This window comes from Urtica dioica, chromosome 10, assembly GCF_054948205.1.
Source record: "Urtica dioica subsp. dioica isolate 48M chromosome 10, U.dioica_male_clone48M_v1_H2, whole genome shotgun sequence".
Lineage (NCBI taxonomy): Eukaryota > Viridiplantae > Streptophyta > Magnoliopsida > Rosales > Urticaceae > Urtica > Urtica dioica.
In genome coordinates this window covers 3,561,860-3,627,812 of record NC_142765.1, presented here as the reverse complement: position 1 = coordinate 3,627,812, position 65,953 = coordinate 3,561,860, and the positions used below count along the sequence as shown (strand labels likewise).

The 65,953-nt window shown below is 37.2% G+C and overlaps 6 protein-coding genes, 1 long non-coding RNA gene and 2 pseudogenes across 9 annotated transcripts in view; 5 read left to right on the top strand and 4 right to left on the bottom strand.

Annotated features, from left to right (window-relative positions):
- The first annotated feature begins 1,591 nt into the window (after window positions 1–1,591).
- On the top strand, window positions 1,592–2,391 carry LOC149383107 (uncharacterized). The gene has a single exon (XM_089629549.1). The coding sequence runs from the start codon at window positions 1,656–1,658 to the stop codon at window positions 2,187–2,189; it is 534 nt and encodes a 177-aa protein (XP_089485675.1). The 5' UTR covers window positions 1,592–1,655; the 3' UTR covers window positions 2,190–2,391.
- Window positions 2,392–7,709: 5,318 nt separating this feature from the next.
- LOC149383106 (ABC transporter F family member 4 pseudogene) lies at window positions 7,710–10,372 on the top strand (annotated as a pseudogene). The gene is made up of 2 exons (XR_016301550.1): window positions 7,710–7,815; window positions 8,046–10,372. The product of XR_016301550.1 is annotated as an ABC transporter F family member 4 pseudogene (transcript).
- A 3,094-nt stretch (window positions 10,373–13,466) lies between these two features.
- On the top strand, window positions 13,467–15,073 carry LOC149383105 (ABC transporter F family member 4-like). Its single transcript, XM_089629333.1, has 2 exons — window positions 13,467–13,616; window positions 14,102–15,073. Exon 2 carries the CDS (start codon window positions 14,102–14,104, stop codon window positions 14,780–14,782), a length of 681 nt encoding a protein of 226 aa, XP_089485459.1. The 5' UTR covers window positions 13,467–13,616; the 3' UTR covers window positions 14,783–15,073.
- Window positions 15,074–15,530: 457 nt separating this feature from the next.
- LOC149383104 (ABC transporter F family member 4 pseudogene) lies at window positions 15,531–17,005 on the bottom strand (annotated as a pseudogene). The gene is made up of 3 exons (XR_016301805.1): window positions 16,983–17,005; window positions 16,743–16,799; window positions 15,531–16,387 (listed from the first exon to the last, which is right to left on the bottom strand). The product of XR_016301805.1 is annotated as an ABC transporter F family member 4 pseudogene (transcript).
- Window positions 17,006–29,585: 12,580 nt separating this feature from the next.
- LOC149383103 (uncharacterized) lies at window positions 29,586–30,494 on the top strand. Its single transcript, XM_089627681.1, has 2 exons — window positions 29,586–30,006; window positions 30,304–30,494. The coding sequence occupies exons 1-2, from the start codon at window positions 29,586–29,588 to the stop codon at window positions 30,492–30,494; spliced, it is 612 nt and encodes a 203-aa protein (XP_089483807.1).
- A 1,873-nt stretch (window positions 30,495–32,367) lies between these two features.
- On the bottom strand, window positions 32,368–35,213 carry WIN1 (HOPW1-1-interacting 1). Its single transcript, XM_089629424.1, has 3 exons — window positions 34,730–35,213; window positions 33,487–33,924; window positions 32,368–32,991 (listed from the first exon to the last, which is right to left on the bottom strand). The coding sequence occupies exons 1-3, from the start codon at window positions 35,117–35,119 to the stop codon at window positions 32,452–32,454; spliced, it is 1,368 nt and encodes a 455-aa protein (XP_089485550.1). The 5' UTR covers window positions 35,120–35,213; the 3' UTR covers window positions 32,368–32,451.
- Window positions 35,214–36,886: 1,673 nt separating this feature from the next.
- LOC149383100 (uncharacterized) lies at window positions 36,887–56,898 on the bottom strand. Its single transcript, XR_016301885.1, has 3 exons — window positions 56,709–56,898; window positions 55,945–56,036; window positions 36,887–36,951 (listed from the first exon to the last, which is right to left on the bottom strand). It is a non-coding gene; the product is annotated as an uncharacterized LOC149383100 (long non-coding RNA).
- On the bottom strand, window positions 38,495–38,986 carry LOC149383101 (uncharacterized). The gene has a single exon (XM_089628807.1). The coding sequence runs from the start codon at window positions 38,984–38,986 to the stop codon at window positions 38,495–38,497; it is 492 nt and encodes a 163-aa protein (XP_089484933.1).
- Window positions 56,899–62,655: 5,757 nt separating the features above from the next.
- LOC149383099 (acetylornithine aminotransferase, mitochondrial-like) overlaps window positions 62,656–65,953 on the top strand; it is a 4,837-nt gene continuing 1,539 nt past the window's right edge. Inside the window, exon 1 of the mRNA XM_089627680.1 lies at window positions 62,656–62,746. Within this exon, the coding sequence (XP_089483806.1) occupies window positions 62,656–62,746 (91 nt within the window). The remainder of the gene's footprint in view (window positions 62,747–65,953) is intronic.

Below are 65,953 nucleotides of genomic sequence, written 5' to 3'. Positions count from 1 at the left end.
CATCACCATCCTTACCTTCCTCATCACCCTCTTCATCGCATGGCGCCTGAAAATCATTCACCTCGACGCTAATACCTAAGCATGCTACCTGAGAATTTGGGGTTGGTGAAACTGCCGTGCTTGGAGTTGTACCGAGAGCTGCATCAACAATGTTTCTTTTCACGGGGGTTACGCACAAGGAAATCCTCAGCTTGGAGTGACCAGAATTCTCTAACATAAATGACGTCACACTAGCGTCCGATGCCAAAATGAGAGGAGGCATTGGTCTTCCAGCCCAAACATACGCAGCTTCAAGTTTCAAATCGTATAACGACTCATCGACACAAAAAGCTTAGTACATAGCGATTAATAGCTCCGCCCGAGATATGTCTTTCGCGAGTGCACGCAGTTCGAATCGCGATTCATTAGTATATTCCCATTTTGTACCTTTGTTCACCCAAGTACCATCAAATAAACAACATATATTAACATTTGAACCTGTTAAGAAGTTAAAAAGTATACATTAGAAGTCAAATCTGTACAAGTTAAAAAGTTCGAAATGAAATCGAAATAACAGCTATAAACTTCGAAACTACAGACAACAATTTCTAGTTAAAAAGTTCGAAATGAAATCGAAATAACAGCTATAAACTTCGAAACTACAGACAACAATTTCAAGTTAAAAAGTTCGAAATGAAATCGAAATAACAGCTATAAACTTCGAAATTACAGACAACACTTTCAAGTTAAAAAGTTCGAAATGAAATCGAAATAACCTTCGAAATGCAATCGAAATAACAGCTATAAAGTTCGAAATTACAGACAACAATTTCGAACTTTTTTCTGGATCCAACATGACGAACTCAAACTCTTTTTTTTTTTTTTTTTTTTCAGGAAATCAAACAAATCTCTTACAAAATATCGTCGAATTAGGGATCGAAACTTACCCATTCGTGCGTGGGGGTTTGCCGTGCGTGGAGGTTGGCCGTGCGTGGGGGTTTGGGACGGGAAGGGCTCGGTTTCTTTTTTTTTTGGGGTTTTTTTGGTTTGGGACGGGAAGGGCTCGGTTTGGGATGGGAGAGAGTGCTGTGCGTTTTTTTTTTTTCAGAATTGAAAAGGGAAAAACCACACGTGAGGGAAGGGAAGGGAATTGGAGTGAGTGAGTGAAGGATTGATTTTGAAAAAAAAATTCATTTAAGGGTAATTTGGACTTTTTACATGATGAGATGCTTGATTTTTCTAAGGGAACCAAAACATGGTTTGGTTTTCAAATCACATGCTTTGTCAAGCTTGCTTTATCAAGTTTCCCAAAGGGAAAGCATGCGTGTCAAGCTGTGGTGATAACATGTTTGTTGTTGTTAACCTTAAAACATGGGTTTTTGTTATTATTAAATTCGAGGCCCAGAGAAAAGAAAACGAGTCTTATTTGACAGAAAAGCTACCTTAATTAACTTACGAGCTTTTTATTAAAAATAAAAATGGGCCTTATTTTTTTTTTCTTCCCAATTTTAGTGGCCTTATGCAATTGCTTAACTCACTTAACCTAGGCTACGCATTAATAATGTTATTTATATAAATAGTGTCTTGTTTGCAATAACTATTAACCATAGAGAGAAGAGCGATATCTCCAAAGAGAGTAAGAAGAAAAAAAAAAAAAAACTTCACTTCACTTCAAAATGAAAACTCTCAGCGCTCTTCTTATTCTCATCTCACTCTCGGTCATTATCTCGGCGAACGAGAATGATAACAAGCTCGCCCGGACAGTCTGCCACGTGACAAACAACCCAGCCGTGTGCCTCAACTGCCTCGTCAGCGCCGGCGCTGACGTGGCAACAACCCGACCGGAGATCGCGGCGTCGGTGATCGGCTGCCTCAGGCGCGGCGGAGCCTCCGTCGGGGCCCACATGGCCGGAACATCATCGAACTCCTCGGACGCCGACTCGAAGAGGGTCTTCGGAAAGTGCGCAGACTCGTACTCGGAATCGGACAGGGACTTGGCGGCGGCGGCGGCGCTGGTGAGGGACGCGAAGAAGTACGACGAGGCGGAGAAGGCCGTCGCCGGAGCGCTTTACCGGCAGTCGTTGTGCGCCGACGAGATCGAGGAGTTGAAGAGTAAGGTCAAGGTCGAGATCGAGCGAGAAGTGTTGTACAATATGAGAGTTTATGAGGTGCTTTGTGAGGTTGCTGAGAGGATTATTGAGAGGCTCTAGAGAGGGCTTTTGTTTTTTTTAATATGGCCTTATGTTTTATTTTTTATTTTTTATGATATGGGTCTTTGGATGTTTGTAATAAAGAAAGATCGATGGAAAAGATGTATGATTAGAGTTACTTGGCTACTTCGTTGCGCTTTTTACGTGATTTTATTAGTGGAAATTAACAAGCGTTTTCAAGTTTGCCACTTTAAATATTCAAGCTGCTAAGCTAATTCCATAATTTGAGTAGGAGAAAAAAATAAATAAATAAAGACCAAGGCGAACTAAAATTTTCCTATCTAAATGTATAAAATATTTCTTGTGCTTGAATTTTCAATATATAAAATATTTCAATACCCAAAACTGTAGACCAATAACTACATCTATAATCTAACAAATAATAATTTATCGATCTTAAAAATAAATAATAAAAACGTTTGAGATATTTTATGGATCATAATTTTTCCGTTCCGAACTAAGACAACAAGGATTTCCGCTCCGCAAATTCTGAAATATGCATAAGTATTTATATGAAAAAAAATTCAAAATCTAGGCATTTTATGGAAAAAAAAAAAAGTTGTTGAAAACAGAGACTTCTTTTTCTCCTTAAATTCGTTCCTATCTTCATTCCAGTGCAATGCTCATTACTTCAATGATTCATTCAATGCACATACTCCATTTAAGCGCCAAAACATCCAATTTATTTGTAACTGCTCGAAAACAATGAACCCGACACGAGCACACTTATCGTTTTGTGTGTCCTCGTACAAATTCAAACTCTAAAAATCAATAAAAAAAAAGAAAGAAAAAAAAAGAAAATTAACAATAAAATGAATCCAAAATCCTTAAACACAAATCTCAACATCAAAGTTGTCTGACGTGATAAAACGTACAAAATGCGATAAAAAAAAACCTCCCCAACCTAAGAAGCCTTGATTGTTCAACACACAAAGTTTGTGCAACATGTTTGTGTCAATTCACATATTCACTTATGTTACCTACTTAAGCTAAGCCTTGGTTTATAAATGGTCGACGAGCGGTTCCAAGAACCTTTGGGTTATGAGAATTGTCCTCGTAAATGGTCTTTGTTCCATTTACTTCTCTTTTGTTCGAGGAGTTGATGAGAAGTCGTGTCGTATATAGTCTTAAAACACAAAACACGTAGTATCCAACAAAATGAGGTTGATTCTTTAGGTCTTTTGCTAGCTCTTCAGTCACCTAGAGGGTATTGAGCCCGCTTAGTCATATTTTGGGGTCGAACCGGATGGCACATTAAATGCATGATGTAATAATAATATTTATTATTATCAGAGAGTTCTTATTCGTCTTTATCAGAGCCGAGTCGGGAACTATGGACCTAGTAATAGAAGCTTAACAAATCCGATGAAAAAGACGAAAAAGTCCTTTTTTTTTTTTTCCATCGATTCGTCTAATCTTGGTCAAATACTCCACTATGTAAACCAAGACTGAACCTTCCTTTATACTAGAATTATATTTACTCATCATGATGAGTGTCCACTGATCTAGTCAGTTCGTGATCAAGATCCTCCAGGTTCAACCCATATTGAAAAAGATCAATTATTCTGTTATACCTTTCTTGATACATATATACCCTAAACACCGTTGCTTCCCCAGCAAAAGATTCTTCCGAACGTACATACTTCAGAAGTGCCGGCAATCTATCGGTTCTGGAATCAACCCTTAGGTGAGTGAGCATTGACGTTCTTTTAGGAAGGCTGGATTCCGTATATCTGTCAACCACTTCCCACTCGAATCATGTTCCGAAACTCCCAAGACATAAGCTATGATTAGCATGATAGTAGCCTTTTAGCGAATGAGTCAAAGAGTGCGGTAGCATGATCTAGTGTCCATGATCACTTCAAGATTTAGATCAAGTCTCATTGTGATCATCATAGCGACCTCGGTTAGTGTGTCGTAACGGTACATTAACGACACATCTACAACCAAAGCCTGTTCGGGTCGTGCCTTTACCACAAGTGCAGAATGCTCGTACGTCGTGATCAACCTCCACCAGTGTTACACATATATGAATTTAGATATAGCTATCCAGGCGTGTATCAGTCATCGACCATGTTTTAGCTCACCGCCCGAATTCAGGTGCCCAGCACGTGACTCAGTTTAATACGGAGGCCACGGATGATAGTTGCTATTGATTTTGATATTAAAAACTTAACCCACTAATCATATGATACTAAAAAAGTAAATAATTATTCTATTTAGTAACTATTTATGATTTATTCATTATCTCTCATGGGCAATAATTCCTAACAGTAATAACCAATTTGCAATTGATATAGCACATAACGTGATGAACTATGGTATGTTACGACATATTTATCGACGACATAAAACCATGGGTTAAACTTCTCTTATAAGGAGTCAATGGAATCGACTATGTTAGGTCCATAGAGAATATTGAGGATCCGTTAAACTAAGCGTTATAGATGGATCATTTGGAGAAGATATCTAAAGTAACGGGGCTTAAGCCCATGAACAATAAGTCTAGCCAAAGGAACCCAACCATGTTGACTGGAGATCCTAAAATCTTTGTTCAAAGAGACAGCCTAATTGTTAAGATGAAGTGAGGTCAGTGTGGGGGGAGATCCCCTAGTCCTATTCCTATGATTAAACGTGACACCCGTACGAGGTTGAGCGTTGAGCTTTTAATGATTTTATGATATCAAATCTTTTGAGATTTTGATGAAGTAATGCGAGATTACTTTTAGTAAATAATCAACTATGTAAGAGAGAAGCAGGTCCGCTTCGAAAGAGAATTAATTGGGCTTAATTTCTTAGTAACTCTTGCGAAACCAGATGCATGTTTCAAAGCCGAAATGAACATAACCATGAGAACTGAATCTTGTGGGATATATGTTTATCGTTTGTACACAAACGACTAACATTTTAAGGATATTGTGTCTACTAAGTAGTCGGTAAACATGACATATTTTCACGAGGGAAGGTTCAAATGTCATGCCTACCTATCCCATACTAATATTGACCGTTGAAGCTATCACCATACCGAGACAAGACATGTCCAGTATGGACATTACTCAATTTCATTCACGTGGGGGATTGTTAGAAATTTGTGTGTTTTAATGATATTAAAGAGTATTTAATATCGTTGTATTGTGTGATTTGTGAAAAATATTCGAGAGAGATCCACTCATCGAAACTAAAATATTATGACTGATTCTTATTCCTCACTGTGAGAGGTATAAGATTGGTTATTATTTGCCAAAATCGGAGCTAAGATGATTAAGAAATTACTGCTCAAAGTGCGTTGAAGAAACAACTTTTGGTCCGTTTTTGAAACTGTGTTCTAAAACTGCTTGGTGCACAAATGGGCTGGTAATTAGTTTTAATGGGCTGTTACTTTGGTGCTCCTAAATGAGCATAATTGGCTGGACGTTTTTCTTCCTTAAGGTTGATTTAATTGCATCAGTTTTATGTACAAAAAGGGTCAAGTTGGTGCCTATAAAAGACTTGATGATTTTCTCATTCAAAGAGCGAAAAAGAAGCCTAGCAATGGCTGAAAGGCTGGTTAGAAAACACACACGAAATAACCCTTTTCTTGAGTTTTTTTTTTTTTTTTTTTTTTTTTTTTTTTTTTTTTTTATCTTTTTCCCAGCTTTCCTCTCAATTCTCCCGGTGTTGGTGGTAGTTTTCTGGCATACGTTCAAGTTCGCCGGAGTTGAACACGGTGTTGCTTAGTTTATTTCGTACGTCGTTGTATCCTGAGAGGCGGTTGCTCATGTTATTCCAGCACCCGATGGGAGAGTAATAACGTGTTAAGGAAATTGTCGAATAAGTCTCGACGTGTTCTCCATTTCACTTCCTTTTACCGGTTTCTTAGTGATATCCGGTTTGAATGTTTAGTTTACTTATTTTGTAACCTTGTCTACATATGTATTTTATCAGTTTCGTTAATGATTATTTTATCATATTAATTTATTCAATTTGTCCATTATTTTTCACCTATTACTAGCAATATGGCTAATAGCGCCGATTAATTTTTGGAGACTTAGATTGTCGGAAACCTCGTCCTCCATGTCGAGGGAGAGATATGGAGGGAGAGTCTTAGCCTCATCTTGACCACAAATCAGGACATTACGACTGAGTACCTTCTCCAGCTTCACCCGAAAGGGATGAAGATGCGGTCTGGGCCGAGCTCGACAATTTCAGGGCCTGACCGATGTTTCTGTCATGACCATCAGGAAACTTCAGGCGCACCTTAAAGCAGAGGTCTAAGCATAACCTTAGTCTCACTTCGAAGCCCAACATACTTCTCTTGGATGAGCCGACACGCGGCTCGACATGGACTGCATCAACTGTGAAAAATATTGCCCACAAAAGACATCAATTGTAATTATCTAAGTATTACTATTAAATGAAATATAACTACTGATAGGGAAAAAAAAATAGTTGTAAATCTTTATATGTAACAACATTCGACTTATCCATATAAACGAATCTACCAGCCTCAACAACCTCGTCAACGCCCTCGCTGACTTCAGGGGTGCCATTGTCATTATCAGCAACAATCGGTGACTCATTCCAAGCTCCGCGCTGAAGATCCCAGAGCCCAGTGTGGGACGTGAATGATGGCACTATCACCACTGTTTAGGGTACTTTGGAGAACTACATCAAGAAGTTAAATATGGAGATTCAGGCTAGGAGGGATAGGTTACAAAGAGAAGGTTAGTGCTCATCCAAAACAATCGCAAAAAGTTTCAAAAGTCAATTCAAAACAGTTTTAGTTTTAGTGAAGTTTGCAATGTTCATCATAAACTAAATATTGACCACCTTGTTCGCAACATGATATACACGACAACCCATGTCACATAAATTACCATACTTAATTTTAGTTAATTAGTTTTTATTGGTGTAAGCATGAGAGACAGGTTTACAACTAGTAAGTATCTTGTAGATATTAAAAAAAAACAACAGCTTTATAAAAGAAGTACGAGAGAGATGAAAAAATTCAGATGAGTTCGACTCTATCATCAATGTATAGAAAAAATTCAAGAATACTTAACATTATAAATTATAATTGAAACTGTTTAGAGTTTAGAGAAATAGAAGGAGATTATTAACAAAAATGCCAATATGTATTTGAGGGGATTATTCCCTTGCTCTCCAAAAAAAGGGAAGTACTTATTTTGGCGAAGGATTTCCACCGATCGGCATTAAACTTGGATGAATCGAATATCACGTTTCAAGCTTTCCTATCTTGCCCTTGTATTTTTGTTGGATTCGAATCGGACTAACCTTGACCAAGTTCCGCTAATTGTTTCTTTGTGGACTTGTCAACGAGCATCGCCACGTGCCTAAAGATCATTGGGGAGGCCCACGAGTTGAAAGTTAACTATTTTGAGTTGGGCTTTATTCGAAATTGGCCCAACAGAAGGATCCCAAAAAATTGTTCTGTTATGATGAAATGTCGCGTGTTTTTAAAATTAATTAATATTATATACATTATTTTAATGCCTATATATAAGTACGGATTCAAATTCGGAAAGGTATTATTTCGTTCGAACTTGAAGGCCTATTTCTTTCTGCTCGACTCGACTCCAAAAATCGTGGTCTCTGTGACTCTGCGTTCTTCCAAAACACTATTGCGGTAATCTCTCTCTCTCTCTCTCTCATAGTAAAAAAAATTTGATTTCGCGATCCAAAAATTGGTGTTTGTTCTATAAATTCGGATCAATCGGTGCGGGAGAAAATTAGGGTTTCTGTCGTTTGATATCGGAAATCCTGATGAATAAATGAGTTTATGTTACTTGTTCAAACGATGTTTTCTGTTTCGCTGTGAATCTGATAGCGCTATTAACGTTATGCTATCTGTATCAGATCTTCTCAAGACTAAAACGCAGTAACTATGGGAAAGAAAAAGGCAGAGGATTCGGGTTCTAAGGGAAAGCCCAGAGGCACATCTATTCTGGGCCAGAAACCAGAAAAGCCCACGAAGCCCAAAGGCCCAAAAGTCCCGTCTTACACAGATGGGTTCGATCTTCCTCCGATCGTCGAGGACGAGGAAGAAGACGACGAGTACGTTTCGGGAGCGGAATTGGGGAAATCGGATAACCAGAGAAAGGCGGGTCCCACGTTGCTCGAGGCGGCAAAGATAACGGAAAAAGAGCGTAAGAAGCGCGCGGAGAAGGAGCTTCTGGCTGCTTATTGCGCCGAGCAGGCGAAGAAGGAGGCTCTCAGCGATGACCGCGATGCTTTCTCGGTCGTCTTCGGAAGCCGTGATTCCAACGAGCTCGGCGCTAACATCAAGGACATAACGGTCGAGGACTTGTCTGTCTCGGTTCGGGGAAAAGAGCTTCTGAAGAACACGTCGCTGAAGATATCGCACGGGAGGAGGTACGGTTTGGTTGGACCGAACGGCAAAGGGAAGTCTACCCTGTTGAAGCTTCTTGCGTGGAGGAAGATTCCGGTTCCCGAGAACATCGACGCGCTTCTGGTCGAGCAAGAGGTCGTTTGCGACGATAAGTCCGCTCTCGAAGCCGTCGTCTCGGCCAACGAGGAGCTTCTGAAGCTCCGTCGAGAAGCCGCCTCGTTGCAGAGCTCGGACGACGACTCCGGGGAGAAGCTTGCGGAGCTGTATGACCGACTGCAGTCCATGGGATCGGACTCCGCGGAGGCGGAGGCTTCGAAGATTCTCGCCGGGCTCGCGTTCACGGAGGACATGCAACTCCGTCCCACGCGCTCGTTGAGCGGCGGATGGAGAATGAGAATCTCGCTGGCCCGGGCGCTCTTTTTGAAGCCCGACCTCTTGTTGCTCGACGAGCCCACCAACCACCTCGACTTGTACGCTTCCCTGTGGTTGCAGGAGTGTCTGTTTAGGTGGAAGAAAACTCCGGTGATTGTTTCCCACAGCACGGATTTCCTCGACCGTGTCTGCACCGACATCGTTCACCTCCACGACATGAAACTCCACTCGTACCGAGGAAACTACGACGACTTCAAGCGCGGGTACGAGCAGCGTCGCAAGGAGAAGAACAAGGAGTTTGAGGTGCATGACAAGCGGATAAAAGCCGCCAAGAGAAGCGGGAACCGGGCCCTACTTGACAAGGTCAAGGACCAAGCCAAGTTCGAGACCCAGCGCAAGTGGCGGGACTACAGTGTCGAGTTCCACTTCCCGGAGCCTACCGACCTCACCCCGCCCCTCATCCAGCTCATCGAGGGAAGCTTCAGCTACCCGGACCGGGAAGATTTCAGGCTCTCCAACGTGGAAGTGGGGATCGACATGGGCACCCGAGTCGCGATCGTGGGACGCAACGGGGCCGGGAAATCGACGCTGCTCAACCTCATCGCCGGCGATCTCGTCCCCACCGAGGGAGAGGTGCGGAGGAACCCGAAGCTGAGGGTCGGGAGATACTCCCAGCACTTTGTGGACCAGTTGACGATGGACGAGAATCCGGTTCAGTACCTTCTCCGCCTGCACCCGCAGCAAGAGGGCCCGAGCAAGCAAGAGGCGGTCAGGGCCAAGCTGGGAAAATTCGGCCTCCCGAGCCACAACCATCTCACCCCAATCGCGAAGCTCTCGGGGGGCCAGAAAGCGCGGGTCGTCTTCACATCCATAGCCATGTCGAAGCCCCACATTCTGCTCTTGGATGAGCCCACCAACAATCTCGACATAGAGAGCATCGACGCCCTCGCCGACGCCCTCGACGAGTTCACCGGCGGGGTCGTCCTCGTCAGCCACGACTCGAGGTTACTTTCGCGCCTCTGCGACGATGAAGAGAGGAGCCAGTTGTGGGTGGTCGACAACGGAACCGTCTCTACCTACCCGGGGACTTTCCAGGACTACAAAGAGGAGCTCCTCAGAGAAATAAGAGCTGGATTTGATGATTAAATCTATTATTATTTTTATTATTAAGAGCTCCTCAGAGGTTTTACTTTGCCGAACTACTCATAGTGTTGGATATATCTTATGTTTCCTTTGGTATATAGACATCTAAATATATCTGCTTATTCATTAATCTTGAGTACACGTATATATATATGTATATATATATATATATATATATATATTACATATACAAAGAAAAAGATATATTGTATGATAGGATTATTTGGAATGGGACAGTGACTGTGAAATCGTTTAGAGAGATTTTTTATTTTTTTTTGGATTTTTTATTTTTGGATTGAAGATTGGGAGAGAGAGATTAAAAAGAGAGAGAGAGAGAGAGAGAGAGAGAGAGAGAGAGAGAGAGAGAGAGAGAGAGATTAAAATAGAGGGGAAAATTTGATATAAAATACTATAAAAATTGATGGAAAAAAGTTGATAAAAAAAGGAAAGAATGTCACGGGATAGATAGCCATCCTTTGAACCAATCGAATTTTATTGGTATCCGAAAGTGAACTAGAGAAATATCGTGAAATTAAAAAAAAAACGAAAAATGTACCGTTAAGAATATCGTTACCGTCGAAGAATATCATCAAATACCGTACTTACCGAGATTAATGTAGTGAATAAATATTTTTAAAAAATTCATATAGGATAAAAATGGAAAAAAGTCTACAATAATAGTTCAACAAAAATCCAATACAAACTTAATGACATAGTTTAATACAAAGCACAAAATTAAAATAATGATAATATTCATGTTAAAAATCAACTAATTATACATAAAATTTCATATTCTACAACTAATTTAACAAAAAAAAAACCCAAAAACACATTCAAATCTAAACCCTATTTTCGGATATAACAAAAAAATTGAAAAAAAAATTGGATACAAACTCCAATTAAACACCATGATGAAGTTAGAAACTAAAAATTTGAACTAAATCATAAAAAACTAACGACAAATTTTGTGAAGAACACTAAATTTCATCAGATTTTAAGAATTACCGGTATTTGACCCTTAAAGGTAAATTTTCGTCGGAATGCGTGAGAATTTGTCTAAAGACAACTGGAAAGTGGAAGGATTCTCCGAAAAACGCCGAAAATTGCAACAGTTTCCTCGGAATCCAAGAAGAATTTCGATTTTGTACATATCGGTTCCGAGACTCTCAAAAAAAGGTTTCCAAGCAGAATCAACGGAATTTCAATCCTTGCTTTAAATACCCATAATTAGGTGCTGACACATTAAAAAGAGACTGAGACATTTAAAAAAAAATCAAATTGTAAAAAATGTCCACGTGGCACCTTAACATTAGTGACGAAAATACTCCACCACTCTTTACACCTTGTTTGGTATGAAGGATTTTGGAGGGATAGATTAGGATGAACGGATTTGGGAGGATGAATTGTGTTTATTTGTTGTTTGGTATTAAAGATGGAAAGATTGTGAGGGATGGAGGGATGAATTTATATCCATGGGACCCACCAAAAATGCTCTCCTCCTATTTTGCCCGGATTGAAGAAGGGAGGGCAACAAATTTTTATAAAGTTACAAAACTAACCTTCGTTGATGGCAAACTTTGTAATATCCATATAATATATTGGCTACGTTTGGTTCAGATTAAAAAAAACCATGTTTTTGTTTTTAGAAAAAACTAAACTGTTTATTTAGTGTTTGGTAAAACTGTTTTTACAAAAAACTTCAAAAGAGATTTTAGATTTTGTACATGAGATGGAAAAGCTAGGATTCTTAGCTTTTAGAAAAAGTGTTTTTAAGTTTCCTATATAAATTACTGTAATATCCTCGTACAAAATATTATTCATATATATATATATATGTATATGAATAAATATATTAATAATTATTATTTCATTATTAAGAACATGTCTATTTTAATCTTTTTACTATAATATATTTATTTTACCAAACGCTAAATCAGTTTTTTATCAGCAACAACTGTTTTATAAACAGTTCACCAAACACCTTGTCAGTTTTTGAAAAAAAAAGTTTTTTTTTTCTTTTCAAAAACTGAATCTAAAATCACTTTTTTTAAAAACAAAGCTATGCCAAACGGGGCAATTATAGTAAAAATGAATCTTTCACTTCCATAACTTCATCTTCCACATCTCACAAGTAACTTTTTTTATTTTAAATATTTTCACTAATATAATTTTAACTATCTAATGCTTAATAAAATTCTTGTATGTTTCTAGAATCAAGGTCTTGAGCTTATATAATTTTAACTATCTAATGCTTAATAAAATTCTTATATGTTTCTAGAATCAAGGTCGTGAGCTTGTTCTAATCTCTTCATAATATATTGCTTCATTGGTATGTATTTTATCTCTTTTGCTTTCCTCTTTTTTATATATATGAAATTTATGTGCATTCTAGTCTCATGATCAAATAATTGTTTACTCGAACAAAAGTTTGAATATTTTTATCACTTTGCATATCGATTTATTTTTCTTTGTTTGAATTTTGTGTATTCGGTGATACAACTTATTTGCTATATGGTTAAAAATTATTTTTTCTACATAGATGGATGAACAAGAAAACTCAACAAATGATTGGGAGATAAGTTCAAGAGATGGGAATTTAGGAGAGAATGTCATTGTAACATTCCAAGAAAATCTTAGAAGGTTCAAGAATGAATGGGAAAGACAAAGATGCATAGCTACAATCCAACTCGTGTGCTACATAGTGGAGATAATTTGCATGATATGGAATTGTTTTATTGCTCCAATTACGTAGATCCGGGCTTACGTAATAGTAGTGTCGATAGTGAAACAAATAGGAATCAACTTATAAACCGTATAAGTGTTGACGAGAAATACCGTAATTTAATATAAATGAGTCATTTTGCATTTGTTAATCAAACTAGATAAAATAAAATAATCAATCCGAATACCTTTTTAACCATAAAATACAATCCGAATTGGTGAGAGAGCAACTAACAATTAGTCAATAAAAAAATGCAGTACATTTTGGATTCATTAAATTATAAAAGCATTTTTTTTTACCTTTTGTAATTTTGTTATGTAACTTATTTTTTAGTAGTTTTATATTTTCTATATTAACTTTCTCTTTCTTTTTCTCTTTGATATTAAATTTTATGTTTCTCCATATTTCATAGAGAACTAACATAAATTTTATTTACCCATGAAAGTGTACAAAGTAAATACTTTTTCATTTTATTATTCCTGATTTTTAAGGTATTTTCTTAATTGCCGATTTTTTGGTTTTTTAACGCCTATTATTTTAGGAGCTTAATAAACATAATTTAGCCTTTACATTTTACTTTTATTATTACATTACTATACCATACCACGTGCATAGCACGTGAAGCTTCACCTGTACATATATAGTATACACGTAAAATAAATTTAATAATTTAAATATATAAAAAAGATCATTTAAGACACAAAAAAAACAAAAAAAACAAAAGGTATAAATACTGATTTTCGCACTCACTAGTCTACTTACTGCTCGGAAAAAATTTCGCTCTGCACTCAAGTATCGCTCTGTTCGGAAAAGGAAATCTCAAGGGTTCTTCCGAGACTCGGTAATCGCTTCTCTCTCTCTTTCGCTCTCTCTAATTTATTGGTTTCAATCGTACGTTTCTTCTTATACGTTTGAATTTAGGTGAGAGTGATGATAAATCTGTACAGACCTGTCCTTAGGTTGTTTCAATCGTCTCTCTCTCTCTCTCTCTCTCTCTCTCGTATTTATTGTTTCAATCGTTTCTTCTTATATGTCTGAATTTAGGTTGGAGTGATGATAAATCTGTACAGACAATGTCCTTAGGTTGTTTCAATCGTCTCTCTCTCTCTCTAATTTATTGTTTCAATCGTTTCTTCTTATATGTCTGAATTTAGGTTAGAGTGATGATAAATCTGTACAGACAATGTCCACAATTGAATTCCGAGTTAGATCTGAGTCTATATGGGTCTCATTAAATTACTTGTGGTTGTACAAGGAATTTTAAGTTTAGGTTTAAGTTGATGAACATTGCAATTTTGAATCCATTGTTGATGAAACTGTAAATAGATGATGGAAGGGGATTCGCTGCTGGAGCTGCGAGGGGTTCGGTTCAAACACCCCGGCGGCAGCAACTTCACGCTCTCGGTCGGGAACCTGAGATTGAACCGGGGACAGAGGGTGAGCCTCCTCGGGGAGATGGACTGTGGAAAATCCACTCTTCTGAAGGCGATTTCTGGAGATCTCGTTCCCGTTGAGGGGCAAATCTGGAAGTCCGAACCGGTGACCGTGGCTTTGCACACGCCAGAGACGGCTAGTCTCGGTATCGCCACGATGGACCTCGGCTCAGCACTCGGGTACGTCCTCGGGCTCCACCCCGACGAGGGTGAAGCCGCGGTCCGGGCTGAGCTCACGAAGTTCGGGATCCATGCCGACAAGCCAATCGCGGATCTTCGAGCGGAGGTGAAAGCCTTGCTTCTCGTCGCCTCGACCACACTCGCTCACCCCGAAATCCTCCTCCTCGACGCACCGCACCTCTGGCTCGACATGTCCACAATCGACGATCTCGTCGACGGCCTTGCGGACTTCCCCGGGGCCATCGTGTTGGTCACCAACCATTCCTCGCTCATGTCCAAACTCTGCCCCAGCCTGGTGTGGACGATGGAGGACGGCACGTTCACCGTATTTCCCGGAAATTTTGCAGAGTACAAGGAGAAGCTGCTCAAGGAGATCAGGGCTTCCTTCGACTAGTTCTACAATTGGGGGGTTTTTTCTTTTTCGATCACAACAATTGGGGTTACTTTTAGAAGTTTATATCATTCTACATTGGGAGGATTTTGAACTCTCTGGTTTTTGATATCTACATTGTTCACAGGATTCGATTTTCTTGGAATTTTGAACAGGGAAGGATTTTGTGTATTTCTGATAGAATGTTGTACAGGGAATGCTTGGTTTCTCTTTGAATATGGTTTTGCTTGGAATCTGCAAATATTGCGTATTTGTAGAATGTTGAACAGGAGTTAAGCCAATAGTGTTTGCTCTACACACATTTCATTAAATTTTTACTTAATTCTCATTGGTTCAAAATGAATGTGGGATCCATTACTTTTGCTAGAGCTACTTTGCTCCACTAAACCAATAGTAAAATCATGCTCCAATGGTGAAGCTATTAGCTCCAATCTTTTATAATTTACTAGCAAGTTTTTATGGTAAATCATTGGAGTTGCTCTAAGCGTGTGAATTAAAAGACTAACTTGATACCTTGACCAAAAATTAAAGTTTCTTCAACTCAGAAGCAATCGTTGCAAAAATTGGACTTCTCCTAAACAAAGCTTGTTTCAAAAGCTGAGGGATGACAGAGAAACACATAAGCATTAATTGATAACAATAGAAATAATTATAATAATAATAATACTAATAAGGTCTATCTAAATAGCCAACGTTTTATAAATCTTAAATAAATAGTCACTTTCATATATTAGACCACGTCATTATTTAGATTTATCAAACGTTGGCTATTTAACAATGTCAAATGTTTAAATTGACTATTTTCTTAATTTCCCTAATAATAATAATAATAATTTTAAGCTTTGTCTCTGGACACCGTTCTGCTGTCGACCACTCAGATGACGCTCTTCTGTTTGACGTTCCTGCTCTCGAATTCGTCGAAGCTTCCTGGATAGAAGTGGAGTTCGAGGTCGAGGAGGTGAATGATGTCGGAGCACACACGGTCGAGGAAATCTCTGTCGTTGGACACGACCACCAGAGTTTTCTTCCACCTACTCAGATACTCCTGCAACCACAGGGAAGCGTACAAGTCGAGATGGTTGGTGGGCTCGTCGAGCAACAAGAGGTCGGGCTGCAAAAAGAGCGCCTGGGCCAACGAGATCCTCATTCTGAAACCGCCGCTCAACGAGCGCGTGGGACGGGATTGCATGTCCTTTGTGAACCCGAGCCCGGCGAGAATCTTCGAAGCCTTAGCCTCCGCGGAGTCCGACCCCATGGACTGCAGTCGGTGAGTCGGAAGCTCCTCGTTGGCCGAGACGACGGCTTCGAGAGCCGACTTATCGTCGCCGACGACCTCGTGCTCAACCAGAAGCGTGTCGATGTTCTCGGGAACCGGAATCTTCCTCCGCGCAAGAAGCTTCAACAGAGTGGACTTCCCTTTGCCGTTCGGTCCAACCAAACCGTACCTCCTCCCGTGCGATATCTTCAGCGACGCGTTCTTCAGAAGCTCCTTTCCCTGAACCGAGACAGACAAGTCCTCGACCGTGATGTCCTTGGAGTCGAGCTCGTTGCAAGCCCCGCTTCCGAAGACGACCGAGAAACCGTCGCTGAGAGCGTCCTTCTTCATAACTGAAACGAGTCACTTTTTAGATGCTTATTCCTGTAGAAACATAACAACATAAACATATAAGCGATCAAACAAACTAAATCCCTCCCTCTGTATATAGTGTCAACTTTCACCAGTTACTAATAAACAAGATTCAGAGAGCATATTAAGATGAATACACACACACACACACACACATATATATATATATCTCCCTAAAAAAAAATATATATATATATATATATATATCGACCAAAAACTCCAATTTCAGACTCGTCGAAGAAACAAACGAAAACACAAATAATATTTGAAAAACAATCACATACAGCCCCCTAATTACCAACCTACGATAGAGAGATAGGTAGATAGAATAATTACCGGGCAGAATTGGGCTCAGCGACAGAATGACACCGAGTGCACAAATATTAGTTTGGCCTGCGAGAGTGACCAATAAGTTAGGCTCAATTCAGTATGTTTTAGACTCTTGGAATTCTAAGAACAACACCCAATTCTAGGTTCGTGAAAAAAAAAATTTAAATACAGAATATTTGTATTTGATTGACAACCACATACAAACTCAAATCAAACAGATCGAGAGAGGAAGACCTAAACACATACCTTTGATATAATAGAAGTATAGGCAGTTCGATCTTCAAAAGACGAACTAATGTTTCTTATAGTAGTGGATTCTAGACTCCACACGTGTGAGATATGCGAGGCGTTATAGTCGTATATTATGGGTCATGTAGCTATTTAGCCCATTTAAAAGTTGGGCTTAACAAAATAGTTTAATTTTTTGAGAAATTGCTACAAATACTATCATTTCATAACATTTTTTTTTTTTTTTCATTTTTCACTTAAATTATATTTTGGACAAATATACTAATAGACCCAATACACAAAGGGAAACTTGATAAACCAAGCATTTTGTGACATCACATTTGAAAATAAAGCCATGTTTTGGTACTCTTAGGAAAACCAAGCATTTTTACTAATGAAAAGTCTGAAATACCCTCACTTATTCTTCTTCCTTCATGAGTAGAGTTAAATGACTTAATAAAATCCAAATAAAAAGAGGAGCAAAAACCCACAAACCCACGTACGGCGAAGCCCGAACCGGTTCTCGTCGCAAATCAGTCATCGTCGTCGTCGCCATTCGCTCCTTCCTCTTCTTGTTCAGCCCTCCTCGTCATCGTCATTCGGTCCTTCCTCTTCTTGTTCAAACCTCGATGCCCACGACCTAATTCCTTTAAACTCAAATTTGTTGGGCATTCTATGTAGTTAACCACTTGAGAGAAGAAAAATGTGTAAGTTTTGATCCCTAATTCGATGATATTTTGTTAGAGATTTGTTTGATTTTCTGAAAAAAGGAGTTTGGGTTCCTCATTTAGGATCCAGGAAAAAGTTCGAATCTGTTGTCTGTAATTTCGATCTTTTTAGTTATTATTTCGATTGCATTTCGAACTTTTTAACTTTTACAGATTTGACTGGTAATGTATACTCTTCAAGAATGATTCTTCAAGCGGAGAGAAAAATCTGGAAACGCGAAGATCAAATTGAGTCAAAAATTTGATTTTGGGTCTGAGGGTTTGAAGTTTTCCATGAATTTTCGGTGATTAAGATTGTTTTGATATGAAATTTTGGGTAGTTTTGGTTTGTAATTTTGGGTATGTTTTGATTAGACATTTCGGATTTTTCGGCTGTGAAGTTTATACCGTTTAGGGTACTTTCTGGTATTATTTAAAGGGATTTCGAAGATTAATAATTGATTTGTTTTGGAAAGATTTGTGAGGGTATGTATGCAGTTTGGATATTTTGCACCTGCTTTTAGCAATATTTGTGTCAAAATTCGAAGTTTTTCCTTTGATTGATTCTTTATTTCGAACTTTTCCCATTGTTTTATGACAATTTATCATTTTTTTTGCAGCCCCCGAGACGGCAAGTACTGTGCCCCCGAGACGGCAAGTACTGTGGCAGCACCCGAGACGGCAAGCACCGTGACAGCCCCTGATGACGACGACGATGAGGGTATGTATGCAGTTTGGATATTTTGCACCTGCTTTTAGCAATATTTGTGTCAAAATTCGAAGTTTTTCCTTTGATTGATTCTTTATTTCGAACTTTTCCCATTGTTTTATGACAATTTATCATTTTTTTTGCAGCCCCCGAGACGGCAAGTACTGTGCCCCCGAGACGGCAAGTACTGTGGCAGCACCCGAGACGGCAAGTACTGTGGCAGCACCTGAGACGGCAAGCACCGTGACAGCCCCTGATGACGACGATGATGACTTCGTCAACCATCCGGCGAAAAAAGACCCTCCGGCGAAAGAATATGTCCGTGTCTATGGTAAGTTCATGTTGATTTCAAACTATTTTGCCTATATTTCGTGGTTTATTTTCTCAATTTCAAAGTTGTTTGTGCTTTTTAATTATTTTATGTTGGATTGTGTAGTTTCGAAGAGAAGGAGCAAGCGATCCATAAAGTATGATGATTACACTCCGTTGAACACAGCCAAAGTGAAAAGCCTGAAAAAGGGGTGATGAAAATTGGATGAAAACAATGAAAAAGTTTGGATGAAAATTGTGTTTGTAATGTTTGCTGATAATTACTTTGGTAGTTTTGGAGAGAGACTAGTTTTTTGGATGAAAATTGGGTTTGTAATGTTTATAGATAATTACTTTGGTAGTTTTGGAGACTAGTTTTTTGGATGAAAATTGGGTTTGTAATGTTTAATGATAACTGAAATGTCTGAAATAAAAAACATAAAATAACTGAAACCTCTGAAATCCATTACATAAAATAACTGAAATATCTGAAATCCAACACATAAATAACTGGAAAGTATGAAATCTATTACATAAAATAGCTGAAATATCTGAAATCAAAGACATAAAATAACTGAAACCTCTGAAATCTATTACATAAAATAACTGAAATATCTGAAATCCAACACATAAATAACTGGAAAGTATGAAATCCATTACATAAAATAGCTGAAATGTCTGAAATCAAAGACATAAAATAACTGAAACCTCTGAAATCCATTACATAAAATAACTGAAATATCTGAAATCCAACACATAAATAACTGGAAAATATGAAATCCATTACATAAAATAACCGAAATGTCTGAAATCAAAGACATAAAATAACTGAAACCTCTGAAATTTATTACATAAAATAACTGAAATCTCTTAAATCCAACACATAAATAACTTGAAGTCGTAAGTGCTCATCAAATTTTGGACTCAAATTGGTCTTCGCGTTTCCATATTTTTCTCTCCGCTTGAAGAACCATTCTTCAAGAGTATACACAAGTCAAATCTGTAAAAGTTAAAAAGTTCGAAATGCAACCGAAATAACAGCTAAAAAGTTCGAAATTACAGACAAAAAATTCGAACTTTTTGCTGGATCCCAAATGACGAACCCAAACTCATTTTTCAAAAAATCAAGCAAATCTCTTACAAAATATCATCGAATTAGGGATCCAAACTTACCCATTTTTCTTCTCTCAAGTGGTTAACTACATAGAACGCCCAACAAATTTGAGTATAAAGGAATTAGGCCGTGGGCATCGAGGGCTGAACAAGAAGAGGAAGGAGCGAATGGCGGCGACGAGGAGGGCTGAACAAGAAGAGGAAGGAGCGAATGGCGATGACGACGAGGACTGATTTGCGACGAGGACCGGTTCGGGCTTCGCCATGCGTGGGTTTGTGGGTTTTTGCTCCTCTTTTTTATTTTGATTTTATTAAGTCATTTAACTCTACTCATGAAGGAAGAAGAAGAAATAAGGGTATTTCAGACTTTTCATTAGTAAAAATGCTTGATTTTCCTAAGAATACCAAAACATGGCTTTATTTTCAAATGTGATGTCACCAATGTTGTCAATGGTGCCCACAAGAAGAGTTGTAATCTTTATTTTGTACATTTGATGTAATAAAGTCTCATGAAGACTCTTGCTTGTAATTGCCTATCTATTCATTAAGAAAGTTGAAACGTTCATTCATTCTTTCTTTGTTTGAAGCTTTATGATAAAACCTTAGTCTTTTAGTCCATAAACAAACTTAACAACTTACGAAGAGACAAATGTAGATTTGCATGAACAAACTCTTCGTAGTTTGCTTAAAACGATATATTCGCAATCTTAGGGTCAAAGGACTATTGACCTCAGTATGATTGTTAGAAGAATCTATGATGTCTGGTTATGAGGCATTGAGAGTTGGAGACTCTATAGTTCTTCTAGGTATCTTCCGAAGGTACTGAATTGACCAGTGCACTTCTAGAGACAAGATAAGAACAAACCATTTAACCTCTTATGTCTCGAAGTCACTATGTATGAATTGCATCATGCTTACCTTAATCCTGAAATGAGACATGCCATTTCACACCTTAGTATTCTCATTTGAGAAAGTCAGAGTTCGGACTCACTATGTGATTCCGAACAGGCCCTATTGGTGAAGTACTAAGTTGTGAGTATGTCATGAGTATCTTTGTGAAGTTATCATAGATATGGAATTCATGTACAAGATTGCTGAAATGCAATGTATGTCACCTCATGCTTTGTTCCTTGGAGTGTGAATAAATGAACTGGCCAGTGTCCAAATTGAGTCCTGACTCTTTTGGATGAAACAATGTGACTTGTTAGCTCCTCGTCAATACATTGTTTCTAACTTATTCACAAGCGACAAAGGAGTTGAGGAAATAACAGCTAGAAGGGTAAAATGATAATTTAGTAAATCCCGACTAGCTGATGACATTCATGAAGGGTAAACATAGATAATATTCAGTGGATCCGCTCATCATAATTAGGTCTAATTCTTGAGTAGAAAATAAATTCATTTGAACCGAGAGATTTTCAGTGTCAGCTCTTTAGTGGAGTCAGTTGGCATTAAGCTAAACTTGGAAAAGGTTTGTGAACTTTTGAGTCCAAGTGTTTAGCTCAAGCTTTGTTCATTTGGGTCCATGAGGTCATTGTCACGAATCACATCGATAGGAATAGTTAAACTGGAAGCTAAGTCAAAACAAGAACGAAAATTGTCGAAAGGGTATTTTTGTCTTTTGAGACATAAGGATGAAATGGATGTCAATAAATTTTGATAAGTTCATTTGATGACTTTATGTCACTCGGCCATAATATGATTAATTGGGCCTTGTGAATTAATTTCATTTCATAAGAATTTTATTGAAAATTCTAAATGGGCCTTTTCTTATGTTGTCATGAACAAGTGAAGAAAATTCTAGAAGCCTTTTCTAGAAGATTATGGGCGCCTACCCTATAGAGAAATAGGAGAGTTTATTTTGTGCATAAATGTATTTAGATACTTGCCAAAAGAAAAAGAGGAAACAAATTTCCCACACATGCATGGGGAATTTCGGCCAAGTGAGAAAAGGGCAAGCCAATGAACAAAAAAGGAAACAAATCCAAGCCTCTAGGAGGCAGCCTTGGGCGCCCAAGATGGAATGGGAAATAAAGGATTTTTGCTCATGAATATGTGATATTCTATAGAAGAGGAAACTACCTTATTGAAGGTAAAACCTCTCCTATAAATATGAGCCCCATTCCTCACAATTCATTTATCCAAAGTGTTAGAGATTGAGAGCTTCTCTCTCTAGAGTTGGCCGCCCCTTCCTCTCTCTCTCTCTCTAGTTTATATTTTCGATTTTTCTTGTCTTGGCACCTAGGTCCTCACTCGACCTAGTGTTTAGCTCTGCGACTTTGAGACTCGTTCTTAAGTCGTAGTGTTTAAAAGTGCCCACTCACTGATTCCTTCTTTTCGAGTGATTTAGTGATAGAAACTTTCGTGGTTGCTCGAGGTGCCGAGGAAAGAAAGAGGGACGTGCTGCGAGGGGAGACGAGCGTCGCAACTTTCCAAAAGCTTCTTCAAGGTTCAAGCTTCAAGAAAGGTTAGTAAACTTCTTAGCTCATATTAGTTTTTAATTACACGTACTTGCTTCTTTGTCTAGGTTAGTAAAAACTGTTTTACTTGAAAAAGAAAATTTTTAAAATTCCGCCGCTTCCCGAAGCGTTTAATCTTTTTCTTAAACCCTAGATCAATTCCAACAACCAAATGCTTGGTTTATCAAGTTTCCCTACACAAATACAATTTTACCCTCCCTTTGTTTATTTTTTTCTTTCTCTTTCAATCGTTCTCACTCGCACTCTACGAACCCAAATCTGCAGCTCCTTCAAAACTCATATCATCCATTCCAAATCCCTAAACCCTCCCATCTTTCAACCCTCACTGCGTTAGCAACTCCGAAGGTATCTCTCTCTCTTGAACCTTGATTTTCGACAGTGACGAGCTGTACAACAACAAAAAATTCTATGTTTTATTTTCTAGAATTGACTTGCATTAGGTATGTGAATTTGATTCTTGACTTATTGATTTCGCACTTTTTATAGATCCCTAAATCGCTTTTGTTTTTTTAAAAAATTGTTGTATTGGTGTTTGTTATAGTTTGAGAAGTTAGGCCCATCTCCTCCTTCGCCGCCGACGACTGGAGCTTCTCCGTCGGAGCTCGAAGCAAGCACGAGCTTCATCCTCCGCCGAGGTGGCTTATGGATTTAATACCACCGGGATGTTCAAGGGCTGTGCCAGTGAGGATGGCTTTATGGGGGTTGGGATTGAGTTCATTAGTCGGGAAATTAATAAATTGATTTGTTGGGGTGGTTTTTAGAAAGGGTTAATAGTTTTTCTAAAGTTTAAAATTGTAGTGAGTACTAGAAAAAAAAAAACGAAGATGTTATTCGTAGAGGATGCAAAATACAAGAGAGACTTCAAATTTGATCATGTGTGAGCCATTATCAAGGGAATTGAGAAATTTGCTGGTAACAGCACAAATACCTAGTCACAGGGTCGTAATTTTCCTTTATCGTCATCATTTTCTACCGAATCACCTGCAACCTCCGGTATGAATTCATTTGATCTTAACATGAACGATCAAGAAGACACTTGCAATTTATCTAGAAGACCAAAGGGCGTAAAAAAATAAAAAAAATAAATAAAAAAAGATGCTGAAAGTTTTAAAAAATGATGGAAAAAAATGAGAGTCTTGTCCGAACTATTAAAGATTCTAATTTTGATAGAATTGAAGTTCATAGACAAAAAAATTAATTTCGAAAGCAAAAGATTGAGCTAGCTCAAATGAAAGAAGAGAGTAAAATTTTATTTCTGTATTTGGATATTATATACGACCCAAATATGCGTGAATTTTTAGTAAAAGAAAAAAGAAAAATTATGCAAAAACAAAAGCACTGACAAACCAATATGAAAAACAAAGAGAAAGTTCTCAATATCATAGATCTCGCTATCAAACATCTAATTATCAACATTAATTTTGTGTATCTATATAAAAAGTTGACTTTCCTATTTTAAAGGACACTATTTAATTTCTGACTAATATGTCCTCTCTTGATTCATGATAGCATAACAATAGATTTTAAACCTTTTTTTTAGTTCCGTTTTTTGAACTAATTAAAAACTTAATATATTTAGCAGTTTTTTAGCTATGACTTTCTTTATTTTTAGGGCGTGACTGTGACGTTTTTGCTGTTCAATTAGTAAGTCTAGCGGTTTTGTTTGTTAAATAAAAAATAAAATAAAAACACATGGTCTTGTTTTCCAAAATCAATATTCTTGCAAACAAATCATTTTATTTTCAACCAAAAAGGTTAAAAAAAAAGTGCAAATAATCAAGAGAAATTGTCTAATTTGCCATCAATTTCATAACATTTTTCCACTTTCCACTAAAATGCTAATTTTTCCCAAAATACCACCATCTATGTCAACAATATTGACATCAAACATAAATATCAACATTGTTGACATAGATTGTGACATTTTGAGAAAAATTAGCCTTTTTGTGAAAAGTGGGAAAATGTTATGAAATTGATGACAAATTAGACAATTTCTCAATAATCAAATATCCATATAAGCTTAAATTTGTTAATTTTCCATATACACGACACGACTAACTCCGAATTTAAGCATTTTCCATTACAACACCACAAACCAGATTTTTTTTTTTTTTTTTTATCATACAAACAAGCCTTTGTTTTTTCGTTTTTAAAACAAATACAAACAAAACTACATCACACTATAGACGGAGCATGTTGAATAACCATCACAATATACTAAGCCAAACTGCAAAACCCCAAAACTCCATTAACAGTGTTGAGACATGCAAATAAATAAACTAAACCAAACATCAAACAAACGAAATAATAAAAAAAATTAAAAAACGAAATCGATTTAGTCTAAAATATTAATATACTTTTTTTATTACAAACAAAACACTGTTTTTTTTTTTTAAATAATCGCACATATTCATTGAAAACCAAAAATTCACAAACACATATTCATTAATTCACAAACACATATTCATTAATTAATTACATTCCAAATTACAATTTATACCGATTTTTTCAGCGTGTAATTTGGTTCCCAGTTTTAAATTTTATTTACTTAAAAAAAAAAAAATCAATTGGGGTTCCTTGCCTATCTTACTCTTTCCTAACTTATTGCTAAAACAAATATACTATTTTAAATGTGTAATCAGCATCTATATTTATCTATATCGGCTGATATGTATATAAACCAATATTTTTAATTTCCTTTAAAACGAAATTAAAATGGAAAATTTAGACAATTTAAACCTATTAAATGAGCTCATTGGCTAATAATTTAAAATTGCATAAACTTTTCCTATTTTTTAATTGCCCAAAAATTATATAAAAAAAGAGAGGCTATTCTGCTCATTTGTCCAAAAGTTAAGGGGGCTTCGGTGTAATTTATCTTAAAGAATATTATAAAGTACTTACGATATCACTGTTTAGCGTCAGCGTGATAATTATCTTGCTAGATTGCTAACGTTAGCTTAGTGGAAAGGTTATAAAGAAATTATCTAGACATTTCTAGATTGTTGACGTCAGAGAATATTATCGGAAAATTTCTATAATGAGTCTTTCCTTTTTTCATCCCTTAGACCAACTCCTGCCACACAGTATATCATCAAATATAGTGCAAAATCTTCTCCAATCACACTGCAAATACAACACTATATTTTAGTGTGTATACAATATCACGCCAAATTTGGTGTGTTACTGTATCACACGGAAAAATGAAAAAGAATAATTTTATATTATTTTAGCTTTAGTTGATTACTAATTCCACTGCAAACCCAACTTTATTGTACTATTTTATTGATTTTAATAATATAGTAATGAAGAATAATACTTTTAGTGTGAAATTTAGTGTTGTGATTGGAGCTGAAAAAAAATTTAGTTCTTAAAACACACTAAAATAGTGTGATTTCGACACAAAACTTAGTGTTAGGGTTGGAGTTTCCCTTCGTCTATATATAGCTAGACTTCCACCATATCCATTCTTGCTCAAATTTGTAAATACAACAAAACAAAATAAGCAATATCAAGATTTACACCCTAAGTAAATCTTTCACCTTCAAATCAATCACCAAATAGTTCATTATTAATTTCACCTGATTTTTTCTCTTTGAAGAGCGGGTTGATGATATCAGGGATTGTAGAAAAGATATAAGGGTTGAAGAGAGAGAGAGAGAGAGAGAGAGAGAGAGAGAGAGAGAGAGGTACCACGATCAACTCAATTACTCAATCGTGGAACAAACAAATTCTACGATAACTGGTTCATAATATTAAGGGCAAGTATTAATTATATTTATGCAAGATCAATTTAATAATTAGTAAATAAAATAATAATTAGTAAATAAAAATTATTACGAAATTAAAAAAGGGAAAAAGGGGAAATTAATAATTTATCAGTTGTCACTTCATATTCATTGGTTATTTTTAAAACAATTTTAAAATGTTGACTATTTAAAAAAAAAATCTTTTGAAGTGACCTACTTCATATACACTTATAATATAATATTCAGATATTATCATATAAATTATAAAAATATAAAGTGAAATTTGTTGTAACTAACCAAGTTTGCCATTCTTATTGGGGGAATAGTCCAAGTTTCATTTTATTAAACAAATAGCCCATATATTCGGCTCAGACCATAATACTCTCACTTCCTTCGTGAATATGTTAATTTAATTAACGTACTGGAGTGAGTTAGATTAATTAATTAACTTATTGGTTGAATATTAGCTTATGTTCTGATTTTTTTTTTTGAGTAAAGTTAATTTACTACATGATTGAATTAAGAATTATGTTAATTAATTGAATGTTTTGAATATCAATTGACTTAAGTTCGTATTTTTGTGAATTTCAAATACTTCACGAATCAATTAATTAATTAACCTAACTCACTCCAGTACATTAATTAAATTAACCTATTCGCGAATTTACAGTGAATCAACAAAATCAGAGATTTTTCTTTCTCTTCTTCTTTTTCTGCGGTGAGGATTCGTCGAGGCCTCCGTCGAACTGGTTCAACTCGAGGCGGAGAGTCAGCAGTCTCGGAAGACGAGCGAGCTCGGTCGCCGGAATCTCGTCGGTGAAACGGTTATGCGAGAAATCCAGTCTTTGGACTCGCTGGAGCTTTGAGATCCCGGAGCAGGAGGGCGTGGCGGCGGCGGATGTGGTGGAGGAGTCGTCGTCGGAAAGGTTTGGGGTGGTGGTGAGAGGGAAGGAGTTAGGGTTAAAGGAGGTTGTGGATGATAGGGGTAGTTTAGGTAGTCTATTAAAGTTGGACGATTTACTTAATAAAATGAAACATGGGCTAGTCCCTTAATATTGTTGAGTCAATTTGGCTATTCTTCAAAATAGTCCAAATATAAATTTACATTTTATCATATAACATTATAAATTATACATATTACACTTATAATATAATATTTCGATAATAGGGACGGGTAGGCACGTCCTTCAAAACTATTAACATTAAAAGAAAGAAGATAAGATTTTTTTTTAATAGTGTCACTAAATTACAACCATGGCTCTAATTCAAAAGATGTCTATTCGATATATGATTCAGAGTTATTGACGACAAAAATACTCAATATTTTTTATTTTTTGCAGTTTAATACCCAAAATTAAAAACAAACTACATTTTTTAAAGATAAAATTACACGGACTAACCAACTTCAAACGTTGAAATTTCATTATAGCCAACGTTTCAATATTCTTTACTAACTAGCCAAATTGATGACATGGCAATGAATCTATTTTTTGGCTTACCGATTGAATCCTTGTTAATTGTTTATTTGATTTGATATTTTTTTTCAGATAATAAAAAACTCAATATTCTTTAATACACAAAAATACATTGACAGACAATCTATTTTGAATTCTCTCTCTCTCTCTCACACAGAAACTCTAATCTTCAGATTCATTCCAAAGCAGAAATAAATATCTTTTGCAGCCATCCCTCGCTAGAATCAACCATCTTTGTGCTCCTCGCGGTGATGATAGTGTGGACGTAGACATAATCGCAAAACTCGTGCACAAGGACCAGTCACCAACCGCGCAACGACCTCCGGCTCGCGAAGCTCGACGAACATGGCGGTGTGGTGATGATGCAGCATCAACAGTAGATGATGTAACCTCCGCAGCACTACACGGCGGCGTACGGACACCACAACCCTTACCAGAGCCCGTACGGCGGCGGCAGATACCAGAGCCACATGAAGCAGCAGAAGCAGGACGAGGCCTACCTCCACCCCTGCTTCTCTCCCACCAGACATGTTTTTGTTTCTTCCGCGATTCCTCTTTTTTTTAGGTTTAGTGGATGTTTCAATTTGGATCGTTTTGCGGTGTTTGATTTTTTAGCGTTCTTAGACCAAGTCCATCCGAACTCTATTTGACTGATTTGGTGTATTGATTTACTCCAGCCGTACGCCAAAGAAAACACTAAAATAGCGCTGAAGTGACTTTTATTTTTTTGGTGCGCTATATATAGCGCTTACTGTTCATTACGCCAAAAATACTTTTTACTTGTTATTTAGTCCTTGTAAAATGTATTATTTACTCAATTGTCATTATTTTATAAAATTATTTCATATTTATCTCAAAAATTATTTTTATGTATTAAATATTTTAAAAGACCACAATATTTTAAAATACAACATTGACATTTGGAGTTTGGGAATAACTAAAATGACATTAATATTAATACCGAAACGAAATAACATTACAACGACATCGAAATGAAAAAAAAAAACATTAAAAAAAACACAATACAACAAAATAAAATTACAATACATAAACTAATACTCAGGGAGATTAGCGTCGGATCCTCCAAGACCGGTGAAATATTGCGAATATGAATCGGAATTAGGAAATGGTGTTTGAGATTGTTGTTGTTCGGCTCTCTTTTGTAAAACTTTGGCTTGTTCAGCTTCCCAAAATGCACGAACCTGAGGATCTGATATTTTATTTAAATTCATTTTCATTATTTTATTTTCTTCTCTGATTGTTTTCAAATTATTAGCCATATCTATACTTTCTAAGAGGCGTTCCCTCATATCACCCGACTTCTTCATCTGCTCAAGAAGTAGCTTATTTCCTTCATCAAGCTTGCTGATGGAGGAAGCTACTTTGTCATCCGTTTTCATTTTTAGTTTAGCTTTTTTCACTCCAATCGGTCGCTCAGAAGGAGATGGTTGTCTAACCGACTCAGGAGTTTGTTGTTCGGACTCCGAAAAAGAACACGAACCTCGAGATGTTTGTCTCGCACTTGAGGCTCCGTCTTGAAATTTTTCAAAATTCTTGATGATGTTCCACACATGATCAAACTTCCAACCTTTCTTGAATTTTTCATCATCTGCAAGCAACACTTTAGCTTGATCCATCTGCAAGTCGATATATAACCAATTACAATAACATAATATTAAAAAAAAAGATAAAAATAGCTAAAATACTCACAATATCTTCAGTTGAAGCACCGCTCGGGTGTCTATTCTCAATTTGCCGAATGCATGCATGCATTTTCCTTGTAGCTTTCTCAATTACTTGGATTCGGGACTGAATTGATCGCTTCGAACGCATCTCCGAAGTTGGTTTTTTTGCATTGTTATAGCTGTCTTCAACACGGCTCCAAAACGTATCAGATGATTGGTATATACCAATGATAGGGTCTTGAGAAATCTCCATGTAAACTTGACAAAGAAGTCGGTCTTCTTCATGAGAGTATCCAGAAGCTCGACTTGTCATTTTCTTGTAATGTATCGTACTCAAGGCTCAGTAATTTTTTGGATGAATAACACAACTTATGGAAGATAATATTTATAGAATATGTTCTTTCGGATGCTGGCCTACGGTCTTCCGGCAGATGCCACAGACGAGTACTGCAAAATAGCAGAGTCCACGACAATTGAAAGCCTGAAGAGGTTTTGCCGAGCAATGGTTGAGGTATTTTCTGAGCAATATTTAAGATCACCAACTCCTAATGACGTTGCTAGACTTCTCCATATAGGTCAACAACGTGGCTTTCCGGGAATGTTGGGTAGTTTGGATTGTATTCATTGGAAATGGAAAAATTGCCCTACCGCGTGGGCCGGACAATATACGGGTCGTAGCGGAAAACCTACAATTATTCTAGAAGTTGTGGCTGATTATGATCTTTGGATATGGCACGCTTATTTTGGCATGCCGGGAAGCAACAATGACATCAACGTGTTAGAGTCTTCTCACCTATTTTCCAATCTCACTCAAGGTATTGCTCCTCCCGCTCATTATATCATACAGGGAAATGAGTATAATATGGGTTATTATTTGGCTGATAGTATATATCCAAAATGGTCTACTATTGTTCAAACTATTCGAGAACCCCGTGGCCGAAAAAAACAATATTTTGCAATGAAGCAAGAATCCTGTAGAAAAGACGTAGAACGTGCTTTTGGAGTTCTCCAAGAACGGTTTGCAATTGTGGCGGGACCGTCAAGATTTTGGAGAAAAGATGTCTTAAAAGATATAATAACTACATGCATAATAATGCATAACATGATAATAGAAGATGAGCGTGATCTCAACGTGCCCATTGAAGTTAACATAGAAACGCCACCATTGGGGGTTGAATTAGCGGAGAATGATGATACACGATTTCATGAGTTTTTTCAGTCGCTACAGACAAATAAGAGACAAAGATGCACATATCACGCTCCGAAATGCATTGATCGACCATTTGTGGGAGAGATATTCTAATTCAGATGTGTAATTGTACTTTTTTTTATTTTATTTTATGTTATTTGTTTTGTATTGTATTTTGTGTTTAATAAATATTAAGTTTACTTTGTGTTAATTTGTATTTTCAATAATTTTATGGAGTAATACTTCATTATTAAATAATGAATAAGTGGTATAATTAAAATATATTAAATAAATATAAGGGTATATAAATAAATAAGAGAAAGTTGAATATAAAATTAATATTTCAATTTGGTGTAAAAAATAGAGTTCGGTTGGAGATGAGGTAGTGTTTGATGTGACATGTACTGTAAAATAGAGTAGAAAATGGTGTTATCGGATGGAGTTGATCTTATCTTTGGATGTTTTTTAGTTCCTCCTCCGTATCGGAATCTCTCTGTAGCTATCGTGATTTCGAGTCTCTGTGTTTGATTTGAGCTCTGATTTTTTCGGACCGCATTTCAGTTACCGGTTATGTTTTGTCTATAAATTTTGAGTTTGGTGCATCGAAATTGTTTCATTAGTTTCACATCTGTTTGTTGCGCCTGTATGGAAACTGAAATCTTGGAGGTTTTGTTACTAGAGTCTCTGTGTTTACAAGTTTCACATTAATTCAAAGTTTAGTCGATCGAAATGAAATTTACTAGAGGAGGTGCACTTGGAACCTCCTTCGCCGTCGCCGCGAACGGCCTCTGGCTTCCTCCCTATCGCGTCAGCATCTCAAACAAGGCCTCGAATCTTCTAATATCAGGGTGAGTTTTTTTGTTAATTAGTGTATATTTATGTTTATTCGTGTTAATATAGTGTATATTTATGCTTCGTGTTAATTCATGTTAATTCACTGTATATTTGTTAATTCGTGTATATTTTTATATTTATTCAGTGTTAATTCTTGTAATGCAATGTTAATTATGTGATAATTCTTGTTAATTCATTGTTAAATTTCACTATTAATCCTTGTTAATTTGAAGGCGGCGAAAGCGAAGGAGACTCTGCGTTTTTGGTTGAAAAATCGGTGATTCAAGTAAAAAAACGACGAGCCTTTTATGGAGTCGGTGCTTCGGGTAGAGCAGCTTTTTTTTTCCGCAAATGCAAGCAAAACTACATTTAAGTTAAGAAAGAAAGAAAAAAAGTTGGTACTCCATACCCCTGAGGTGGAGACGATGAAAGTGAGGGAGGCTCGGTGTCTCCGATCGGAGAATCGGCGGCTCAAGACGGATGGCGCATTGGTGGTGAAGATCGTTGTCGAAGATCTCGTAATATTTTTAGAGAATTTTTTAAATTATTAATAAAAGAGTTATTTATTGTAATATTTTTTTATTTATTAATTTTATTTTTGTTAATTAATTTATATTTGGTAACCTTTCATTTTAAATAAAGGACATTTTTGTCTGATCAAGTGGGTTATTGTAGTTTATTGACTATTTCGCAACATAAACCAAACATTGGCTATTTTGACAATTTTATGTTTCTGATTGACTAGATTACTCGAGCTCTTTTTTGCAACAAATCGAAAAAATTGAGTATTTTTGTCGCCAAATAACTCTATTAACTAAAAAAATAAAGCATTTGATTGTTCTTCAACAAGCTTAAACAAGAAAATTGTATGCCCTAGCTTGAACAATTTTCATTAACTGGAATCGTTCGGCTCAAAATCTCGACTGCCTGATCGAGCTCCTCATCCATGATGATCAACGGCTGGACGTTGAGAACTTCCTCTTATTACCTTTTTTAAATTTTACATTTCAACTATTTGAGAACTTCCTCTTATTCTAATCCATCCAACTTCCTCTTTTTAAATTTTTCACTTATGTTTAAAGAAAAGAAATACTTTTTTTTAATGGAAAAAGTGTATCTAAATTACAGCTGCTTTAATTTAAAAAAATGTCTACTCGATATATAACTTTAGGAAAAAAAAAAAAAAAAAAAAAAAAAAAAAGCATTTGATTCTTCTCAAACAAGGCAACTATTTCCCCTAGCTCGAACCATTTTCGTCAAGAACTGATATCACTAGACTCAAAATCTCGACTGCCTGATCGAGCTCCTCATCCGTGATGATCAACGGCGGGACAAGCCTCACAACATTCCCACTCCCAGCAGTCAACACCAGAAGCCCCGATTCTTCGCATGCGTTGACCAGGGCTTTCGCGGGCACGTCGAGCTCGATCCCGACGATCAATCCTAGCCCTCGGATCTCTCTCACGTGGGGATTTCCCCCGAGCTTTCTCTCCAAAAGGTCCTTCAAGTAGAGACCTTTTCGAGAGACTTCGCTAAGGAAACTCTGGTCCGAAATCTTGTCGAGAACGGTGAGCGCCGCTTTGCAGACGAGAGGCGAGCCGGCGAAAGTGCTTCCGTGGTCTCCGTATGCTATTGAAGAAGCGACTCTTTCGGTGACCAACACGGCTCCGATTGGCAATCCACCCGCCAAAGGCTTGGCCAGAGTCATCATGTCGGGAAAAACACCGTAAGCCTCGTGGGCCCATAGGTGACCCGTTCGGCCCAAACCACATTGGACCTGTTACAAAAATCTGAATCAGAACATGTATCGAAATAAAGGAGTCACACAAACCATTATTTTTTTATCCACTCGTTTGAAACGCGGAAAACACGACGGAAATAATGAAAATAAGTAACATTTTCTTTGGATCAGTAGTAAATTAATCCTGGAACTTTATGATTAAAAAAAGTTAAAACTAAAGTGCAGATTCCATTTTCAAAATACCTTAAAAAATAGTTATAACCAACAAAATTTAAGGCAGCATTTTATTTTCCTATCTCAGACATAGCGTGCTTGCTAATTAATTTTTGTATGTATACTTTTGATTTTTCTTAGCATATCTACTCTCTTTTTTTTTTCCTTTAAATTTTCGATTGACTTGAAAAAAATAGTAAAGCATTTATTTTACTTTTCTTTATATTTCCCACTGAATTTGAAAGGCAATAATTTTTCACTTTCCTGACCTGAGTCCCGAGAACGTAGGTTACATAACGCATTGTCGAATATCATTACCTCGTCAAACACGAGAAGAGCGCCGGCCTCGTCGCAGGCGCTTCGCAGAAACCGCAGGAACTCCTCGGTGGCGCTGTGGATGCCCCCTTCGCCCTGGATCGGCTCAACGAACACCGCCGCGGTTTTTCCCTTTTGGATCGCGGCCCTGGTGGCTTCGATGTCTCCGTACTCGACGAAGCTCACTCCGGGCATCACCGGCTGAAACGGAGTTCTGTAATGCTCTTTGCTCGTCAGAGCCAGAGCGCCCATTGTCCTCCCGTGGAAGCAGTTGGTGAAGGACACGAACTCCGTGGCCAGATTTTCGATGGACTCGGGGTTCGAGTGCCTCTGAAACTTCCGAGCGAATTTGATGGCTGCCTCGTTCGCTTCGGTCCCCGAGTTCGTGAAGAACACTTTGTCGGCGAATGAGCCTGACACCAAACGCTCTGCTAGCTCTACCTATGAGATATCACCATTACAAAATGTCAAAAACATTTATCATCTACAAGAAGGCAACGATTATTGACTCTTGATTACTGATCAGATCACGTTGTAAAGACTTTCTAATTTCTGAGTCTGATAATTGCACTCTAGTTCATATTTTAACCTCATTCTATTCATGGTACTATTTTATATTAGCTTGATAGTGCTCCAATTCCATGATATCTCGAATAAAATGCAACGGATATTCTAAGTAATATTCCCTCCTTGGAATGCCTTTCAGATTAAATTCAGAGTTTGGTTTTTCTACGCCTTCATTCAGTTTCATCAAGGGTAAAAACTTCTATTATAAGACTTTTGAACGTTAAGGTTCTTATAAAGCTATGCTAGTAAATACATCTAATTCTCTCCAAGTTTCCATTTTTTGTACTGATAAGCAACAAAAATTGATAACTTTCTTGAGAACAATATATGAAAGAAAATGTACAACAAACTATTAAATGAATTTCACTCGCTATGTTGTCAAATAGCCCCAAACTAAATCTTTACAATCCCTAATTTCTAAGTCATTATAGCACTCTTGATTAAAATGTTCAATCTCAATACCATGACTCCCAGTGTTGATGACTTTTCTCAGCAACCATACATAGAGCAAATGTATATACCAGAGAGAAAACTCACACCAAACTCTTAAAACGAATTTTCACTTGCTATGTCAATTAGGCTAATTGCAAAAAGGCATTCACAAACCAAGAGCTGATATAATTTTCAAGCTAAACCAAACAGAAAGAAATCAAAACGGAAAGAAACAAAAAGTACTCACCGAAGGGACGGAATAGAAAATATTGCTAACGTGAGTGAGCTTCCCAGCCTGGTCAACCACCGCACGAAGCCAATCCTCATCGCCGTGCCCTAGGGCGTTGACGGCGATTCCCGCCGTCAAATCCAAATACTCTCGCCCCTCGAGGTCGAACAATTTACATCCCTTGCCACTCGCGAATACCAGCTTCGACCTCGCGTAGGTTCCGACGATAACCTTGGCCTCTCTCTCCCTCACGTCGCCGCTTCTCAACGAAATCGCCGTTTTCTCCGGAGCCGACGCCGGGGATTCCACGGCGAGGCACGCGATCGGAGACGATCGGCGGCGGCGGAGATCGGCGGTCGTATGGTGGTCGAAGGTTAGGGTTTTGAGAGACACGTGGAGAGAGGTCATCGTGAAGAAGAAAATCAAGGGAAAGTTTGTGCCTCCCTCTTTGGATGATAATCTGTACAATGTGGAAAAGCTCAACACGTGTTCAATGCCAAAGTTTATTTCATTCCACTCCAACCCCAAATAGAGACAAAAGAAAAGTGTATCCGATAAATTTATATATATATATATATATATATATATATATATATATATATATATATATATATATATAAAAATAATAAGTTGTTTCTGTTATGAAAACCAAATGGATAACTTAAATCGAAAACTCTTTAAACACTTAAGGTATAAATTTTAGAAGAGAGAATAGAGAAGTATGAAGAGTAAATTGTAGAGAGAAAATGAAAGAGTAAACGGTAGAAATTGGGATGGATTTTCCCTTCATCATCCTCATATATTTACAGTAAAATTTGTGTACATTAGTCAATAAGTTAGGTGTAGGGTAATTAATTATTTACATCATATTTTTTACTTTTTTAGCATACCAATTATTTACAACACTCCTCATTTGGGATGCTCATTGTTACATTTACGTGTTCATGTTGTCTCGTTAAAAACCTTACTAGGAAAAACTCAGTGGTGTAAAAACCTCAGTAAGGAAAAAAAGAGTACAACTATGCAAAGCCCCCCTGATGCAGACATAGGTGCGTTCTCTCTATAAATCTTGCAGTTTACGCATTCCAATGTCATGAACATGTTTTCTGAAAGTTGAAGTGGGGAACACCTTTGTTGTGACGACCCAACTTTTCGGACCGTCTTACTTATCGTACTTTTTAAAACTTAAGAAAATTTGAGGTAAATTTTTTTTTTTAAAACATAACTTAAAATATAAAGTTTGAAAACTCGTAACCCAAAAATAAATTTTCATTTAAACTTGATGAACGAAAACAACCAAAAAGTCGAAGTTGCATAATGGAAATTTAAAACCAACAAAATACCATCGTAAAATAAATACCATAAATAAAGTCGTAACCTTTAACGAAATTGAAAAACATAACTTAAACCATGAACAATACAACCTTGGGTTTGGATTATTGAAAAACTGAAAGCAAAGCGGAAGTCTTTTATTTTCGAAAACGGCAACCATAACCCAACCCTCTCGCTATCGCCGCCGCTGATCCACCCTCCTCACTTGTTCATATGTTGTTTACATACAACACGGACGTATATACATAGAGTGAGCTAACGCTCAGCGAGAATAACTATAACTCACAAAACATAAGTGATAAAATAAAATGCATGAACCGGTTATTAGTACTTTAAATTTAACCGTGACATGAGATACCCTATTTAAACGTCTATCGTATTTTAGTTCGGGGGTCCCCTAGAGTAGCCGTACCGATTTCAGTGTACACTTTGGTAACGAACCATGGGGCTGCGACCTCCCATAGAACGCCCCGTCACATACATAAACATATGAGGAACTCTCTATGTGAGCCCGTAGTTCGGCTCGAGAAATTCCTCTAGTTACCTCCGTAGTTCGAGGCGGTACGACTCTCTTGCTTACTTAACTTATTAACCGTGTTTATTACATTAAAAGCATGAGCGACATAAGATAAAAAAAACATACATGATAACATAGCTAGCAAGATAAGATGTGTTATAGATATTCTAATACACACAACATAAGATAACATAACTCACATATCGTTATACCAAGCACATTCCGAACAAACACACACACAAAAATTCACACAATACATAAATACTTCATATCACATAATACTTAGTATATTTTGAACTAATCCGTGTTGCAGTGAGATTATTCTCACTTGGATATCGGAATTACGATCGAAGACCGTCGAAGGAAAATGATGCTCTTAATGACTCGGAACCTAAACGGAAAATGTTGACTATTACTTATCAGGTAAGAAAAGGATTTAATACATGACTTAGTTTCTGGAAATTTCAAAATTTCGGCTGAAGGTGTAAATTACGAAAATACCCTTGGGGTCGATAAAATATTTTTTGAAAAATAAATCTATAAAAATTACTGTGAGAGAGAAAAAATATTTGGAACACTTCATACTTCAGAGGCATATACAAAATATGTTCAGATTATTTAATAAAAATTCAAAAGTATAAGAAAGCAATATTTAGTCTTTTTAAAAAAAAAAAACTGTTTTGGAACGATTCTGCGCACCGTTTGGATTTTATCCCAAATATATTCTTTGGGCATCCAAAAATTCTAAAATTTGGAGTAGATATCATAAACATATAGAACTAGGCCGTGTATAAAAATTAGCTCAAAAAGAATTTTGTAGATATATAAACAAGACGTTTTGTTGTAAAAAGATCAGGGTAAAAACTAGTTTGCGCACTGATCGCAATTAATTCATAAAATAATAATGAGAACTCGAAAAATTCTAAAATTTAAACCACAATTAAATAACATGTGAAAGTATAATCTATAAAAAAAATTAGATTCAAAAACCGTTTTTTGCTATTTTAAAACGTGCGATTTTGACACTGCTTAAAACTGATTTCTAAACAGGAAATATTTAACCTAATCTTTCTTATGAAAAACGAGATAAAAGCATAAAAAAAAATTAAGGAACAGTATGAACTGAGCATAAAGAAAAAAAATACCTTAAAAGAGATTGGAAAAACTCACTAACACTTCTTGAACCAAAACTTAGAGATTAAGGTGACTATCTGGTGATTAGGGTTTTTATTTTTATTGTTGGGAAAGAAGAGAGGGATAGAGAAGAAAAGGGAGAGAGAGAGAGCAGAGTATTCAAAAAAAGAAAACGGAGGCTGAAAGCTATTTATATCCCAAAAAAAATAAAACCCTAACTAAAACAAAGCCCTATTTTTTTTTTTTTTTTTTAAGAAACTTGCGTACAAAATAGGATTTGTGCACACCGAATATATTGTTTTCCTTTTAAACACACAACTTTTCACGCGTGATCACTTCTCCCCTTTTTTTTTCTTTAACAGATTATAACTATCTACATATGTACCTATATTGACACTGTTTAACAAAAAAACAACTTGACTTTCCGTATATACTTATAATATCCTAATAACATATTTTATCTATTAACTTTATATAAATATCTATATAAATAAAGACTAAAGACTGAAAGTAAGACTTTCACAGTAAACGTGTATATATATATATATATATATATACCAAAGTATATGTACTTCAAGTAAAACATTTATTTCAGTAAACTTCACTCACACATGTATATATGGACTACATAAATACCAAACATCATAAAAAAAATGGATAAAAAAATTATGACAAGACTTCACTATTTTCTAATAGCTTAAAAAAATTTGGGGTTTCACAATCTCCCCTACTTATTAGAATTTTCGTCCCGAAAATTAGTAGAAGTCGAGAAAAGAGGTTCAAGGTCTCACCTTGACATACTAAGCATCTTGGAAAAGATCGGGATATTGCGATCTCATATCTTCTTCCCGCTCCCAAGTAGCTTCCTCTATCTTGTGATTCCGCCATAGCACTTTTACCAAATGAATCACCTTGTTCCTCAAAACTTTCTCTTCGCGATCGAGAATCTGGACAGGTTTTTCTTCATATGTCAAGTCTTCGTGTACTTCGATGGGCTCTTGGATTAAGTCGTGCGTTGTGTCAGGTAGGTACTTCTTGAGCATCGAGACGTGAAACACATTGTGCACCAATGCTAACTCGGGATTCAGAGCTAGACGGTAGGCTACATTTCCGATTCTTTCTATGATCTCGAAAGGGCCAATGTACCTCGGGCTCAATTTTCCCTTCTTGCCGAACCTCATCACACCCTTGAGAGGTGCTACCTTTAAGAACACAAAATCTCCGACTTGAAATTCTAGTGGCCGCCTTCTCTTGTCGGCGTAACTTTTCCGTCGACTTTGGGCAGTTCCCATTCGATCACAAATTTTCTTGATAGCCTCTGTTGTGTCTCGGATAAAATCTGTTTTCTCGAGATTATTTTCTCCCGCTTCAAACCAGTGAATTGGAGATCGGCACTTTCTCCCATAGAGAGCTTCATACGGTGCAACGCCGATTGAGGCTTGGTAGCTGTTGTTGTATGAGAATTCAATAAGTGGCAGCCTCTTACTCCAACTCCCACCAAAATCCATGACACATGCCATTAGCATATCCTCTAGGGTCTGAATCGTCCTCTCGGATTGGCCATTCGTTTGGGGGTGACAAGCGGTGCTAAACTTCAGTTGCGATCCCAGCGACTTTTGCACGCACCTCCAGAAGTTAGAAGTGAAACGACCATCGCGATCAGAGATGATGGATAGAGGAACGCCATGCAGTCTCACCACGTTATTCACGTATAACTCAGCTAACTTCTCCACGGAGTACGTGACCTTCATCGGGATGAACCTAGCAGACTTGGTCAAACGGTCCACCACTACCCAGATAGCATCATAACCCTCAACCGTCTTAGGTAATCCAACCACAAAATCCATTGTGATTTGTTCCCACTTCCATTCAGGAACTTCGATTGGCTGTAATTCCCCAGCTGGTCGTTGATGCTCGGCTTTCACTTTCTGGCAGGTAAGACATTTACTGACAAACTTTGCAACGTCGCCCTTCATTCCGTTCCACCAAAAGTGTTCTCGGAGGTCTTGATACATCTTCGTGGAACCTGGGTGGACTGAATACGGTGCCTCATGTGCCTCGGTAAGAATTTTCCTTCGTAACTCATCTTCGTTGGGTACACAAATCCTTCCATCGAAAAAGAGTACATCATTCTCCGAAATGGAAAATTTTGACTCTTGGCTTTCCAACGCATCGTCTTTCAACTTTGACATCTCCGGGTCACGCATTTGCGCTTCCTTGATCCTCTAAAAAAGATCTGACTGTAAGGTCATATTGGCTAATGATTGTGTGACAATTTCAACTCCCAAATTGTTGATTTCATCAGTGAGTTGAGGTGATAATGCTCGCATCATCGTTAGTCTAGCCTCATTCTTCCTACTTAAGGCATCTGCTACCACGTTTACCTTTCCGGGGTGGTAATGGATACCACAGTCGTAGTCCTTAACCAATTCTAGCCACCTTCTTTGCCTCATGTTCAACTCCTTTTGAGTTAAAATATACTTTAAGCTCTTATGATCGGTAAATATTTCACACCGAACACCATACAGGTAGTGTCTCCAAATCTTGAGGGCAAAAACCACTGCGGCTAACTCCAAATCATGAGTAGGATAATTCCTCTCGTGATTTTTGAGTTGTCGTGATGCATAGGCCACTACTTTGTCATTTTGCATTAACACAGCACCAAGACCTGTCTTTGACGCATCGCTGTAAATAGACAAAGGTTCTCCACTTTCGGGAACTATTAGGATTGGCGCGGTGGTGAGTCTTCTCTTTAACTCGCGAAAACTCTCTTCACATTTCGCGGTCCACTCATACTTCTTATCTTTCTTCGTGAGGGCGGTGAGTGGAGCGGCTAATGTAGAAAACCCTTCAACAAATCTTCTATAATAGCCTGCTAAACCGAGAAAACTCCTGATCTCCGTCACACTTCGAGGCGGTTTCCAATCATTGACGGATTCTATCTTGGAAGGATCAACAGAGATCCCGTCCTTAGAAACCACATGACCAAGAAAATGCACCTTATCTAGCCAAAATTCACACTTCGAGAACTTGGCATACAGCTGATGTTGTCTCAACGTCTGTAGTGCAACTCGCATGTGCTCTTCGTGATCTTCGGCACTCTTAGAGTAAATCAGAATGTCATCAATGAAGACAATTACAAATTTATCCAAGACGTTGCTAAAGATCCTATTCATCATGTCCATGAATGCCGCAGGTGCATTAGTAAGTCCAAACGGCATGACCGTGAACCCGTAATGACCGTAGCGGGTGCGAAAAGCAGTCTTTGGAATGTCGTCCTCTTTGACTCGTAATTGATGATAGCCGGATCGCAAGTCAATCTTCGAAAATACTTTTGCTCCCTTGAGTTGGTCAAACAAGTCATCAATCCTAGGAAGCGGATACTTGTTCTTGACGGTGACCTTGTTAAGCTCTCTGTAGTCGATGCACATACGGAAAGATCCATCCTTCTTCTTCACGAATAAAACCGGTGCTCCCCATGGTGAATGACTTGGGCGGATGAGTCCTTTATCCAACAACTCTTGAAGTTGTGTTTGTAGCTCGTTGAGTTCAGCTGGCGCCATTCGATAGGGTGACTTAGAGATTGGTCATGTACCAGGTAGTAATTCAATCCCAAAAGAAGTCTCACGCTCTGGAGCTAAGCCTGGTAATTCTTCTGGAAAAACATCAACAAAATCTCCCACCACGGGCACGTCGTTTGGAGTTGCTTCTACATCCTTAGTCATGTCCACCACCGATGCTAGGAATCCATAACACCATTTACTCATCAATCTTCTAGCTTGTAATGCTGACACCAACATCTTTGATTTCTTGAGTGGTCTTCCTTCAAAGGTGAACCCTCTTCCCGTTACCGGTTTGAAGATTACTCTCTTATGATGACAATCGATCATTGCATTATTCTCGCCTAAGAAGTCCATACCCAAGATAGCATCAAAGTCTCTCATTTCTAAGACAATGAAATCGATCCTTAACTCATGACCACCAATTATTATCGGTACTCTTTTTAAACAGTACTCTGATAATAGCACATCGCCAGACGGTAATGCCGTCCTGAAAACCTTCCTAGTTTTCACTACACTATCGCCTAATTTCCTAGCCAATTCTAACGAAATAAAACAATGTGTAGCACCAGAGTCAAACAATACTAAAGCGTCAAAATGAGCTATAGGAAGCTGACCTGCTACCACATTCGAAGAGCTGGCTAGAGCATCAACGTTGGTGTAGGCATAGATGCGGGCTTGTTGTGGTGGTGGAACTTGGGTGGTTGGAGGTGCTTCTAAACGACCTTGGGAAATCTCTGGCCCTTCGATGGCAGCTTGCATGAAGTTAAGTCGTCCATTTGGGTTGTGCTGCTGATATTGTCCATTCTGAGAGGAAATTGATTTCGGACCATCCTTGAGAAAGTGACCAGGCTGACCACACTTGAAACAGGTCATAGTTCCCTTCCGGCACTCTCCAGGATGCATCTTCCCACAAGTCTTGCATACTGGAAAGGTCGTTCCCTCTACCTTGACCTTGTTGTTGGCGTTGCCACCGTTTCCAGGATGACTTCTCTTCTTTCCATTCCCATTCCATTGGGGTTGTGCCTTGAAGCCTTGACGGTGATGGTTAGGCTGGGGATTTCCTGTTTGGTTTGGCTTCCTGTTGTCGGGTCCTCTGCTTTGACCTTTCTCCTCTTTTCGAGCCTTGTAAAACTGAGCTCGTTCCTCCTTTACTTGGATCAAGTGGTATTCAGCTCGCATGGCACGTTCGAGGCAGTCGGCGACTGTGGTAGGTGGCTGACTTCCACTATCAATGGCTAAGGCCAATTCCGGTCGGAACATTCCCATCATCCTCCTAACTCTTTCTGTCTCTGTTGGAACCAAGTGAGGACATAGTCTGGCCAATTGATTGAACTTACTAACAGCTTCAGTCACAGTCATCGTCCCTTGCTTCAGCTCCGCAAACTCATTCTGCTGAGTGTTCATCGCTCGCATGTTGAAATACTTACTGTTGAACTCCTCAATGAAGTCTTCCCAAGACATAACACGTGTGTCTCTTCTAGCAGCAACTGTCTCCCACCAATATCGTGCATCATTCTTCAGAACAAAAGATGCGCATATGACTTTCTCAACTTCCGAGATATTCATGAAGTTGAAGATCTTCTTCATCTCTGACATCCACTCATCAGCCACTAAAGGATCAGTGGAACCTTCAAAATCTGGCGCTCTCATCCTCCTGAACCTTTCGAAAAGATCATCAGCCACAACAACTTGGCCCATCTGAGGTACACCCTGAGGAGGTACTGGTGGTGCTTGTTGATCCTCTCCCATATTTTCATTCACTTGGGGGAGGTGGTTCCTCAACTCTTGTATCTCCACTTCTTGGGCTTCGATACGTTGTAGCAATGCAGTAACGAGTACCGCAAGCTCTGGCTGGGCCGCTGGCTGAGGTGCGGGGGCTGGACCATCGGGATTCACTGCTGCTCCTTGTTGTGCGGGAAACGGAGCAGCATGATGAGCATCTTGCATTGGGACATCAGCGACAACTCTGCCTCTTCCCCTACCTCGGCCTCGTGGCCTACCTCTACCTTGTCCACGAGCAGCTTGAACGTTTTCCATCTAAGATTTCGAAGACATTTTCGCGATTAGAGTTTTTGCCTACCATAACTATTAGGATTGATTATAGAAAACACTTAACATTCAAAACACCCTCATACATAAACTTTATAAAACTTTTTAAAGAAGAGTGCATTTCCCATTAAAAAAAAAAAACTAAAACACGCAAACCAGTTCGAGCATATCACTCAAACTAAAGCAAAACCAAAACCATAACAAGAGTATAAAAAGTATTTCAAACTTAAGGGAAAGACAAATAAAACAAAAAATCCTAGAATAGCAAGAAGAATTTAATCCTCGACTGGATCATCCTCAGAAGGATCTTCCTCTGATTCTTCCTCTACCAGGTCCATATTGGAATCGCCCTCTGGAGGTAGGTCATCGTCGACGAGCTCCATATAATGCTTAATATATCTATTAAACTCTTGGAAAGTTATTCCAGGCGCGGGTTCATAGGTGCAATACTTCCCTTCCTGTTTTTCAAAATCAGAAAGCCCATTCCAGTACACACTAATCGCGTCTTCATCATCCAAATGAAAAGGAACGTGGGATAGCATGTCAGAGGTTCGATTATGGTACTCCTTTGCAGTCTCCCCATCAATCATCTTCCATGACCTCAAAACATGACGATAACGCCTTCTTTCCATTTTCGCACGCCAGCCCTTATTGGTGAAATTTCGTATAACCCCATCCTTCATGTACTCCCATCCAGCTCCAAAGTGATCCCTTAGCTTTCCTTCCCAATACTCCAATACCTTCCAGTGGACCTTTAGTTGTGCAAAGGATACTTGCAATCTCTCTGGAACTTGCAACACCTTAAAACGGATGTCTATGTTATTGCACCACTCTCGTGTGCCGACGATATCTGTCGTCGCGCTGCTAAGAACTGGAGGATTTGTCTCTAAGAATTTGATCATGAGGTCACCATCAGCAATGCGGCTCTGGCTTTCCGCGATCACGTGTTTTGTTACTTCAACGTCAATCTAACACAGAAGAAAGAGAAAAGCTAAACATACAACATAATAAAACAAAATTAACTTACTTGAGTAGGGGGAAGCCGTGCGATCGATAGCGAAGGGGGTCGTAGGTTCGTTGCTCTGATACCAACTCTGACGACCCAACATTTCGGACCGTCTTACTTATCGTACTTTTTAAAACTTAAGAAAATTTGAGGTAAATTTTTTTTTAAAAACATAACTTAAAATATAAAGTTTGAAAACTCGTAACCCAAAAATAAATTTTCACTTAAACTTGATGAACGAAAACAACCAAAAAGTCGAAGTTGCATAATGGAAATTTAAAACCAACAAAATACCATCGTAAAATAAATACCATAAATAAAGTCGTAACCTTTAACGAAATTGAAAAACATAACTTAAACCATGAACAATAAAACCTTGGGTTTGGATTATTGAAAAACTGAAAGCAAAGCGGAAGTCTTTTATTTTCGAAAACGGCAACCATAACCCAACCCTCTCGCTATCGCCGCCGCTGATCCACCCTCCTCACTTGTTCATATGTTGTTTACCTACAACACGGACGTATATACATAGAGTGAGCTAACGCTCAGCGAGAATAACTATAACTCACAAAACATAAGTGATAAAATAAAATGCATGAACCGGTTATTAGTACTTTAAATTTAACCGTGACATGAGATACCCTATTTAAACGTCTATTGTATTTTAGTTCGGGGGTCCCCTAGAGTAGCCGTACCGATTTCAGTGTACATTTTGGTAACGAACCATGGGGCTGCGACCTCCCATAGAACGCCCCGTCACATACATAAACATATGAGGAACTCTCTATGTGAGCCCGTAGTTCGGCTCGAGAAATTCCTCTAGTTACCTCCGTAGTTCGAGGCGGTACGACTCTCTTGCTTACTTAACTTATTAACCGTGTTTATTACATTAAAAGCATGAGCGACATAACATAAAAAAACATACATGATAACATAGCTAGCAAGATAAGATGTGTTATAGATATTCTAATACACACAACATAAGATAACATAACTCACATATCGTCATACCATATCATACCAAGCACATTCCGAACAAACACACACACAAAAATTCACACAATACATAAATACTTCATATCACATAATACTTAGTATATTTTGAACTAATCCGTGTTGCAGTGAGATTATTCTCACCTAGATATCGGAATTACGATCGAAGACCGTCGAAGGAAAAGGATGCTCTTAATGACTCGGAACCTAAACGGAAAAGGTTGACTATTACTTATCAGGTAAGAAAATGATTTAATACATGACTTAGTTTCTGGAAATTTCAAAATTTCGGCTGAAGGTGTAAATTACGAAAATACCCTTGGGGTCGATAAAATATTTTTTGAAAAATAAATCTATAAAAATTACTGTGACAGCGAAAAAATATTTGGAACACTTCATACTTCAGAGGCATATACAAAATATGTTCAGATTATTTAATAAAAATTCAAAAGTATAAGAAAGCAATATTTAGTCTTTTTAAAAACAAAAACTGTTTTGGAACGATTCTGCGCACCGTTTGGATTTTATCCCAAATATATTCTGTGGCCATCCAAAAATTCTAAAATTTGGAGTAGATATCATAAACATATAGAACTAGGCCGTGTATAAAAATTAGCTCAAAAAGAATTTTGTAGATATATAAACAAGACGTTTTGTTGTAAAACGATCAGGGTAAAAACTAGTCTGCGCACTGATCGCAATTAATTCATAAAATAATAATGAGAACTCGAAAAATTCTAAAATTTAAACCACAATTAAATAACATGTGAAAGTATAATCTGTAAAACAATTAGATTCAAAAACCGTTTTTTGCTATTTTAAAACGTGTGATTTTGACACTGCTTAAAACTGATTTCTAAACAGGAAATATTAAACATAATCTTTCTTATGAAAAACGAGATAAAAGCATAAAAAAAAAATTAAGGAATAGTATGAACTGAGCATAAAGAAAAAAAATACCTTAAAAGAGATTGGAAAAACTCACTAACACTTCTTGAACCAAAACTTAGAGATTAAGGTGATTATCTGGTGATTAGGGTTTTATTTTTATTGTTGGAAAAGAAGAGAGGGATAGAGAAGAAAAGGGAGAGAGAGAGAGAGCAGAGTATTCAAAAAAAGAAAACGGAGGCTGAAAGCTATTTATATCCCCAAAAAAATAAAACCCTAACTAAAACAAAGCCCTATTATTATTATTTTTTTTAAAAGAAACTTGCGTACAAAATAGGATTTGTGCACACCGAATATATTGTTTTCCTTTTTTTTTTTTTTTGAGGAAACGTGGTCGGTGCCACGGAATGACATAAAAGCCCTCACTTATGGCGGAGGAATACCGTGGTTACAAAGATAAGAGTGAAACAGAAACCAACGGTAAGGAAAACAGGAGACTCAAATAAACAGGCCCCTAGGAGGCCGCGCGGGACCTCAACTCGCGATCATCGGCTCTAATGGCCTCTTCCGAACAAGGCGGGACTAAACCCAGCCAGGTCGAAGACGAGAGATGGTTAACCGCGTAGCGCGCTAGATTATGCGCAGCAACATTACAAAGACGGGAAATATGCAAAATGCGAAAGACCTCAAGCTCCCTCACCTCTCTGATGATGCGATGCAGGATCGTCCCAAGCTCTGTCGCAGGTGTCGCGCCCTCATCGATCATCCTCACCACCCCCAAGCAGTCAGACTGGATCTCCGCTCTCCTGCCACCAACGCTGCGAACTAGCTCTATGCCCTGGAGGACAGCATACGCTTCCGCAAGCTGGGGGGAGAACCCCCTAGCCAGGAAAAGCGTCTGCGAGGCGATCACCTCTCCGGTGTGGTTTCGAACTATACAACCGACACCGAAGCCTCCACGGTCGCGAGCGAGTGCCGCGTCGACGTTAATCGAGAGGGTCCCGTCCCTAGGGGGGGTCCATCTGGGGGTCGTAGTCACCCTCATGCTCGTCGGAGTATCCCCAGCCGTAGCCGCCCTGTACTCCTCGAGGAAGCTCACCGTCCACTGGACTAGCTGAGGTTGGCTCCAAGCTGATCTCCCGGCCAAGACGTTGTTCCTGTGGTTCCAAAGTTCCCAAATAATGGTAATGAAAAGCTCATGGAAACGAACCTCAAGGGTCTCCGTCGCTCTGAGGATAGCGTCGAAAGCATCGCCGTCTCTGAAAGGCGGAAGAATGTGGCCGAAGCCCACCTCTTTCCAGACTCTCCTGCTCCACCTGCAGCCCCAAAAAGTGTGGAAAACAGTCTCTCTCGCCTCCTGACAGACAGGGCAACTGTCGTCGGAGGTGATCCTCTTCTTGGCTAAGACTGCTCTGGCCGGGATCTGGCCTAAACAGACTCGCCAGGAGAAGAGTTTCACCTTAGGAGGAGCTCTCAACTGCCAGAACTTCGTCCACCACTTCTCCATCACCGTCGGATCGGAAGAGCTGGCGACCGGAGTACTGGCTCTCTCCATCGCGACACGGAAGCCACTCTTGATGGAGTACTCTCCGTTCTCAGTGAACCGCCAGCGTCGCACGTCAGGAATGCCCTCACCCCCACACGGAATGCTCAGAATCGCCGCAGCGTCCTCCTCCCCGAACATCGCAGTGATAAGATCAACGTCCCAGTTACCGTCAAGTCTCATAAGCTCAGCTACCCGCATATCGGGGGGGATCCAAGGGGGGTCGATCCAGGTGGCCGGTCTGTCCCTCGGAACCCAACTGTCGCCCATGACCAACACAGACTCCCCGTCCCCGATCCTCCATCTCGAACCAGACTGAATGATATCACGGCCCCAAAGAAGACTGCGCCAAATGGAGGAGCTACACGAACCAGGGAGAGCTGTCATAATATCAGCGTCGGGGAAGTAGCTCTGTCTATAGACTCGACCAACCAGACTATCCGGTCTCCTGAGAAGCCTCCAGACACTCTTAGCCAGAAGGGCCTGGTTGGACTTCTCCAGATCTCTGAAGCCCATCCCGCCCTCTGACTTGTGGCGCGTGAGGACCTCCCACTTACACCAGTGGATCTTCTTCGTCGCCGTTCCGCCCCCCCACCAGAATCTGGCGATCGCCGAGTGGATGTCTCTAATCAAACGCAACGGGATCCTGTAGCACGAGGCCACGTAACTGGGGATCGACTGAAGGACGGATTTAATGAGGACCTCTCTACCAGCCTGCGAGAGGGAGAGGCCATTCCAGCTTTTAATCTTATCCCAGACACGGTCTCTAACAAACCCAAAAAGCTCCGACTTCCTCCGACCAGTAAACGCGGGAAGACCCAGGTATCGCTTATGGCAGTCCGTCTTCCATATATTGTTTTAAACACACAACTTTTAAACACACAACTTTTCACGCGTGATCACTTCTCCCTTTTTTTTTTTTTTTTTTTTTTCTTTAACAGATTATAACTATCTACATATGTACCTATATTGACACTGTTTAACAAAAAAACAACTTGACTTTCTGTATATACTTATAATATCCTAATAACATATTTTATCTATTAACTTTATATAAATATCTATATTAATAAAGACTAAAGACTGAAAGTAAGACTTTCACAATAAACGTGTATATATATATATATATATATATATATATATATAAAAGTATATGTACTTCAAGTAAAACATTTATTTCAGTAAACTTCACTCACACATGTATATATGGACTACATAAATACCAAACATCATAAAAAAATGGATAAAAAAATTATGACAAGACTTCACTATTTTCTAATAGCTTAAAAAAATTTGGGGTTTCACATTTGTAAGGAGATCAGATGAGTTATCACAAGAACGAATATACTGGATGCCGATAACATTGTTCTTCTCTAGCTCTTTAGTTAATGAAAAGAACTTCGGAGGAATGTGTTTTGTTCCATCACTCTTGATGAATCCTTCCATCATTTGAGCAATACATGCGGCATTATCTTCATAAAGTGTGATGGGGTACTCGATTGTTGGAAGACCACTGGTGGCTCTAATATGTTGCGTCATTGATCTCAGCCATACACATTCACGACTTGCTTCATGTAGTGCTATAATCTCTGCATGATTTGATGATGTGGTAACGAGCGTTTGCTTTTGAGATCGTCAAGAAATCGCAGTCCCTCCATACGTAAACACATATCCAGTCTGAGATCTCCCTTTGTGTGATCTGATAAGTAACCTACATCTGCATAACCAGGATAAAATAATCCTAAATCAATCGTTCCTTAAAGATAACGAAGCACATGTTTGACTCCATTCCAGTGTCTCTTTGTAGGAGCTGAGCTGAATCTTGCTAATAGATTAACTGCAAAAGCTATATCTGGTCGATTGTAATTAGCAAGGTACATAAGGGCTCCAATCGCACTGAAATATGGTACTTCAGGACCAAGAATCTGTTCAGATTCCTTACATTGACGAAATGGGTCTTTTACCACATCTAAGGATCTGACAACCATTGGAGTACTTAAAGGATTTGCCTTATCCATATGAAAGCGTTTTATCACCTTTTTGTGTAATTTGACTAATGCACAAATATTCCATTTTTCACGTGCTCAATCTATAAGCCAAGATAATATTTTTTCTTCCCAAGATCTTTCATTTCAAATTCTTTCTTTAAGTTAGAGATTACTTCTTTGATCTCTTCATCAGTCTCAATGACGTTTAAATTATCAACATAAACATCGATGATCACACACTCGGATGTTGTTTTCTTAATGAATACGCAGGGACAAAGAAAGATATTGACATAACTCTTTTGTATTAAATATTCACTTAAGCGATTAAACCACATTCGTCCGGATTGCTTTAACCCATATAAAGATATTTGTAATTTGATGGAATATTTTTCTCTAGGCTTTGAACTAGATGCTACATGCATCTTGAATCCTTCAGGGATCTTTATATATATTTGAGTATCTAGCGATCCGTATAAATAAGCTATGACAACATCCATGAGATGCATATTTAGTTTCTCATGCACTGCTAGGCTGATTAAGTATTTGAATGTAATTCCATCCATTACAGGGGAATATGTTTCTTCAAAATCAATTCCGGGCCTTTGAGAAAAATCTTGGGCAACAAGTCGACCTTTGTATCTCACAATCTCGTTTTTCTCATTTCTCTTTCGTACAAATACCCATTTGTATCCAACATGTCTCACATCTAAAAGTGTGAGTACTATAGGTCCAAAGACCTTGTGCTTGTTAAGCGAATCAAGTTCGGTTTGAATTGCATCTTTCTATTCACCCCAATCGTGTCTATTTTTACATTCAGTAACAAACCTTGGTTCGAAATCTCCATCATTTTCATCCATGACATCACATGCCAGACTATATGAGAATGCATAATTGATTTCATCATTTCGGTTCCATTGTATACTTGTATTGGCATAATTAATCGAAATTTCTCGATTTCTCGTTTTATATTTCTGGAATACATTCCTCCATTTTGGGGTCATTTTTTCTCTCTGCTCCTTTTCTTTTCCAAGGACTTTTATCTTTGGAACCGAATGGTTTTCCACGCTTCAGGCCTATTGTGACTTCATGAGTGACTTTATTTTCAAATTGTCTTTTTGGGACATCAATTTGCGCAGGAGCATTTGCAGCTGGAATGTATGATTTAGTCACTCTCGTAGTGTCTGTAAACGCATCAGGAAGCTGATTTGCAATACCTTGCAAATGTACAATCATTTCCACTTCTCCTTCACAGTCTTTTGTGGAAGGGTCAAGATGCAATAATGTGGGTACATGCTAAGTAATTTCCATTTCCAGGTGGTTTCTTTCTCCCCCTAATACCTGGAAATTTTCTTCATCAAAATGGCAATCAGCAAAACGTGCTGTAAAAACATCACCAGTTTGAGGTTCTAGATACCTAACAATAGATGAACTTTCATGTTCTACATAAATTCCAAGCCTTCTTTGAGGTCCCGTCTTTGTTCTTTGAGGTGGTGATATAGGCAGATAAATAGCACGTCCAAGAATTCTCAGATGAGATATATTTGGTACTTGACCAAATGCAAGTTGCAGAGGAGAGTATTTATGATATGCACTTGGTCGGATGCGAATTAATGCAGCAGTATGCATTATTGCATTACCCCATATTGAAGCAGGGAGCTTTGTTCTCATTATCAATGATCTAGCAATAAGCTGGAGGCGCTTGATTAGCGATTCAGCTAGACCATTTTGTGTATGTACATGAGCAACATGATCCTCAACATCAATCTCAACTGACATACAATAATCATCGAATGTTTGGGATGTAAATTCACCCGCATTATCTAGCCTGATTTTCATAATTGTATGATCAGGAAATTGAGCTTGTAATTTGATTCTTTGAGCAAGTAATTTCGCAAATGCCATATTGCGAGTTGATAACAGACAAACATGCGACCATTTTCTAGAGGCATATATCAATACCATGAAGTATCGAAATGGACCAGATGGTGGGTGAATAGGCCCACATATGTCACCTTGAATACGTTCAAGGTGTTGTCAATGGTGCCCACAAGAAGAGTAGTAGTGTCTATTTATGTACATTTGATGTCATATAGTCTTACGAAGACTCTTGCTTGTAATTGTCTATTCATTCATTAATAAAGTTGAAACGTTCATTCATTCTTTCTTTGTTTGAAGCTTTATGATAAAACCTTAGTCTTTTAGTCCATAAACAAACTTAACAACTTACGAAGAGACAAATGTAGATTTGCATGAACAAACTCTTCGTAGTTTGCTTAAAACGATATATTCGCAATCTTAGGGTCAAAGGACTATTGACCTCAGTATGATTGTTAGAAGAATCTATGATGTCTGGTTATGAGGCATTGAGAGTTGGGGACTCTATAGTTCTTCTAGGTATCTTCCGAAGGTACTGAATTGACCAGTGCACTTCTAGAGACAATATAAGAACAAACCATTTAACCTCTTATGTCTCGAAGTCACTATGTATGAATTGCATCATGCGTACCTTAATCCTGAAATGAGACATGCCATTTCACACCTTAGTATTCTCATTTGAGAAAGTCAAAGTTCGGACTCACTATGTGATTCCGAACAAGGCCTATTGGTGAAGTACTAAGTTGTGAGTCTGTCATGAGTAACTTTGTGAAGTTCTCATAGATATGGAATTCATGTACAAGATTGCTGAAATGCAATGTATGTCACCTCATGCTTTGTTCCTTGGAGTGTGAATAAATGAACTGGCCAGTGTCCAAATTGAGTCCTGACTCTTTTGGATGAAACAATGTGACTTGTTAGCTCCTCGTCAATACATTGTTTCTAACTTATTCACAAGCGACAAAGGAGTTGAGGAAATAACAGCTCGAAGGGTAAAATGGTAATTTAGTAAATCCCGACTAGCTGATGACATTCATGAAGGGTAAACATAGATAATATTCAATGGATCCGCTCATCATAATTAGGTCGAATTCTTGAGTAGAAAATAAATTCATTTGAACCGAGAGATTTTCAGTGTCAGCTCTTTAGTGGAGTCAGTTGGCATTAAGCTAAACTTGGAAAAGGTTTGTGAACTTTTGAGTCCAAGTGTTTAGCTCAAGCTTTGTTCATTTGGGTCCATGAGGTCACTGTCACGAATCACATCGATAGGAATAGTTAAACTGGAAGCTAAGTCAAAACAAGAACGAGACAGTTTTACGAAAATTGTCAAAAGGGTATTTTTGTCTTTTTGGACATAGGACGAAAAGAATGTCAATAAATTTTTTTGACATTGTCATATGATGACAAATGAAATAAATATTACTCAGCCATATTAGTGTAATTGGGCCTTGAGGATTAATTTCATTTCATAGAATTTTACTTGAAAATTCTTAATGGGCTTTTCTTATGTTGTCATGAACAAATGAAGAAACATCTACAAGCTCCTTCTAGAAGCTCAAATTTCGTCCAACCCAAGGAAAATAAGGCTGAATTTTGTTCATGCCATAGTGGGAAAGAGAGTTTATTTTGTGCATTGATGTATGAAGATACTTGCCAAAAGAAAAAGGGGAAACAAATTTCCTTAAGAAGGAAAGTGCATTTTCGGCCAACTAAGAGGAAATCAAATGAGGAAACAAATCCTAAGCCTTCATGAGGCATGTTGGACGTGCAAGGCAATAGGAAAAGAGGAAACTACCTTTTGAAGGTAATCCTCCTCCTATAAATAGGAGCCTCATTCCTCACATTTCATTCATCCAAGTTTAAGAGATTTGAGAGACTCTCTCTCTAGAACTTTGGCCGAAAATCCTCTCTCTCTCTCTCTCTCTAGTTTATTTTCGATTTTTCTTGTCTTGGCACCTAGGTCCTCACTCGACCTAGTGTTTAGCTCTGCGACTTCGAGACTCGTTCTTAAGTCGTAGTGTTTAAAAGTGCCCACTCACTGATTCCTTCTTTTCGAGTGATTTAGTGATAGAAACTTTCGTGGTTGCTCGAGGTGCCGAGGAAAGAAAGAGAGACGTGCTGCGAGGGGAGACGAGCATTGCAAACTTTCCACAAGCTTCTTCAAAGTTCAAGCTTTAAGAAAGGTTAGTAAACTTCTAGCTCATATTGGTTTTTAATTACATGTACTTGCACTTGTCTAGGTTAGTAAAAACTGTTTTACTTGTAAAAGAAAATTTTTAAAATTCCGCCGCTTACCGAAGCGTTAATTATTTTCTCAAACCCTAGATCGATTCCAACACAAGGAACGTAGGTGATTCTGTTTCAACTTTTCTCGGTAAAGGCCTTATAATAAGCTTTCCGAGAGAACAAGCTTTACATGGGATGCCCATGTGTATTTTCAATAATTCTTCGCATCATAATAGAACCACGATGACCCAAACGATTATGCCATGTCGTTAAAATTGAAGACTCAATGACTACCAAATTTGATTCTATCGCATTTATATACGTGTAGTGCAATCCAATAGGGAGCATAAGTAGTTTTTCTAAAATTTGTCTCTTTCAAAATTTGGATGTCGTAAGACACATATATTTCATGGTACCTTCCGTTATAGATTGAGTATTAAATCCATGAGAATATATATCATTAAAATTCAACAAGTTTCGTTTGGATCTCGGTGAAAATAATGCATTATTTATAGTGAATTCTGTTCCATTCGGCAGTGTGAAATTTTCCTTACCAATACCTTCATTTAGATCTACATTATTTTCACAAAAGTTTTCGTTGGCTTTATCATTAAGAAAAACTTTTTATCATTCAAAATAGTATGCATTGTTCCACTATCCGGTATGCAAATTTCTCCAGTACCAACTATTTGGTTCGCCTCACAATTAGCTTTTTCATTATGATAACTTCAAATTAAAACAAAATAAAGTTAATGGGGGAAAACATACTTATATTATATAATACTAATTTGCTACATAGTCTTGAAAAAACAAAATATATATATTACACATATTATACATACTTAAATAGTCAGGTAAAACATTGGACCTATTTGTTTCATTCCCAGAAAAACATACATGCATCGTAAATCTATATCACTGAAGTTTTCTGTGAAAGCAGCAGAACCAACAACAGTGTGCGCAAGATCACCATCGAAGTCGGAAGCATCAAGTCGATTTGAGTCATCTAAAGATTCTTGGTCAATAAAGTTGACCTCCCTTTCTTTCCCCTTCAAGGATGCTTTATATAGATTGCACAAATGCTGAGGAACACGGCAAAGTCTAGATCAGTGCCCTTTTGTGCCACATCTATGACAAACATCTTCACTACCCTTGGAAGAACTTGGGTATTTTTCCTTTTTGTGGGGATAATCGTGATTCTTTTCATCTTGCTGCTTCTTATGATAATCGTTCGTGGTATTGTAAGGATGGTTATGATTATAACCACGACCACGTCCGCATCCACGTCCGTGACCACAACCACGACCTCGTCCTCATCCCGGAATATAGTTATGTTGTTCAGGTTCTTCGAAGTTAACGGCGTTTACTTCAGGTAACGCTTTTGAACCTGTCGGACGAGATTGGTGATTCTTTATCAGCAATTCATTATTCTTCTCTGCGATTAGATGACAAGTGATTAGTTCAGAATATTTTGTAAATCCTCGAACACGATATTGTTGTTGCAAGGTTACGTTCGATGCATGGAAAGTGGTGAACGTCTTTTCCAGCATGTCATGATCGATCTCAGATGAGATACTATTCGGAACATCGCAGAGTTATATTCGCTGACTTATTTGAAATCTTGGAACCGTAAAGCGTTCCATTGATCACGATATACTGGAAGCATGATCTTTTTTTGGTGAAAATACCTATCCCTCAACTCCTTCCAGAGTAAACTTGGATCTCTAGGTATTCACTTTTAAGTCCATCGTCAAGATGTGGGACGAAGAAAAATTAAAGATTTTGCCTTTATTTGACGAGGCATTTTTCTCAGAAAATGTTTCTAGTAAACCCAAAGATTCCAGATGCATCTCTACAATGTGTAATAAACAATATGTAGATGTACGAGTATTGAAATGACATAGCTAATCAAAGTAAAATATTAAGTAGAGCAGTTAAAATAAATTTGCAATTAATAACATTTTTCTATAAGGTGGCTGTCACGCCCCGGGAAAGGTGGGGTGTGATAAGAATATAATTAAGCAGTAATAAACTTTACAAAACTAACCCACGGTGCATACTCAGTTATTTACTTTACAAGTCCAAAGATAATAGAAAGAAAACGAAAAATAAAACCAACCTTCGACACTTGATAGACTATCCAGCGAAAACCTTCCAACTCTCGACCACACTTAACTCCGAGGTCTTCCTAACCCTTCTCCTTCTCACATCCTGATTATAAGAAAAATTTGAGGGAAATAGGGGTGAGCCTGAGGCTCAGTAGGTACTATAGTAATGGTTTGATTTAAAAAAAAAAATCGAAAATAATACTTACTTTATAATAATAATATTCTTGTCCCGCGTAAATCACCATACACGTACAAGTATAATAATAGTCTTATACGTGTAAATCACCATACACGCACAAGTATAACTTGCAGGAATGTAAATTACATGAATGTAAATGACAGAAATGTAAATGACGGAATGCTGATGCTAGAAATGTAAATGCAAGAAATGCAATTGAATTTAAATGTGCATCTACGCCCATTTAAACTTATACTATTTCCTGAGCCCCTGTCAACATAACCCGTGACAGTCCTCTGATCAGAATGGTGCACTCTCCACACCCTTATATATATACGACTGCACTATCCGCTTCATATATATACGTTCCCGGCTCTATCAGGATATACAAAACCTTTTATTTCGCAAATACAGGATATATGTATAATATCGAAAATATTCCCAACTTCATGATCAGATATCCTGAGATGAAGTTCCGCCACATTTTCTAAGAACGGTTTAGGTTTCGTGGCACGTTCACAACCATTTTCATTTCGAAAATAATATATACTTGAGGCCAAACCATAAAATCAGGAGAGAAGGGTTATAATAACCTACCTCGAGATTAAGCGTCTACGTCGCTCGTCCACGAGACGTTCGCTCGCTCCGTGAACCCAAACGTTCACTAATACCGAGAATCCAGACGTTCACTTACTCCGTGAACCCTCTAAACGACTTTCAGTCTTGAGTCCTATCACGGTCAATCAAACCGATCCTGAATCAGAATCCTATGAGTAGTCCACAATACTCAAACTCAAACGTACGATTTAATAATCGTAGAACTCAAAGACATTTCTAACAATAAAATCCAAAACTCGCATTCCTTGAACGAGTCTAATTTCATTTCCATAATGAAATTTGAAAATAATTCTAACGAAACAAGTATCATTCTTTTCTTTTCCAAATCCAGATTCAATAACTTATCTCAAGTCATCACTTATCCATACTCAAACTTTTCATAAAAAAAAAACACATGATCAAAGACAATAATTACACACGGCCACTATACAACTCTCAGCCAAACTATACAACACACGGCCAAAGAAGATAACCCACACGGCCAAGCTCATAAATCCAAACCAAACGTCCAAAGTCAAACCCAATACATCATAACCACAATTCAAACACAGAAACAACTCAAGAACATCCAAATCACGGCCATATATCAAAACCCCCAAAAATTCAAACTCACAAAAACCCTAATTTCTCATTTTCATCCGAAATTCAAAGAATTTCTCAAGATAATAGTCTCAAACTCATGATTCCAAGTGATAAACAATCTAACCCGAACTCAATCAACGTCTATAATAACTTAATTCCATCAATTAAACTCGGAATAAGAAAATCCCCAAAATGATATTCAACCCAAGATCTCCAATTCCATCTCGGGTTTGATTTATTACCCAATATCTGTGAATTTGGACTCCTCGGCGTGCTCTCTCCCTTTCCCGGCGTCTCTTTCTCGGGCGGCGGCCTCGGCGAGCTCGCGGCGATTTCCTTTCCTCGGCGGGGCGCGCGCGGCGATACTCGGTGTCGGGGCTGGGTCGCGCGAGGAAGAGCTGAGGAAGAAGAGTGAAGAAGAAGATGAGGGAAGGGTGATGGTGGTCGGGATGATGAGGTTTCTCGGTGGTGTTTTTTTTTTCTTTTCTCTGCTCTCCTTTGCAGGTGGCGTGAGCGAAAATGAGGAGAAGAAGAAGAAGTGAATCGAAGAAGAAGAAAAAGGAAAGGAGAAGAAGAATGTAGAAGAATTCTTCAAATTGTTTTTTGCAAATAAACCCCTTTTACTTTCCTTTTCCATTAAACTGGCCCAGAACTCAAGTTTTCTTTCAAATCAGCCCAGAAAAACATGACGATTACATCCTAGTCACAAAACTTTGTGACTTCAACCGTAACTGAACGAACATTTAATTTAGAGCTTCAAACCGAGAATTTTCTCGTCCTTTTGATTAACTTAATTTACAAGATTAATCTTAAAACTTCGAGTCGCTACAGTGGCAGAGCCTCATGTATATAGAAAATTGATATTAATTACAAGTAAGATGTAGTTCACATCACTTTACTATAAGGAGGCAGAGCTTTTCATGTATTATTATGATGTTATACATTAACGAAGTTAAAATATTGTAAATCACAGCATATTACCATAAGGTGGCACAGTCTCCTGTGTATAGTAATCTGATGTTATACAATAAATAATAGTTATATGAGTTTTAGTGTTTAGGGTATTATACCTCCAAGTTGATCTTGACGAGAGTGATCGTGCTGATAACGTGTTATGAAAACCAAATGGATAACTTAAATCGAAAACTCTTTAAACACTTATAAGGTAGGAATTTTAGAAGAGAGAATAGAGAAGTATGGAGAGTAAATTGTAGAGAGAAAATGAAAGAGTAAATTGTAGAAATTGGGATGGATTTTCCCTTCATCATCCTCATGTATTTATAGTAAAATTTGTGTACATTAGTCAATAAGTTAGGTGTAGGGTAATTAATTATTTGTCCCATATTTTTGACTTTTTGAGCATACCAATTATTTACAACAGTTTCTTATTATTTTGTATATATTTTTTTTTTTTCAAAAGTTGTTTTATGATGCAACTCCAATCCAATGGGAGCTTTTAAACTATCATTTTGAGGGTTTAAACTTTAAAGTGTTTCGATGGAGATTATTAAACAGCCTCAAAGCTTTATTTTGAAAGTTTGAATAGTGTACTTTCATATTTGAAGGTCCACTGTTCACCCCTTAAAAAAATATTTTATATTAATTATTTATTTTGTATAAGTTGTTAAAAGTGATCCCGTTTTAAAAATTTAATCAAATATTTTATTTTTTTAGTACATAAAGATAAAAAAAATTATAATCAAATCCTTTTAATTGAATAATTTGATGTATTTATTAGTGGATGAATAAAAAAACATAACACAATGTATAATCATGTTATTGAATATTAAAGACTAATATGTAATTTATATATAAAAGTATAAACAATGTTTAATATTATTAAATATTTAGGACTAATATGAAATATAAATAATTTTTTGAGGGTTTAGGATTTTCAAAATGAGCGTCCTTATTTTCATTTTGAAGTATAAATACTATGAAATATGAGATATAAACAATGTTTAATATGAAATATAAATAATAGAGAGTTGAGAGCCTTTAAATTCCTCATTTTGAAGTTTGAAGATTCTCAAAATGAGGAACCCATTGGAGATGCGCTTAGGCATATGATTTATTGGTACAATAAATTTTGAAAATGATGTGAAATAGTGCATGGAATTTAATTTCTAAAAAGAACTAGTCATAAATATGAAAATATGTATATTTTGACCGGAATTTAATTTCTATAAAGAATAGTCATAAATATGAAAATATATATTTGGACCGAAAAATCATTCCCTCTAACTGATTGCAGTGCTGTTGACTGCAATCAATCATGGTTGACCGCAGTCAGCTCTGCGGTTAACTATGATCAATTTAGTTAATTACGATTGATTTAAACATTTTAAAGTTAGATTATTTTAGAGATTTGTAACTAGTTAGACCACTTTAAACATGTTATTTTGGATTTAGCCTATGTTTGACAATTTTTAGGGATATAGTCAAATAGCTTATGTGGCAATAATTAAGGTCTTATTTGCCCTTATTTATTAATAAATTCGTCACTTTCTCTCTCCTATTTTTTTTTTCAAATAATTTTTTTTGCATCAAAACTTCAAAAATTTGTATCTTTCTCATACGAACTCGAAATTGAGTGATTTCAAATCCTACAAATTCGTGGCGTCGAGATCTTCAAAAAAAGACCCATTGTGTTTGATGAAAATTATTTTTAATGTATCATATTTACATTTCCATTTTTTTTTTTATAATTTCAAAAAATTTCAGTTATTTCCATATTTAAGGTAGATTTTTCTACATCTATGGTATTAAATATTATTTTTCATCAAACACAATGGATCTATTTTTGAAGATCTCGGCGTCACAAATCCGTAGGATTTGGAATCACTCAATTTCGAGTTCATATGAGATAGATATGGTTTTTTGAAGTTTTTATGTAAAAAAAGTGTAGAAAAAAATAGGAGAAAGAAAATGACGAATTTATTAATAAATAAGGGTAAATAAGAGCTTAATTATTGCCACATAATCATATTTGCTATTTCCCTAAAAGTTGTGAAACATAGGCTAAAAACAAATTTTATAGTTTCATTTTGGCTATTTCACTACAATGCCCATTATTTTATTTAAAATTATGCATATATTAATTTTTGTGCAACCCCTATTTATCTAGTGTAAAAGTTACACAAAATAAATGGAGTTACACTAAATTTAGTGTAACATTGTTTATTTTATAAAAATATAATATTAAATATAATTTTTTTTATTCATACATTGTATATTTGTTTAATTCCAGGAAAAATTTTAAGCTCAAATTTCAAAGAACTTGTAAATTGTTTTTGCGTGGTCTTGAACCCATGTTTTCTCGTAGATGGAGACCTTATAGACAAGATGTAGTGTCACCCAAATTAGATGCTTGAGCAAATATAAAATTTTAGTATTGGAGAATTTCAAACCTTATTAATTGTAATTTTTTATTTGAGATATTCTTACATATTATTCCATATCACTGTGTGTTTGATCAATTTCATTTTTGCAAAACGAGCTCATTAATACTCATTTTTCTAAGTTGTGTCTAAAGGCTACGAACTCAAATTTTGTACAAATTCTGCGTTTTTCTTTATGCTTCCTTGCACAACAAGTACAAGTCATATTCTTCAAGGCAAATTTGCTCGATTTTCGATTAATTATGATGTCAGTGGCCAAACTTTTCCGTGAGCAGAATCAATTGTGATTTTCCTAGAGACATCACTACTACAAACAGGGGATTCCACAACGATACAGTACCGTTGTGGAATGATTCCATAACGGTTCTGTACCGTTGTGGAATCCTCCGCTGTGTAATGATTCCACAGCGGTACTCGTACCGTTGTGGAAAAATTTAACAGATTTAAACATTTCGCCGCGGCAACGTGTATAGTTCGCCGTGGCGAATCTTTCCACAACGGTACAATTGTACCGTTGTGTAAAGTTTCGCCGCGGCGAAATATACACGTAGCCGCGGCGAAATTGTGCCTGAGAGCTATTTTTGTAGTTTTCTAATTAAAAAACCTGAAATGAAATTATATATCCAAAACAAAATATTCATAACATCCAAAACCAAATATATATAAAAAAAACATCCAAAATAAATATCTATATCATCCAAAATCAAACTAATATTCACTTGTACGTAAAATACCAACTCTTCTCGAACTTTTTCTAAGTTACCCGGTGTATATGACTTCATCAATTGTACGTAAACTTTGATTGACTGTTACTTCGGGCTCCTTGATTGTCAAGCTTGAAATCCGAAAAAAAATCATTATACGCACAACAACAAAAAACATTAGAAAACAAATATTCGTGTAAATTCAATACTTCAAATAACATGTAATTAATTTACCTTTTTATCAACTTCCTTGGTTGTAGTAGACATAATCTATGAAAAAACAAAATTAAATATAATCTCAATTCAAACCAATTCTAATAGAAACTCAAAACGAAATTCAATTTCAATTCAAACTAATTCCGACATAAACTTAAACCGAAATTCAATTTCAATTCAAAACAATTCCAATACAAACTAAAACCGAAATTCAATCTAATATTCTAACTCAATTCCAACCCAAACTCAAGGTAATCAAATATTCTAACTCAAATCCAACATAAACTTAAACCAAAATTCAATTCCACACTCTACATAAATATCAAATTCAATATTCAATATCTACATAATTTAGACACAAATAAAAAATTCTAACCTAATTAATTTCAACATAAAAATACAAATTAAATAAAAAAAATACTTACCCCGAGTGAAGACGACGAGCATGGGGCGTGGTGAGTCAATGAAGTTGTCGGAGATGTGGGTTGTGGTCGGAGGCAAAGTTTTCGTTATTGTCTACTACAACAACAAAAAACATTAGAAAACAAATATTCGTGTAAATGAAATACTTCAAATAACATGTAATTAATTTACCTTTTTATCCACTTCCTTGGTTGTAGTAGATATAATCTATGAAAAACAAAATTAAACATAATCTCAATTCAAATCAATTCCAATACAAACTCAAACCGAAATTCAATTTCAATTCAAACTAATTCCAACATAAACTTAAACCGAAATTCAATTTCAATTCAAAATATTTCCAACACAAACTAAAACCGAAATTCAATCTAATATTCTAACTCAATTCCAACTCAAACTCAAGGTAATCAAATATTCTAACTCAAATCCAACATAAACTCAAACGAAAATTTAATTCCACACTCTACATAAATATCAAATTCAATATTCAATATCTACATAATTTAGACACAAATAAACAATTCTAACCTAATTAATAATTTCCACATAAAAATACAAATTAAATAAAAAAAATACTTACCCGGAGTGAAGACGACGAGCATGGGGCGTGGTAAGTCAATGAAGTTGACGGAGATGTGGGTTGTGGTCGGAGACAAGGTTTGTAGGTTTGTGTGGGGGTGGGTCGGAATGTGTTGGTGGGTTTGTGAAGAGTGGGTTTGGTGGGTTTGGAAGAAGGAGAGGCGGAGAAGAAGAAGGAGGGTGGAGAAGAAAATGAGGACGGGGGAGAAGAAATGGGCGGAGAAGAAAAAGGAGGGCGGGGAAGAAGAAGAAGGGCGGAGAAGAAGGAGAGGGTTGCGGGGAAGAAGAAGGGCGGGGAAGAAAAAAAGGTGAGAAGAAGAGAAGGGCGGAGGAAGAAGAGAGAAGAGAGAGAGAGGGCGGCGACGGCGGCGGAGGAAGAAGGAGGGGCGGCGAGTGGGCGTGGGTTGGAGAGAGAGAGAGAGATAGTGGGTTTTGGTCGGGGAGAGAGAGAGAGAGAGAGAGAGAGAGAGAGAAGAAGAATAAGAGAATGAAATTTCTGAAATTTTTGAAAAAAAAAATCGCGAGGGAAGTTTTTAAGTTCCAGTCTGCGACATGTCGCCGCGGCCAAATATATACGTGGTCGCGGCGAAATGTTTCCACAACGGGTTATTGTACCGTTGTGGAAACATTTCTCCGCGGCCAAGGCTTAAGCTCGCCGCGGCGAAATGTTTGGTTTTACAGATCTCCCACAACGGTACACTGTACCGTTGTGGAAGCGTTTGGCCGCGGCGAGTTGATGCATTGGCCGCGGCGAGATCCAACAACGGGTCACTGTACCATTGTGGAATGTCCGGGATTCCACAACGGTACAACTATACCGTTGTGGAATCTTTTTCGGATATTTCACAACGGTACAACTGTACCGTTGTGGAAGCATATAGATTCCACAACGGTACTGTGTTCCGTTGTGGAATATCCGTTGTGTAATCCAACATTTGTAGTAGTGCATTTACCAAAATGAAGTCATTTCCAATTATTTATTTATTTATTTAATAACTTATAACAACCCGTTTAAAGTATAAAGTAGTTTGTGTTGTATATATATCTTACTAGTTTTGATCTTCCGTGTGCTTATTGATTTCAATTTTTCTACGAAGAAATCGTCCATTCCGAGAACTTTTGCCGTGAATATGGAAGTAACGTAGTCGAAGATCTTACCCAAATATTCATTGGTTTCCATGAAGACCTCCAAGTCCATGTCGTATTCGCTTAAATCGACACATTTCGGTATTATTAGAGCTCCCATCGTAAGACCTTTCCTCGATGATGGTGTATTTATTGTCATTATGTTTGGTGGTACACCGTAAGCCTCCTGGGCACATAGTTTGTCCGTCCGGTCAAATCCACTTTCACTTTGTGCCAAATAATTAAAGTTTTTAATTTTTGCATATGAAAGATTAGAGTTTTTTATACGATTATATAAAGATGACAAGAGACTAACTCAAAGATTATGTTAACCATATCTACCATAACGGAATTTGGTTTCTACTGATTCTGAACTTCTAAATTGAAGCGCAACATCAAAGAATTCGTAAAGAATAATAGATGAATAAATATTTAAAAAGATATATAAATATTAAAAATGACTATTTATGAGTTGAAAACTTAAAAACAGTAAAACTCCAAACTTTTAGACACTTATTTTTAAGATTAATTAGAAAATGAAAAATGGTAAAAAATAGCAATTTGAAAATTATGTTTTTAACTTTTCGACAAAGTAAAATAGCCAAAGTTTCAACTTTTCGACAAAGTATCAAAATTATGTTTTTAAAATTTTTTTACCGCTAAAATTAAAATTTTTAACAATTATTATAAGTAATTTATCACTTTAAAAAAAATTACTCTTGAGTAAAAAAAATTTTGAAATCAAATTATTGCACGTTTTAACTATTTAACTAAATTAAAACAAATTTTGACTATTTTATAAATTCATAACTTTAAATTTACGCTACATCACCAATTAAAAAATATATAGGGAAAATGACACATAAATACCTTGTGTTTTAGTGAAATGTCGAGTTTAACCTTTAGTTTTCAAAAATATCGAGTTCATGCCTTCTGTTTAATTAAAGTGACGAAATTATACCCTGAAATAGACAACAGTGCCACGAATATTGTATTTCTTGAATTTTTATTGAATTTTCACTGACGTTGACTATAATATAATATATATGTAAACACCAATTATCTGTGTTCATTCGCGCCATATATGTAATTTATTTAAAAACTAAAAAGTAAACAACAGTCTCTTAATCGTGAAGAGCACAAAAAGAGGCAAATCGGTAAAAATCGACAGTTGATAGTCATCAAAATCATAGATTCGAACAGAGAATCCATGATTCAGAGGTTCAATTCGAACACAGAATTAAGTCATCTTTGTAGAGATATGAATTTTATTATTTCATTTCAATTTAAGGCTATTTTTATTTCAAAATTGGGATTTTGAAGTTAGGGTATTCATTTGGATTTGATTCGGTTTTTGTTATATAAGACTTAATATCAATAAAAGGGAGATTTGTGACAGTGTTATCCATTTCACGGTATAATTTTTTCATTTTAGTTAAACAAAGTGTATAAACTCGATATTTTTTAAAACTAAAAGTTAAACTCGGCATTTCACTAAAACACATGGTATATATGTATTATTTTCCCAAAAATATATAATCTCATCCAAGTTCCCATGTGGTTTTTTCTAGAGTGGAGCCCGTGTACATATTAAATAAGAAGACCCTTAGCCAGTGTAAATTCGTTTTAAGAGCTTGGTGTGTGTGTTTTCCCTCTTTATTTTACTTTGCTCTGTGTTTTGTTGCTGAGAAAAGTGTCATCGATTTTGAGAGTTATGGTAGTGAGATTGAAAATTTTAATCAAGAGTGCTATAATTACTTTAGAAATGAGGGATTGTAAAGATTTAGTCTTTATATTATGATATTATTAAGCTGAGATAGCTGGCTAACTGTTTGGTAGAAAGCTTATTCGAGGACCGAGTATTTTTCGTGAAACCGTTTTCATTCGCTTGGTGTACAATTTCATTCTTAAATCTATGGTTCCCGAGAAAGCTATGAATTTTGTTGCTCATCAGTAGCAAAAATTGGCAACTTTGAGAGTCTAATAATAGAAGTTCCTATACTTGATGAAACTGAATGAAAAGTTAGGGAAAAAAAAAACTAAACTGAATCTATTTGAAAGACATTCCAAGGAGAGAATATTACTTAGAATACCAATAGCACTTTATTAGGGGTATCACTCCAATTAAGTTCATGCCATCAATACAATGAGACGGAAATATGAACTAGAGTGTCATTATACTAAGAAATAAGGA

Bases quoted from the DNA above. Each gene is read 5' to 3' on its own strand.
- LOC149383107 (XM_089629549.1), top strand. From the start codon at position 1,656: ATGAAAACTCTCAGCGCTCTTCTTATTCTCATCTCACTCTCGGTCATT.
- WIN1 (XM_089629424.1), bottom strand. From the start codon at position 35,119: ATGACCTCTCTCCACGTGTCTCTCAAAACCCTAACCTTCGACCACCAT. The intron at 33,925-34,729 runs GTGAGTACTTTT...GATATCTCATAG, and splicing joins TTTTCTATTCCGTCCCTTCG to GTAGAGCTAGCAGAGCGTTT. The intron at 32,992-33,486 runs GTAATGATATTC...TTTTTGTAACAG, and splicing joins CTCTTCTCGTGTTTGACGAG to GTCCAATGTGGTTTGGGCCG.
- LOC149383105 (XM_089629333.1), top strand. From the start codon at position 14,102: ATGATGGAAGGGGATTCGCTGCTGGAGCTGCGAGGGGTTCGGTTCAAA.
- LOC149383103 (XM_089627681.1), top strand. From the start codon at position 29,586: ATGTTCTTTCGGATGCTGGCCTACGGTCTTCCGGCAGATGCCACAGAC. The intron at 30,007-30,303 runs GTATTGCTCCTC...ACATGATAATAG, and splicing joins ATTTTCCAATCTCACTCAAG to AAGATGAGCGTGATCTCAAC.
- LOC149383101 (XM_089628807.1), bottom strand. From the start codon at position 38,986: ATGGGAACTGCCCAAAGTCGACGGAAAAGTTACGCCGACAAGAGAAGG.